Source organism: Podarcis filfolensis, assembly GCF_964270895.1.
Source record: "Podarcis filfolensis genome assembly, chromosome: 5".
Classification (NCBI taxonomy): domain Eukaryota; kingdom Metazoa; phylum Chordata; class Lepidosauria; order Squamata; family Lacertidae; genus Podarcis; species Podarcis filfolensis.
The window spans coordinates 92,162,909-92,234,184 of record NC_139608.1 but is presented as its reverse complement, the minus strand read 5'-3'; the positions used below and the strand labels follow the sequence as shown (position 1 = coordinate 92,234,184).

The 71,276-nt window shown below is 46.0% G+C and overlaps 2 protein-coding genes and 2 long non-coding RNA genes across 6 annotated transcripts in view; 2 read left to right on the top strand and 2 right to left on the bottom strand.

Annotated features, from left to right (window-relative positions):
- UVSSA (UV stimulated scaffold protein A) overlaps positions 1-25,219 on the top strand; it is a 55,383-nt gene extending 30,164 nt beyond the window's left edge. Inside the window, exons 8-14 of the mRNA XM_083615623.1 lie at positions 6,805-6,970; positions 9,960-10,085; positions 10,633-10,816; positions 12,972-13,083; positions 18,277-18,460; positions 23,541-24,340; positions 24,929-25,219. Coding sequence (XP_083471749.1) covers positions 6,805-6,970; positions 9,960-10,085; positions 10,633-10,816; positions 12,972-13,083; positions 18,277-18,460; positions 23,541-23,634 — 866 coding nt within the window. The 3' untranslated portion in view covers positions 23,635-24,340; positions 24,929-25,219. The remainder of the gene's footprint in view (positions 1-6,804; positions 6,971-9,959; positions 10,086-10,632; positions 10,817-12,971; positions 13,084-18,276; positions 18,461-23,540; positions 24,341-24,928) is intronic.
- Positions 1-26,026, top strand: part of LOC310763592 — a 190,215-nt gene extending 164,189 nt beyond the window's left edge. For all 3 annotated transcript variants that reach the window (XR_014548690.1, XR_014548691.1, XR_014548692.1), the window contains one exon: positions 25,221-26,026. This is a non-coding gene — a long non-coding RNA (uncharacterized lncRNA). The remainder of the gene's footprint in view (positions 1-25,220) is intronic.
- Positions 26,027-43,514: 17,488 nt separating this feature from the next.
- On the bottom strand, positions 43,515-50,183 carry NKX1-1 (NK1 homeobox 1; the record flags this gene model as incomplete). Its single annotated transcript, XM_083616396.1, has 2 exons — positions 43,515-44,457; positions 49,679-50,183. The coding sequence occupies 2 exons, from the start codon at positions 50,181-50,183 to the stop codon at positions 43,619-43,621; spliced, it is 1,344 nt and encodes a 447-aa protein (XP_083472522.1). The 3' UTR covers positions 43,515-43,618.
- A 6,157-nt stretch (positions 50,184-56,340) lies between these two features.
- On the bottom strand, positions 56,341-57,961 carry LOC310763278. Its single transcript, XR_014548556.1, has 3 exons — positions 57,886-57,961; positions 57,168-57,288; positions 56,341-56,461 (listed from the first exon to the last, which is right to left on the bottom strand). It is a non-coding gene; the product is annotated as an uncharacterized lncRNA (long non-coding RNA).
- Between the last annotated feature and the right edge of the window lie 13,315 nt (positions 57,962-71,276).

The window sequence follows — 71,276 nt, the reverse complement described above, 5'->3', positions numbered from 1 at the left end:
TGGTTCTCTTGGAATTGTAATTTCCAGCCTATTTGCTTTAATTACATTGGCAAAAGTTTTATTCTGGTGCTGTGGGTTAAACCACATAGCCTAGGACTTGCTGATCAGAAGGTCGGCGGTTCAAATCCCTGCGACGGGGTGAGCGCCCATTGCTCAGTCCCGGCTCCTGCCAACCTAGCAGTTCAAAAGCACGAAGTGCAAGTAGATAAATAGGTACCGCTCTGGCGGGAAGGTAAACGGCGTTTCCATGCGCTGCTCCGGTTCGCCAGAAGCGGCTTAGTCATGCTGGCCACATGACCCGGAAGCTGTATGCCGGCTCCCTCAGCCAATAAAGCGAGATGAGCGCCGCAACCCCAGAGTCGGTCACGACTGGACCTAATGGTCAGGGGTCCCTTTACCTTTTATAGCTACAAAATAATGTGATGTACATACATGGTTTTGTAGACATACAAAGGAGAACATATGATTAAGGACATTGTATAAATAATAAAACTTCTGTCAAAGTAATTAAATAGGCTGGAAATTACAAGAGAACCACGTATAAGGGGGGACGGGACTCATTCAGGTGCTACTTGATAAATAATTTCTGCATGGTGGACCAATTGCGTGCCCAGAGTGCACTATCCATTAAGCATGAATTGTTACCAAAAACTGTTTGTATGGAGTAGGACCCTGATGTCTCCACTTCAGTGTCAGTGCTGCACCTCTTTTACAGCTGCCACACACTGGATTGGCATTTTCATCAAAGCTATCCAATACAATCACCACATCTGTTTCCTGGTGAGTTACTTCTATTTCAGGCGCCATTAGTGTATATACGGTATGTGACAATCGGATTTTATGTCACAATGTACGTCATTTTACACTTGCTTGTATTCAGTGTTACTTCCCATTCACCCCGTTTGGAGGGATCTTTTTGGAGCCCCTCATAGCCCCTTTTTGTTTTAAACACCCTGAACAATGCATTATTAGCTGCAAATTTGAGTGCCTTGGCACCTTTAACTAGATCATTTATGTAAAAGCACAGGTCCCAATATGAATCCTTGAGGGCAGTGTTGGAGCTAAACAAGCTATAGCTTAGGGCCCCACTCTCTTGGGGCCCCCAAAAAAATTCAAAGGAAAACAAAAACTGGATGTACATTTCCAAAATATAAGATAAAAAAAATTACTTTGATAAAATACATATTTTGTTATGTGCAAATGGCTTTAGATCCTATTAGGTCCATAAATTACTATATAGCATATGTTCAACACACAAAAACAGCGACAATTTGTTGTTGACAAAGGACAGCTGGACATATAAAGGGCCCCATTACCATCAGCAGCTTAGGGCCTCATCAAACCTAAATCCGGCCCTGCTTGAGGAACTTAACTTTCTGCATCCCACCAATGGGAGACTCATCCATTTATTCTTACTCTCTGTTTCCTGGTTCTTCACTGATACACAAGAAACTCTCTCCTCTTATTCAATGACTACTAAGCTTATTGAGGAGTCGGATGACATATATGGTGATGTATTTTGTCAAATGCTTTTTAAAAGCCCAAGTATACTTTATCAGCCAGCTCACCTCTACCTAACTGCTTCTTGACAAATACCTCAAATAGGTTAGTGAGACAGGAGCCCTACTGGTTCTGCTTTAGTGAGACTTCTATATGCTTGGTAATTCTATCTTTAAGAAGGCTTACCACGAATTATCCCAGAAGAAATTTCCAGGACCTCGCCACTCACCAGATCCCTTTTTAAAATTGGTGTTACATTGGCCACTTTCCAGTCATTAATAGATTATGATTGTTGGCATCCGTCGGTCTTGAGAGACAACGGAGTGCACCTCTGGGGGTGAAGCCAGACCACTGTGTTAGCAGCAGTGAAGTGGCCTCCTCAAGCCATAAGCCTGGGCAGTGTATATGGGGTTCCTGAGCTGTCAAGACAACAAGATCCCCCCCTGCCTCATTGATATGGTCCAAAGTAAAGCAGAAGAAGACATTTGGCATCATCTTGGCTTCAGGAATTGCTGGAAGGAGGTAGGCAAGGCATCATCCAACCCTCTTAGGGACTCCACTCCGGATTTGTGTAGGGTTTACTCCTTAGCTCAAGGGTCAGCAACCTTTTTCAGCCGTGGGCCGGTCCACCGTCCCTCAGACCATGTGGTGGGCCGGACTATATTTTTTTGGGGGGGGGGGATGAATGAATTCCTATGCCCCACAGATAACCCAGAGATGCAATTTAAATAAAAGCACACATTCTACTCATGTAAAAACACCAGGCAGGCCCCCAAAATAACCCAGAGATGCATTTTAAATAAAAAGACACATTCTACTCATGTCAAAACACCAGGCAGGCCCCACAAATAACCCAAAAATGCATTTTAAATAAAAGGACACATTCTACTCATGTAAAAACACTCTGGTTCCTGGACTGTCCACGGGCCGGATTGAGAAGGCGATTGGGCCGCATCCAGCCCACGGGCCTTAGGTTGGCTACCCTTACCTTAGCCTTTCCTTCTGAAGATATCATGCAAGACAGCAGAGGTTGAAAAAGGTAAAGGTACCCCTGACCGTTAGGTCCAGTCGTGGACGACTCCGGGGTTGCGCGCTCATCTCGCTCTATAGGCCGAGGGAGCCAGCATTTGTCCGCAGACAGCTTCCGGGTCATGTGGCCAGCATGACTAAGCCGTTTCTGGCAAAACCAGAGCAGCGCATGGAAACGCCGTTTACCTTCCTGCCAGAGCGGTACCTATTTATCTACTTGCACCTGACGTGCTTTCGAACTGCTAGGTGGGCAGGAGCAGGGACCGAGCAACGGGAGCTCAACCTGTTGTGGGGATTTGAACCGCCGACCTTCTGATTGGCAAGCCCTAGGCTCAGTGGTTTAGACCACAGCGCCACCTGCCTCCCTCATAGCAGAGGTTTAGGATCACAGTTTTCCTTCTCCAAGATGGGCCACCTTCCCAGGTGGTCGAGCCCCATCTGCCCTTCACTAGGAATTATGATTTCAGTGAATATAATACCACATGGTGTGTTCATGCAAGCACATACAAACAAGATTTTCCCAACAGAACATTTTTAACCAAACTATCGCGGGAGCTGCAAGGAACGGTTACGGTGTGGAGTGCTTCTGTTGAGAGCATCAGCCGGCCACCCATGCCTTTTTGGAGAAAGTCCACTCTGTTCTGTTCCTCCTGTCCCTCACCAGATACTCAGCATTCTGTGGCCACAGAATACCCAATCACCATTATACAGGGATTTTTTTTTGGGGGGGGGGGTTTGCAGGTGGCTGGTTTCCTCCTTTAGTTTTATTCTTCCTATTTTCCCCCTATTTCGGCAAGCATTATTCTTATTAGTAGTAGTAGATCATGGCCACTGGTCCCATCACCTCCTGGCAAATAGAAGGGGAAGAAATGGAGGCAGTGAGAGATTTTACTTTCTTGGGCTCCATGATCACTGCAGATGGTGGCAGCAGCCATGAAATTAAAAGATGCCTGCTTCTTGGGAGAAAAGCAATGACAAACCTAGACAGCATCTTAAAAAGCAGAGACATCACCTTGCCAACAAAGGTCCGTATAGTTAAAGCTATGGTTTTCCCAGTAGTGATGTATGGAAGTGAGAGCTGGACCATAAAAAAGGCTGATCGCCGAAGAATTGATGCTTTTGAATTATGGTGCTGGAGGAGAGTCCCATGGACTGCAAGAAGATCAAACCTCTTCATTCTAAAGGAAATCAGCCCTGAGTGCTCACTGGAAGGACAGATCCCGAAGCTGAGGCTCCAATACTTTGGCCACCTCATGAGAAGAGAAGACTCCCTGGAAAAGACCCTGATGTTGGGAAAGATGGAGGGCACAAGGAGAAGGGGACGACAGAGGATGAGATGGTTGGACAGTGTTCTCGAAGCTACCAGCATTTGTTTGACCAAACTGCGGGAGGCAGTGGAAGACAGGAGTGCCTGGCGTGCTCTGGTCCATGGGGTCATGAAGAGTCGGACACGACTAAACGACTAAACAACAAAATAGTAGTAGTAGTAATGTATTGGGACTTTGCTGAGCATAGTGATATCCCTTTCTCGCCTCAGTAGCCCTGTTTTGGTTACACAGTCATCATAACTCAGCACCCAAATCGTTTAGGATAAATGGTAAAATGACAACAGTGCGCAAGAGCCAAAGAAAAATGTAACTAGCTTCATAGGAAGTATGAAAATCCATTTCTGGTAAGGAGTGTGTGTGCATGTATGTGCATACATGTTTATGTTAAAAGGAAAAAGGTAATGAAAATTCTCTTCAGCACACACTTGCCCTTCGGCATGCCTGAAGTAGTCATTTGTGTGCCGTGTTGTGTTGATAGACATGTATTTTGGATTAGCAAGGGCTATGCGCAGAACAGAATGGAGGAAAGGGAGCACAACCTGTTCTTCAAATCTTTTTGTTCATATTATTTACATTCTAGTTCGGTGGGACCCCCCCCCTTTTCAATTAAATATATACTGCTACCTATTTCTGATTCTCCTAAGTCCAAATGGCTGATGAAACCTGTTCTTTTACTTTCTCTGAATTTTCATTGAGGAGCTTTTATCTCCCCTTAATCCCACCATTTCTGTCAGGACACAATCTCTTTCTCAAATTTACATTTTAATTACAAGGCCAGCTGAACTAGCTAAAATCAATAATGTCAGCATTCAGCAGCCTAACTTTCAGCTGAAATCCCAGCCTCTCTATTTCCTACTATTGATTTATCTCTTTAACGCTGTCTACTTTATTGCTTCAGGCAAATAGGTGCCATTTGGTCAATTTAAACAACAACAAACACCACCAGGCGATTGGACTTTAAAAAAAAATCTTCCTAAAACCAAGTATTGCAATAAATTTGAACCAAGGTATTGTAGCAGTGATAATATAAAGGATATTTGAAAACGGAGGGGTTTGGATGGGGGATTAGCTTTAGCTATTGAGCTTTGTTCTGTTTCTGTTACAGACATGCTTTCTGCCCCAAAAGAGTATTTTTCTTTGGGTATTTGTTTTTACTCTATGTAATCAAAATTAATTTGATGCCTAATTATTAGAATGAATTTGGTTTAATTTACTGGAAACAGATTATCTTCAACTGACCGAGCCTCTACCCCTCCATTAGCTAAAAGTTCTCTAGTCTCCCCCCACCCAAAAAAAAATATGAGACTGCCAAAGCCCATGAAAGAGAAAATTATTGCACTTACATGTAACTTGCTGGTCTTTGAAAGTCTTTCTGCAGCCCATTTGACTTCCTCCCCATAGAGGCTTCTCTCATTTGAACTTGACCTTAGTGGTGTCTGGGGGGAGGTGAGGTGGTGACCTGGCCCTTCAGCTGAGGTCTCTGATACCAAAGCCATCATCAGTTAAAGGGAGGGGGGCTCCAAGCTATAGAAGATCCAGTGACTTGACCTACTCATGAGTAGATCCCATATGTGGGATTGTAGTGTGTCCTGAACAGTAGCAGGTGGTTGGGGGTGGGTGGGTCAGTATTACCTGTAGATTCATCCTTGGAGAGAAAAGAGTTGCATGTCAAGGTCTCCCACCCCATCTCATTGCATAAACAACACTTTCAAACTTAGCAGAAGTTGAAAAGTTGGGGGGCGGGGAAATGATAGTAGGTAGCAAAGAAGAGCCCATTGTTTTGAAGAGAGTTTGGTTTGTTGTTTAGTCTTTTAGTCGTGTCCGACTCTTCGTGACCCCATGGACCAGAGCACGTCAGGCACTCCTGTCTTCTACTGCCTCCTGCAGTTTGGTCAGACTCATGTTGGTAGCTTCAAGAACACTGTCCAACCATCTTGTCCTCTGTCGTCCCCTTTTACTTGTGGCCTCCATCTTTCCCAACATCAGGGTCTTTTCCAGGGAGTCTTCTCTTCTCCTGAGGTGGCCAAAGTATTGGAGCCTCAGCTTCATTATCTGTCCTTCCAGTGAGCACTCAGGGCTGATTTCCTTCAGAATGGAGAGGTTTGATCTTCTTGCAGTCCATGGGACTCTCCTACCAAAGCAACAAAAGGGATATTGTTGTGGGCAGTCTCACTATATGCAGTGAAACAAGGATAGGATAGAACAGGCATAGGCAAACTCAGCCCTCCAGATGTGTTGGGACTACAACTCCCATCATCCCTAGCTAACAGGACCAGTGGTCAGGGATGATGGGTGTGGTAGTCCCAGAACATCTGGAGGGCCGAGTTTGCCTATGCCTGGGATAGGAAATCACAAAATGCTTAACCTACTAACAATAGCCAACATAATAGGGTGGCCAGACCAGCTCCATAACTGGCAAAAGACAAAGTTCAGGCCTCCTTGGGACTGTCATTTGGCTTCCTTATTATTGGAGCTGCAATCACAGTGGCAAATACAGGTCTTGGAACACTAATTGTTGTCCCGTCACTGTAAAACAAGAGGGTTCTGTTAGGACTGTCCCCTGGGTTGGCTTTTTCCAATTCTCTTTCCATTCCTCTTACAGCGTCACAAGTTCTCAGATATGCTAGATCAGACGCTGTATTTCTGAAAGAGTACAAAACTTTTTCTGCTGCTGATTTAGAGGGGAAAGTATTTGGTTCAAGACATTTGTTAATGTGGAGTCTAAATTGGGCAGTGGTGCTTTTTCTTGGACTTTCTAAAGAAATGGGGGTACAAATGAAATTTTGTCCTATACAGCTGGAGTTAGTATTTTGGTGAAGACCAGAATTTTGCCTCAGATCAATATTCCATTTCTGAAACGTGCTGTACAAACTGACCGGCTGTTACTTTTCAGAGACATAGGTTTCCTTCATGCAAATGTGTGCTTACCGCAACTTTTCTTTTGTAGGGTTGGAACCAGTATCACCTTCAAAACCCTTTGCGACAGGAAGAGCATCTGCAGCAACCTCCCAACCTAAAAGAAACGATGAGGAACTTGACCCAACCTGTGCAGCTGCAACATGGAAAATGATGCAAGATCAACTGCCTAGATTACATCTTCCAGGTGGCAGCTTGTAAGGAGACCAATATTCCGTTGGCAATCTTACCCTTTGCATTTCACGCCCAAAACAAAGGCCTTAATACTTACAGAGCATTAACCTTGCTTCTCTCCTGCAGAGAAGAGGTTTTATTTAGTGTTTGGGATTTTTGCCCTGGTTGCCGTCACCAACTACTTTGCCTCCGGGAGCTAGTGATTGCCACCACCGAAAGGGCAAGGTCAAGTTTGAGCTGCTAAACCAAGCTCACCCTCATGGCAGAGGAGGAGACTTTGGGTAAAGCTGTGGAGAAGATGCTGTTGATGCAGGGAGGAGACAGTCCTGTCTGTCTCCCTTTTTTGAGGGGAAGGGGATCCTCTGAACTGTCTCTAGTCCCTCAGTCTTCTTGCCTGCCCTGTTTTCCCTCCTGTGGCTGTAGTCATCAATCAGCCTGCCTTGAACATATTCTTGGGTCAGGTCTGGTTTCACAGGAATAATAATAATAATAACGAAGATCAGGATCCACAGGTTCTCAAGTGCAAAGAGGGCACGGCTTTACACATAAAAGCATGCATCATCATCATCATCATCATCATCATCATCATCATCATCATAATTTATTATTTGTACCCCGCCCATCTGGCTGGGTTTCCCCACCCACTCTGGGCGGCTTCCAACAAAGATTAAAAATACATTAAAATGTCACACATTAAAAACTTCCCTGAACAGGGCTGCCTTCAGATGTCTTCTAAATGTCAGGTAGTTGTTTATCTCTTTGACATCTGATGGGAGGGCGTTCCACAGGGCAGGCGCCACCACCAAGAAGGCCCTCTGCCTGGTTCCCTGTAGCTTTGCTTCTTGCAATGAGGGAACTGCCAGAAGGCCCTCGGCGCTAGACCTCAGTGTCTGGGCTGAATGATGGGTGTGGAGACGCTCCTTCAGGTATACCGGGCCGAGGCCATTTAGGGCATTGCATGATTCATAGAGGCAGCACAGCAGTAGGGCTGCAACATGTTTGTCTTTGGGTTCCTCCCCAATTCCCCTCAGCTCTGCCGCAATGTCCAGCATGGAATTCATACGCTGTTGAATCTCCCGCCCCCTTCGAGGCCTCATGCCATACCATCTGAGTAGCACATACAACTTTCTGTTTAAGTTTGCAGCATCACACATACCCTTAGCTGTATTATAAAAACATAAGAGCCTTCTGGGTCAGGCCTGTGGCCTACCTAGTCCAGCATGGTGTTCTCAGAGGGTCCACCCATATGCTTGTGGGAAACCCTTGAGCAAAGGCTGAGCACGAAAGCACTCTGCCCCTCCTCTGGTTTCCAGTAATGTATTCTTTACTGCCTCCTTTTGGAGCAAGTTCAATAGTTTAACTATGTGTTAACTGTGTTACATTGGCTACTTTCCAGTCCTTTGGTATGGGGGCTGGTCTGAGGCACAAGTTACATGTTTTTGTTAGAAGATGAGCTGTTATACATTTGAGTTCTCCGAGAATGTCCAGGTGAATGCTTTTATTTTGCCTGTTAGTCCCAGAACTTAATTTCTCGGACTCTTCTACAAAAGTTAGTTCAAGCACTAGGATATACTCTGGCTCCAATAGTTAAGGCAGACACAAAGAATTCATCCAGTTCTGCATTCTCCCTAACCTCATCTAGCACACCTTTGACTCTCTTGTCATCCTAAGGTCCAACTGCTCCACACACACCCCATCTAATACAGTGGTACCTCAGGTTACATACGCTTCAGGTTACAGACTCCGCTAACCCAAAAATAGTGCTTCAGGTTAAGAACTTTGCTTCAGGATGAGAACAGAAATCGGGCTCTGGCGGCACAGCAGCAGCAGGAGGCTCCATTAGCTAAAGTGGTTCTTCAGGTTAAGAACAGTTTCAGGTTAAGTATGGACCTTCAGAATGAATTAAGTATTTAACCTGAGGTACCACTGTATATTTAAATAACTTATTGTTGATGGTCTCAATGTTTTTAGCAATTTGTTCCTCAAATTATTCTTTAGCATCCCTTACTGTCTAAGGGACACGGGTGGCGCCGTGGGTTAAACCACAGAGCTTAGGACTTGCCGATCAGAAGGTCGGCGGTTCGAATCCCCACAACGGGGTGAGCTCCCGTTGCTCGGTCCCTGCTCTTGCCAACCTAGCAGTTCGAAAGCACGTCAAAGTGCAAGTAGATAAATAGGTACCACTCTGGCGGGAAGGTAAACGGCGTTTCCGTGCGCTGCTCTGGTTTCCAGAAGCAGCTTAGTCATGCTGGCCACATGACCTGGAAGCTGTACGCCAGCTCCCTCGGCCAGTAAAGCGAGATGAGCGCCGCAACCCCAGAGTCGGCCACGACTGGACCTAATCGTCAGGGGTCCCTTTACCTTTACTGTCTGCTTCCACTCTTCTTTTTGCCAAAGGTTATGTTCCTTTTTGTTCTTTTCATTTGGACAATACTTGGACAAGACCTTGACATTTCATTGTTGCACCCATAACGCACGTTTAAGGTGCCATTCAGCTCCTAGCTTTCATATCTCAGTTTCTAACACTGTATTCCTCTCAAAGCACTACAATTCGCAGAGTGATTTAAAAGTCAATTCCTCTTTCCAGGGAACTCTGGGAATTGTAGCTCCATGAGGGGAGTAGGAGTCTCTGAACAACTCCCAGCCCAAACTACAGTTCCCATAACTCTTTGGAGGAACTCATGGCTGTTTAAAGTGGTATAATACTGTTTTAGACTTCTAAAGACAAAGGCAGTATTTAATCAGCATCGCGGTTTTTGCTTGGTTTGTATTGTATTGTTCTTAGCTTTTCTTGTTCAAGTACCTTGGAAAATCATCTAAGAGTTATGCACGTCTTCTCGTGAATCGTTAATTCCTTGTCATAGTAAAGTATTTGCTTTTCACAGCATTTTGACCTGCTAAAAGTTGAAGTAGGTCTAACGTGAAGTGGATGCCAATTGTTGAATTGTTTCCTGTCATTCTGGATAGTAACTGTTGTCTCTTCATCATTTATATTTTATCCTACAAATCTAGAAATTCTGAACCAGTGGCACGCAACAATAAGTCTGAAGAAGAGAAAGCCAAGGCCCCGGTCGTACCGTTTGGGTTAGATCTTTTCTACTGGGGCCAAGAGCAACCAGGTTCTGGGAAGATTATTAAGTAAATATACTGCACATTTTCTTTTAAAATATGTAAAAACAAATCCTCTCTTAAATTGTGACGCATCAAGCCTTTATCTGCTCGTTTTTACTGAAACCTTGAAATGTAAAAACTTTCTGCACACTTGCAAATTTTCTGAGCCGTCTGATGACAGACAGCGTTTCTGACATAACCTGATCCATTTCTAGAATTCATTTTATTTAATTTATACGCTATGTTTCATCCAAAGATCACAAGGCTATTTACAACGTAAAAACACAAAATTATAAATTGACCTTACAAAATATGTGATGAAGCTGCTTATGGAGAAGTGAATCACTTGCAATCCTCTTGAGATAGCAGTTTCATTATATTTTTTTTAGCTTGCAGCTGAATTAAATATAGTCAATATTTTAAAAAATCAAAGTTGTTTAGGAATTTGAGCCCAAGCAGTGTTTAGATATTTTAAAAGCGTATGTCATATATCAGGAGAAGGTGTTAAAATGTCTCTCTAGAATTTATGTTTATATTCATGGCAAAACACTGATGTAACTGTTCTGTTTTCTAGATGTTCTTCTCAGCATCGCTTCTGGGCACCCAGCGAAATGGAAGAGGAAGTGGAAAACAAAGAAGTTGCAGAGATGCTGAAGAGCAGGTGTATAACATTTGCTGGCAAGTTTGAGCCAGTGAAACACAAATGCCGGGCACCAATGCCTAATGGAGGACTTTGTGAAAGGCAGGATAGATTTAAGGTGGGTGCTTAATAACACCTCTAGAGCATTCCACTTGGTCCTATTTTGCCATTTCTTTAAAATATTAATACTGTAATGTGCTTGGCAGGGGACGCAGGTGGCGCCGTGGGTTAAACCACAGAGCCTAGGACTTGCCGATCAGAAGGTCGGTGGTTCAAATCCCCGCGATGGGGTGAGCTCCCGTTGCTCGGTCCCTGCTCCTGCCAACCTAGCAGTTCAAAAGCATGTCAAAGTTCAAGTAGATAAATAGGAACCGCTCCGACGGGAAGGTAAACGGCGTTTCCGTGCACTGCTCTGATTCACCAGAAGCGGCTTAGTCATGCTGGCCACATGACCCGGAAGCTGTACACCGGCTCCCTCAGCCAATAAAACGAGATGAGCGCCGCAACCCCAGAGTCAGTCACGACTGGACCTAATGGTCAGGGGTCCCTTTACCTTTACCGTTAATGTGCTTGGCCAGAGATATGAGGCAGCAGTTTGAGGGAAACTCCAGAAAGGAAGAATTGAATTTAATCCAAAATGAAGTCCCACATAGTACACCTGTTGCATTACTTGGAATTGAATTAGGTCTCCTTTCTCTAAAAGCCTGCCTTCATAATTCATGATTAAATGATGGAAAATAATCTTGTTGCTGCCAGACCAGCATGGAGCAAAATTAGACCTGCAGAATGGAAAGGACTGGGGCCTGGGCACAGTGTTTTAACAGTTTGATGCTGAATAATTCAGTACCACTATAATATCTACTCCGGATATTTCTGACCATAAGATTTGTGGTGTAAGATCACTGAGAATGCCAAACTGGACTTTGAATATGAAGAATTTCAAGTCCTCAGTTTGGTATATTAAACTTAAATCCAGCCATAAAAGACCTGTTTGAAGAAACACTTCCCTGTTTTCCTAAAAGAGGGAATGACCTCTGTTTTCCTAAAACAGAGGATGACCTCAAGTTCTACTGCTCTGAAAGAGTGAAGGAATTCCACTAGTTGTTTTTATCTTGGAGTTTGGGGTTGCATTTTGTTGGTGATTGTAGCTTTTGTGGGTTTGTTTGTTTGGTTGGTTTTAAATGTAGGTACTTTTAGCATTCTTGCAGAAGGAAAAGCAAGGTAGTTTTTTAAAATAAAATAAAATAAAATATTTCTGGGAGGATAGCTATGCCCTGCAGCAGCAAAACAATGAAGGGTCTGATCACTTCTTAAAGACTACAGCTGCAATCCTGTACTTGTTTGCCTGGGAGTAAATCCCATTGAACTTGGTTGAACTTTCTTCTGAGTAGGCATGCACATGATTGCACATTTACTGTGATAATAGTTTGTATTCAGATTTTCCACATTGATGTTCATTGCAGTATAATCTCATTTTAAACATCCTTTCCCCCACCCCAAAACTAAGAACACAAATAATTTAAGGCCTTTCTTTGTAGAGCAAATGCTTTAGCCTTGCCTTTCAAGTCGGGATGACCAGATTTTTTCCCCAGAAGGAACAGACACATTTATAGGTTGTAGGTTGGATATTTGGCCTGATCCACTAAGACCATTCTTACATTTTCAAGCAGAAAGTACTTTGTGTTAAGGCAGGCAACATACTCCAAAGAAAATGCACATATGAGTAAGATGAAAGGAAGGAAGGAAGGAAGGAAGGAAGGAAGGAAGGAAGGTGATTAAGTGAATCCACAAATTCATATCTCTCAAAGCTACCTCTCTATCTTCTAAAGATACTAAAAAAAAACCCTTTCATTTCACTATCACTTTCTCAGTGGTTTTTGTATATTGGGAATTTTCAGGTGGATGAAAAAGCTTGGAGTGCATTACATGTATGTTGAGTGCGGAGAATTTGTACCAAACCCTAGGCTCAAATAAACATTTCAGAGAACTACAAATAGGAGTTTTCAGAACTGAGGTGAACTGTGGTTCCAGTGATAGCAGAGCAAAGTTCCCTGGATTTCATCACCACCTGCTGTTGGGATATTCCCATATCCAGAATGATATGAATCAGTCAGCACAGCCATGTATCTCAAATAAACCCACTTGCAGCTTCTCTGTTCTATCCATAAGCTACAAAAAATGTTCCTAATCAGGCCTAACTTGTTATAAATATATATATATAGAGAGAGGGAATGTGTGTGTAACAGCACAAATATCGTTGTTTCTTTCTGAAGTGCCCATTTCATGGAAAAATAATCCCCCGGGATGATTCCGGGACTCCTATTGATCAAGAAGACAGAGAGAGAGAAGCAAAGCAACAGTTTGAGAAAAAAGAAAAGCAACCAGGTTTGCATGTTTAATGAAATCTGTGATTATTGCGTTTAAAATATGTGCAGTTAATTTAATTTATAAATTAAAACATGGATTTATCCTTGGTGGAAATTTGGAGAAAAAATAGATCATTCCTGGTGCTAGAAAGGACAAGTCATCTTTACTAATACTGTTTTTGACAGCATTTTGGTTGTACCCAAAATGCTTTTCATAAAATAAAGCTCTATATTTTGTGTAGCATAAGCCAGTTTCTAAATTCCAAAGGAAATGACTATTTTGCTGCTTTTAGATAATAGTGCACAAACGTCAACAAATTAATTTCGGGTGAAATGTTACCTTCCTACACTTCATAGCCTAAGTATAGCTACAGTCAAAGTCATAATTGGAACAAGAAAGAAACTAAATTATCAGATCCTCAGTAGCAGAACTGAAAAGGTCCCTGTGCCTCAGGCCTTGCAGCACAAATGCCAGTCAGAGCTGGATTAAATTAGGGGTGGGAAACCTCTGGCCCCCAGGCCAGTCTTGGCCTGCCAGAAGGTCTAGTTTGGCCCATGAGGCCGTTTTCCCCCAAACCACACCCAACTTCTCATCGCTAGTGACATTAGCTCAGGCATCCCCAAACTTGGCCCTCCAGATACTTTTTTGGGACTACAATTCCCATCATCCCTGCCCACTGTTCCTGTTAGCTAGGGATCATGGGAGTTGTAGTCCCAAAACATCTGGAGGGCTGAGTATGCCTATGCCTGTGTTAGCTGATGGGCGGGAGGAGAGGGTTTAATCCTGCATTGGCTTGTGCACCTTGTTCCCCAGCAGGATCTAACACATGCTCCTTAGCAAAAGCACAGCTTGAAGCAGCTCACGATTCTCCCTCAGCACCCCCCTGCCTCTGGCCACCCAGTCACTTAAAGGAGAAATACAAGCTGTTTCCAGAAACGCAAAATGCTTCAAGCACAAAGCAGGTTCTCTTCCCTCTTCCCACTGAGTGATATTGCAGGAGATCAATTCTGTTTGGTTCAGGTGCACAAGAGAGCTCTCTTCAGAGAGCTTGGTCACACCCCCAAACCTAGCAGGAAACAGGAAACCTTCGCTACCCAGCAGGGTGGATTTGATTTAAATCAAATTGATTTAAATCACTAGTCAGTAAGACTTGATTTAAATCACTAGTCAGTAAGACTTGACTTAAATCATATATTTTTTTACAGAAAGATTCATTCTTGCTCTCTAATCTTAATATTTACAACCAGATGATAGTTTCATTTTTGGAATAATAAATTTTCAGGGCAGTTTTTACAGTTATATCCAAAATTACTGATTTGCTTATACCATTAGAAAGACATAGACAGATAATTATGAAATTATTGTGAGGTTAAATAAGTTAACTGTTTATATTTGGACAACTTTTCTGCTGTACTTTATTGGAAGGAGAAAAAACAATCATTTCCTTAATAACAATTTAAACAATTTATTTAACTAAAGCAATAACATTATGGCATATGTATCCATGTTTATTAACTGATGTCGTTAACTTTAAAAAACACCAAAAACTTAGATTGAGTTTTAGCACACATGAAAAGCTTAAAACAAATCCTTATTTCCTGATGAATAGCCTTTGGACTATAATGTGTCCTAAATAGAAAACTATCTTTAGAAAGATTTTTCCTCCAAAAGCGTTTTATTTTAAAAATCCAATTTAAATGAAAAAAAATCCGATTTAAATAAAAAAAAATCCGATTTTTTTTAATCATTCATTTTTATCTATCCTGTTACCCAGTGTCAGCTGGTGCTAGGGGAGGGTACACAAGAGAGCTTTCTTGTGCACCCAGACTGATCTGTTTGGCTGCACACATTGCAGAAATAAAGCAAGACACTGCCAACGGGAAGGTTTTTTCCCCTTGAAAGGAAGGAAAGAACCTTCCCTTCAGCAGTGCTGTGGTGCCCACTACCAAATCCCCTGACATCATTTGCGATGTCAATTGATTGAGAGGTGCTTTGTGGCGACGCCACCTGTCAAATTTAGCCTATGAGGCAGTTCTTGATAGGGATGTCACCTACGGAGCCAAAAAGGTTTCCCACTCCTGGATTGTTTCTCTGTTTTTTTTAAAATTTGCCTACCACCTTTCAAGGGACGCGAGTGGCGCTGTGGGTTAAACCACAGAGCCTAGGACTTGCCGATCAGAAGGTCGGCGGTTCAAATCCCCACGACGGGGTGAGCTCCTGTTGCTTGGTCCCTGCTCCTGCCCACCTAGCAGTTCGAAAGCACGTCAAAGTGCAAGTAGATAAATAGGTACCACTCCGGCGGGAAGGTAAACGGCGTTTCTGTGCGCTGCTCTGTTTCGCCAGAAGCGGCTTAGTCCTGCTGGCCACATGACCCGGAAGCTGTACGCCGGCTCCCTCGGCCAGTAAAGCGAGATGAGCGCCTCAACCCCAGAGTTGTCCACGACTGGACCTAATGGTCAGGGGTCCCTTTACCTTTACCTTTACTGCCTTTCATCCTTGTATCTCAGGGCGGTTCTGAGCGTAAAGATAAAAACACAAAATGCATAATAAAAACAAGAACAAAACCAAACCCCTCCAACAAACACATTTAGAAGGATATAGGATGTTAGTCAGCCCAAGGGTTGGTTGAGGAGGAATGTTTTCGCCTGGTTCCTGAAGGTGTGTAAGAAAGGGGCCAGGCAAGCCTCCCTAGGGAGTGCGTTTCACAAATGCGGAGCCGCTGCAAAAAAAGCCCATCATCATATTGCCACCCTCCAGACCTCTTGTGGAGAGGGCACACAAAGAAGGGCCTCTGAAGATGATGATGATAATAATAATAATAATAATAATAATAATAATAATAATAATAATAATAATTTATTATTTATACCCCACCCATCTGGCTGGGCCTCCCCAGCCACTCTGGGCGGCTTCCATAAAAACCAAAAATACAATAAAATATCACACGTTAAAAACTTCCCTGAACAGGGCTGCCTTAAGATGTCTTCTGAATGTCAGGTAGTTGTTTATCACTTTGACATCTGCTGGAAGGGCGTTCCACAGGGCGGGCGCCACTACCGAGAAGGCCCTCTGCCTGGTTCCCTGTAGCTTTGCTTCTCGCAATGAGGGAACTGCCAGAAGGCCCTCGGCGCTGGACCTCAGCGTCCGGGCAGAATGATGGGGGTGGAGACGCTCCTTCAGGTATACTGGACCGAGGCCGTTTAGGGCTTTAAAGGTCAGCACCAACACTTTGAATTGTGCTCGGAAACGTACTGGGAGCCAATGTAGGTCTTTCAAGACCGGTGTTATATGGTCTCGGCGGCCGCCCCCAGTCACCAGTCTAGCTGCCGCATTCTGGATTAGTTGTAGTTTCCGAGTCACCTTCAAAGGTAGCCCCACGTAGAGTGCATTGCAGATGGATCTCAGGGGCCAGGTCAGTTCATACGTCGATTGATTGAGAGGCAGTCCTTGAAGTATTGCGGTCATGAGCCCTTTGAGGCTTTATCGGTCAAAACCAACGCTTGGAATTGGGCCCCTGAAACTAATTGGCAGCCAGTGCAATCGGGCCAATTAAAGGGATGGTTTGGCAAGAATAAGGCAGCAATTGTTCTCCGTGGTCCTTAGTGTCTTTGCAAGGGAGGAGAATGTCTAGCAAAATAGAACCAGCCGGCTCTGCTCCACCTGTTAAGACACCTGGCCCTCCCTCAAATGGACACTGGCCTCAAGGTTTCAGAAAGCGGGTCCCCTTTTTTCAGAATCTGGGTCCCCTGAAAATAATGGCATCTACCATGTTTGCAGTACTAGAAATAAAGAGTTGGGACGTGAGGCAAAGTACCGTATTTTTTGCTCTATAAGACTCACTTTTTCCCTCCTAAAAAGTAAGGGGAAATGTGTGTGCGTCTTATGGAGCGAATGCAGGCTGCGCAGCTATCCCAGAAGCCAGAACAGCAAGAGGGATTGCTGCTTTCACTGTGCAGCGATCCCTCTTGCTGTTCTGGCTTCTGAGATTCAGAATATTTTTTTTCTTGTTTTCCTCCTCCAAAAACTAGGTGCGTCTTGTGGTCTGGTGTGTCTTATAGAGCGAAAAATACGGTAAAAGACGAAGCATTTTGAGTCCCCTCTTGTGCCCTTTATATCTTCTCGTCCAGGTAACTGAAAGCAAAAGGTTGAGTGATCCTCACGCTACAGTGTAATAGTGATGAAGCCTTGATTTCTGTTTCTTGACTGTTTAAAAATATTACATCCTAGCCCAAGTGTCCATGGAGCTTCAGGCTCTCCTGAAACGACGAATCATGAGGGATTAGGCTGACCTGCTAATCTGCAGTGTTCATCCTTTTACAATAGTTCACACAGAGGAGCAAATTAAGTGCCTATTTTTTGTGTCAGCCCTGAAGAATATCTGGTTTTCCAACCCTTAGTGACTTGTTAACAAACAGGTATCAGGACAAGGTAGTGAAGGCAGCCCCTGGCCAGTCAGATGTGAAATAGTATCTCTTTACTAACTACAGTATTGATTCCGCCCTACCCCTTGCAAACTGTGTAATTTTCTTTTCCCTGCTGCTAAACCAGTAACAATGTATGAAGAGCTTTAGGGGCCCATCAGTGCTCAAAAAGGCTGCTCTTCCTGGCACGCTATCGATTTTTCTCAAAGGCTTTTAAATTGCTCCTTCATTTTACTCAAATGCTCATTTCATCTCTACTGAACGCCAGCGTTTTTTTGTTGTGTTTAAACAATCGCTCCATTCACAGGGTTCCTAAACTGTGTGTCTGTGCTGCCTTCTTATTTACTGGGAGATAAACTGTTTAGTTTTTGTTAATCTTGGATTAATAGTTCCTGTATCTGAATTGTTCTGCTTTGTATTCCTTTACTTCAAAAAAAGTAAACTGTGTCATCCGTCTGCTGCAAGTGAGTGCTTTTATTTTGCCCTTCTAGGCTTTTTGCCTTGGAATTTTTCTAGAGCTCCATTTGCACTTAATGCAAAGGTTCATCAGCACTCCCCAACCTGGTGCCCTCCAGATGTTTGGAATGCAGCTCACACCAGCTGCACTGATGGAAATCGTTCACCAAAAACACCTGGAGGGCAACAAATTGAGGGAAGCTGCTCTAGATGATATCTCTTCAGTGTGGAATGGTTTGGTTTTTTTCTGACTCGGCCTCCATTTTTAATTCGGTTCTGACATTCTGAAAATTCAGCAATAAAACACTTGTTGGTGTTTTTTGCCTTTGTCTAGAGTGGCAAGACCCAGAGTTCATGAGAGAAGTTGAAGCAGCCACTGGGGCTGATCTTGGATCCTCTCGGTACAGTGGAAAAGGAGGGAAAAAGAAAGGGAAGAAAAAGAAATATGCAAACCTCACAGACCTGAAGCAGCAGGCAAACACTTCTCGCTCCCGCCTGGAAAAGAAAGTTTTCGATAAGTAAGAGGCTACTTTGCTTATAATGCCTATCTTGTTTGTTGCTCTGCTAATTTAGTTTTGTTTTTATCATAGAATTGGAAGGGACACCAAGGGTCATCTAGTCCAACCCTCTGCAATGCAGGAACATTGCCTTACTTCTTTAGAGTGTGCCTTTTATATACAATATCAAGGAAAATACAGGTTTTGGTACCAGAAACGCTGTTGCTGGAAATCTGAAATTATGTCACTTGAGTCAAAAATAGGAAGTTACACACAGTATTAAAACTGTTAACGATAATATTTATTTTTAAATTATTTATGTTGATTCATAGAATATTGCTACACAAGAACAACTAGTTTTTGTGCTGTCCATATTAGGTATGTTACTGGTAACATCATTGTCATCATTTGAATAGTGGTGATTGGACTTCATTGCACATTGTATGTATTCCATATCTCTGTGCATTGTGTTTGCCTTAAAGTAATGGATATCTGTTTTTAATACACATTTTTATCAAGCATTATTTCTGCTACAAAAGACTGTGGAAGTGCTGGGTTTCCTTGACAATATTACAGAAGAAAGTAGCAGCTTATGCATACATCTGATATTCAATTGCATAAGATACATAACAAATACAGTAGCATTCATTGATTACATAAAACATGCTGCCTTTTTAAGGAAAATGGGATGGAGCATAAGAGATAATAAGAATAATATGGCACATGCTCATATTTCTATTTTCATTTATACCCAACAGAGCTATTAAGTGTTAGGGTTGGAGTCTACCCTCTCTTCCTTATTCCTAAACTGGTCAGCTAACAGCTTTGCTGGTTGTATAGATTGCTTCTTTGTGTGAGGAGACTGTTCTTTAGATCACAGGAATCTATGCTTACGAAATAGCTAAGCGCTCCCAATTCAAAACTGTAATCCTGTGCAAGCCAGTATGTTGAACCCCTCTGCAAATCTGACTATACACAAGGGCAACTACCTGCTCAGTGCCTGGGTGCTGATCATTTAGAAATCTGGTCCCAAGAAATGCCTTATGAGGAACGGCTAAGGGAGCTGGGCATGTTTAGCCTGGAGAAGAGGAGGTTAAGGGGTGATATGATAGCCATGTTCAAATATATAAAAGGATGTCACATAGAGGAGGGAGAAAGGTTGTTTTCTGCTGCTCCAGAGAAGCGGACACGGAGCAATGGATCCAAACTACAAGAAAGAAGATTCCACCTAAACATTAGGAAGAACTTCCTGACAGTAAGAGCTGTTCGACAGTGGAATTTGCTGCCAAGGAGTGTGGTGGAGTCTCCTTCTTTGGAGGTCTTTAAGCAGAGGCTTGACAACCATATGTCAGGAGTGCTCTGATGGTGTTTCCTGCTTGGCAGGGGGTTGGACTCGATGGCCCTTGTGGTCTCTTCCAACTCTATGATTCTATGATTCTATGATTCTATGATTCTATGAAATAGGCAGCAACAAGTCTGAAACTGTAGCATGTTTGTGCAGAAACTATATGCTTCGTGTCTGTCACTAAATAATAATTCTTTCTCCTTTTTTTGTTTTGTTTTCTATAATTTTTACTAAATTTTCTGTTTTATATTTTAGAATATTCATTTAAACAACCTTAAAATATCAGTGACCCCTTCTTCTCTTTCCATGGTTCATTTTGCATAACATAAATCCCTGCATATGTTATATAAACTAAACCATTCAGTATTCCATTATTACATCCATCAAAACTTATTTACACTGTTGAATTTCATCTTAATGCTGCCCACGTTTTCAAATATTTTCCTCCATATATTCAGTAAACATTTTCCAATCTTCTTTAAACATCTGTTCTTCTTGTTCTCTTATTCTATATTATAGGTCCGCAAGCTGCGCATATTCCATCAGCTTGAATTGCCATTCTTATTTAGTTGGGACTTCGTTCATTTTCCATTGTTTCCCATTCTTGCTTCTTCCCTATATTTTGGGAACAGGCATATACAGGCCAAAGACAAGAACGTTCTAGAGTGCTCTGCACATGAGATGGAGTAAGGAAAGGCCTTCTATCCATCTTTCTTCAGAGTAAAAACGTTAGGAAACTTTGAGACTTTTCATACCCTTTGAATTGGGTCAGTTATGTGTGAAATATGTAGTTGCATGAGCAGTGCACACCAGACATTTTCTCAGATGGGATTTCCCTCTTCTCCAGCTCATTCTTGTTCAAGGAAGCATCCTCAGCCCTGATGCACAACGTATCATTTGTCTGATCTGATGTTTTAACACAATTTATTCATACATTCAAAATGTATCGCTAATGTTTCAGCATCTTCCTATTACTGTTTATCCCGCTCTTATTCCTAAAAGGAGTCCAGCGCAACAAACATTAAAGTAGCACCAATATGTAAACAGCGGCTGTTTTCAAATAATACACACATCCGCAGTGTCTCTTGACTTGAAATGACATCCTTGTGGCTGTGGGTCTGTGCCTGAATACCCACAGCTCATTCCACAGCTGTGCCAGCCACTACCACAAATGTGTGCTGGTGACATGAAAGCTTCATTCCCAGACGTACAGATCTGCCTTCGTTGCATGTTGCAACTAGTGCATGTTCCAGCCGTGCCACAGTGACTGTTTGAAGCCAGCCTCTGTATGGCAGAACGACAGCAAGTGTGATCAATCCAAGTGGAGCAAAACAAATGCCATTAAATCGAGAAGCAAAACACTTTTTGTTTGCAACAAAAATACTAGTGTTTACAATATTATATAACCTCAAAAGCCCGAATGAGCCAGTTTTGAGGGATGTTCATTATTTTAAAATGGTGTTGCTTTCCTTGTCTTGATGTAATGGTTGTTATGAGTAATGAAAACTCGCCTTGCTTTTCTTCTCCTCGCAGAACAACACATTGTCCATGACAATCTTGTATTATCTGGTCTTATTTTGAGGAGTCAATAAGCCATAAAGTTCTAATAAGCAGAATTTCACATCAGCTTTAGAAAATAAATTTTAAAAGTTGTTTTTAGTTTACTGTGCTTCGTGCTAATGATTTTGAATGTGTGTTAGTGCCAGGCGTGGGAATTCAATCTGTCATGTTTTAATAGGTTTCATAGTTTGCAGCACTAAACAAGATGATAACCTTGGCTTTATATAACAGTCCCAAATTACTTGAAATGTACAGGTGATAAACCCAGGCTCTAGTCTGCCAATAAAGTTAAGTGAAATTGCACACAGATCATCAGAGTGGGATCTCATTTCATTTACAGTATCTCACAAGCTAGTGCTGCTAATGTAAAACCTACATGACATGAAAGTGCCAAGGCCATTGTGCCGTGCTAAAGACTCACTTTTCTCCTGCCAATTAAATATCATTCCCGCTCCGAAACCATGACCACATAGTTGTCGTTCTTTTATAGCAGTGCCTCCTGTAAACTCCTCAAGCCAGAGGAGTTTCGCTTAAAGGGGCACCTCTTTTAATCTGTTGTATTTGCTCCATGTATCCTCTGCCCTTAGACAACTTTAAAAGGTTTAAAGCAAAAGCAAAAACGTGCCCAAAGCTATCTCCATTGTTGTCCTAGTTTCCAGGAAATATGATGGCAAGCTCAGTAGCTGGTGGTATCTAACAGGGAGCTTTTTAAACAGAGGCTGGATGGCCATCTGTCAGGGATGATTTAGTTGGGATTCCTGCATTGCAGGGGATTGGACTAGATCACCCTCGGGATCACTTCAAGCTCTACAGTTCTGTGATTCTATGAATAACGAAGTGTGCAAGGTTTGGGGCATCTGCAGATTGACTGCCATCAGTGGCTGATGTTAGTACCATCAGTTAGTTGGGTGTGAGAATTCAGCCAAGATGCACGTGAACAGCACACATGGGCATATGGTGTCTACTCCCATACAGCTGCCAGTCATCTTGCAACTGGAGGGGATGGTTGTACTGGAAGATTACAATACAGGTTCATAGAAAATTTGTCTCAGTTACCTTATTTGCAGATTGGAGAAGCTAAACTTTAGGGCCATCCTGTTGCAGGCAAGTAGGAAAACTAGGCACCTGTCTCAAAAACTAGAGATTTCCAGAAATTCTAAAGCTGACTTGGTGAAGGGTTGAAATATATACAGTAATTTTTATCCTCGAGCCTATACTTGGAAAAAACACATGAAATGTAGGAGACAGGAGTTTTGTGATTTGACTGAGAGAGTGTGATTTGCCCAAGTTCATCAAGTGAGCTTTAGGACTGAGTGGGGTTTTTTGTCCCTCTAACCGCTAGACCACACCCGGTCTGTAATTTGTGTAGTTTAACACATATAGAATAAGTATGGAAATAAGATTCAGTGGCTTCAGTTTATTGAAATGGATTGAGATCCTTCCCTTTGTGTGGTCTGTAGAATAATAATAATAATAAAAAATAATATATTTTTATTTGTACCTCGCCCTCCCCGGCTGGAGTTGGGCTCAGGGCTGCTAAAGCCCTTTGCTCTGATCTGAGCAACTCTTCTCAATTTATGCTTGGGGGAGGCGAAACAAAATTTGTTTCCAGAAATGATTTTATGCAGATGCTTTGAGTTCTATTTGCAGGTTTGTGGGATGAATTGAATGGACGCATGCATGCACAGGGCCTGTTAAGACTTCGTGGTTTAGGGGCCCCATTAAACTAATTTGATAGTTTCAAAATAGTTGCTGTTTGTTTATATTGCTCTGGTTAATTCCGTTTTAATGTGCAAAACGCTTTCTGCTCACTGCAGAAGATCATAAACGTTGCCCCCTAGAGGTACATGTTCTGTATATTCCCACTTCGGTGTTTAAAATTTCACTAAAGCGATTGTGTAAAATGAATGCAGCCATAAAAGGTGTGGTGTGTGATCATTACAGTGAAGGACTTTGCTTTGTTTATTTCTCTTAATGAGCCCATTGCTAAATTAAAACTTATTTCTGTAGCTAATTTAATTAAGATTATAAATTTGCTCTGCTTCGTCATCAGCGCAGCGTTGTGGAGGCTTGATTAGCAATTAATCACATCCCACTACATTATATTTGCTCACATGTTCATAAATGCTGCTCACATTTGTGCGTAACCTCACTTTCGTTCTCTCCTTTTCATCTTGTCTTGTTTTCTTCTTACAGAACAGCCATGAAGCGGGTGGTGAAAGCGATGAATCGAATGGATCAAAGAAAACACGAAAAGTTTGCAAACCAGTTTAACTATGCACTAAACTGAGTTGCTGTAAATGGCAAAACTGCAAGGACCTTTGCCAGTACTGCCACTCTGTAGAGGAAAACATTTTATTGGACTAGTTCACTTAGTATCAACTTGCGTAATCTAATACATTTTACAATGAAGATGAATTGTACACATAATTTTGTGTGTGCTTATATTGATAACTGTTCTGTTCTCATTTTAAACAGAAGACTTGTGGTTTGTATATATTCTAACACCACTCTAGATTTTTTACTTTTTGGTGGACTGCAGATTTTCAGCCTTTAATACCTTGACTCAGTGGTCACAGATGATGGGAGTTGTAGTCTATGATGGGAGATGATGATGGGAGTTGTAGTTCCCCACCCTCTATTCTTCAGGAGCCACACTCCCCCCCCTTTTTTTTCTTTTGGTACATTCCATTTCCAACACCTGCATTTACTTTTCCTGAAAGAATAACATCTGGCAACAAACGACAAACTCCCCTTGAGCAGCTTTTGTGTCAATCTGGATGTGTGAGTTTATTCCTGCGATTCGGCAATTGTCCAGTTGTCTTTAGGTGAGAAGGTGTTCTTCCGTAGTCAGCACACTTGTGACTAACTGAGAATACAAGCGCTTTGCCGGAAACATTCTCTGTGGCTGTAACTATGGGCATAAGGTTTTGCTGGAACGGCTTCCTTTTAAAAGCATGCCTTGGCCCTTGGGTGCACAGGATCACACAGTCTAGGTTTCGTGGTTACAGATAGGTAGCCGTGTTGGTCTGCCATAGTCAAAACAAAAAAATTTTTTTTCCTTCCAGTAGCACCTTAAAGACCAACTAAGTTAGTTCTTGGTATGAGCTTTCGTGTGCATGCACACTTCTTCAGATACACTGAAACAGAAGTTGCCAGATCCTTCTATATAGTGAGAAGGTGGGGAGGGGTATTACTCAGAAGGGTGGTGGGAATGGGTGATTGGCAGATAGCTGTGATGAGCCTGTTGACGACTCTTAACGACTGGTCTGAACAAAGACATTGGATTCTTATCTCATTATACAAGACAAAGCCATTTTTCACCTTCTCACCCCTTGCTTTTTCCTGTAAGACCTATTGCAGTCGTTAAGAGTCGTCAACAGGCTCATCACAGCTATCTGCCAATCACCCATTCCCACCACCCTTCTGAGTAATACCCCTCCCCACCTTCTCACTATATAGAAGGATCTGGCAACTTCTGTTTCAGTGTATCTGAAGAAGTGTGCATGCACACGAAAGCTCATACCAAGAACTAACTTAGTTGGTCTTTAAGGTGCTACTGGAAGGGGAAAAAATTTTTTTAGGTTTCGTGGGTGAGATCAGCCTTGCTCACAGTTTTCATTTCACGGGAAAGTCATGCCTTATGGACTACCATCACATGAACAAAGCAAGGAAAAATTTATAACTTGTGTACCATTTTAAACGCCCAAGACTCTTGTTCATGATGGTTGTCAGATCTCTTCATTTTTCTTGTAGGAATTTGCATGTAAATTTGTTAATAACTTCTAAAGAGGAACAACTATGTTCTGTGAACCGCCCTGAGACTTCCAGTTATAGGGCCGTATATAAATTCTAATAATAATAATAATAATAAAGTTAATTCCTGCCTGGGGATCTGCAGACTTGCAAAATGGGCCCAGTGGAGAGAGCATGAGTGGACACTGAAATAAACAATAAGTCTTGTTTTTTTGAAGTTAAACCCTCCCCCATTCCAAAAAAAAGGAGAGAAAAATATCTATGGGCACATGGAAAGGACAGCAGCCGCTGAGGGCAGAGCACTAGTGCAAGACTATTGAAAGAAAGCTCAAGACTACTGAGGTGCTGGGTGCAAGAATTGTGCATCGAGCTGGGCGCATGAAAAGCAGCAGAGTGAAAGGCTTGTGTTGAGCAGAAAGCTCACTGTTCGCTCCGCACTTACACTGCCAGTTAGGAAAATGCATTGGCCAAGTTTGCTCATTCACCACAAGCACACCTGACGCACAGCCGGGCGAGTGCACCTTAGCAGAAGGGAGAGTGGTAGGGTCAATGCAGCGGGCAGGACCGTACTGTGTAAATTCTCTTTTAAATGACATTAATAAAAGGCCTTGTAATGACAAAAGACTTGAAGAGGTTATATAAAGGAAATAATATGTAAAATGAAAATGAATATTTAAAATCAGAATATGTATTTTATTATAGGAGAAGGAGGGCCTGGTAACAAAAAAAAATTGTGAAAATGTTTATGGATATTGCACTTATAGATAGTGTGTTTTGCTTTGGATACTTTTTTCTTAGTTTTTTTTTAAAAAAATATGATTGGGTTTTATAAACAAGAATAAGGTTATACAAACAAGTATACCAAGTTTTCTCATGTCATTTGTGTATCACAAAAAAGCATAATAAATGTGGGGAAATGTCTACAACACGTGTTTCATTGTTAGTGGTCAATGTACAGGTTCTTGGTTCATGAATTGGTTTAGAAAGAAAGAAAGAAAGAAAGAAAGAAAGAAAGAAAGAAAGAAAGGGGAATGGTGAGTGGGGTGGGGTCGGGTGGTTATGCTTCTATTCTTAGTATGGGTGGATACTTTTTTCTTATTCTTTTCTGGTAGCAGTTTTTGCTTTTTTATTTTCCAAAGTGAGTCCCCTTTCTCTCCCCCCCCCCCAACACTGGGTACGGCTGATTTATTCAGGATGCTGATCAAGAGGGGGAATGGCTAAAACATAGCTAGCTAACCAGCCTTAGCGCAGCTGAGTGCGGAGTAGGGCTGCCTGTCTGTGCTGCATAAGTTGAGAAGTGGCACATAATTCTATACTGAGTGTTCAGTTCATGAATGTCAGTCTTCAGAAGCAAGGTGCTGGCTGATGACACTGAGAAGACAGCTGAAAATTTGGATTACCTTGGTAAATGACTTTAAAAATGCAAAGCACATCTGGAATAGAACAGTTTTTTCTCAGAAAGAGCTGCATTTCCTTGGAGTGGGGATGGGGGGAACTTGTCTCACGAATTAGTCTTGGCCCAACAGGGAGTCCAAGTTGCCCCACAAAACCCATTTTCTCCAAACTACGCCCACTCGCCCACCAGCTGACATCACTTGTATTCTGATGTACAAGGGGCTGGGGTTAAATCTTGTGTTTCCAGCAGGAAATGGGCATTCAGCCATAAGAGCAGAATCCGCCTTCTGCTTGTTAGCTGGGGGTTGGGGGTTAAGCCCTGCACAGTTTGGCAGGATTCCATGCAACTCTTTCATGATTCAGGACCCCCCTGCTCCACTTACCGTATTTTTCGCTCCACAAGACACACTTTTTTCTTCCTAAAAAGTAAGGGCAAATGTCTGCGCGTCTTATGGAGCAAATATGTGGTCCCTGGAGCCGAATTGCCCAGGGACAAAAAGCAGATCATGCTTTTTTAAAAAAAAAAAAAAGAGGGAAGTGGGTGTTGAAACAAAGCTGCTGATCGTTTGCTGATTGGGGAGAGAGATAAGGGACGCTAGAGATAAAGGAGTCTACCTGGGAGGGGGGAGGTAAAAGCCCATGAATCGTCAGGATTTTTGCAGTGGGTCACCCCAAATTCAGTATCAGATCACATAGCATGTCCATGGCTACAGCCTGCACCAAAAATATCACACATCCACTGTTTCGTGGGGGTGCAATGGTGCAAAAGCATGGTTACAAAGCACGGATCCACATGGATTCTCAGAATTTTTGCACTGGGCTACTCCAAACTCATTGTCAAATCACATGTCTGTGGCCACAGCATGAACCACAAAAATCATACATCCACTGTTTCGTTCAGAATTTTTTTTTTCTTGTTTTCCTCCTATAAAAACTAGGTGCGTCTTATGGTCAGGTGCGTCTTATGGAGCGAAAAATACGGTAAGCAGGAGGAGAAGACATTCAGATGAGCAACTCTTCCTACGGAGACTGGAGCTTGATGCAGGACCAGCTTTTCAACACAGCAGGTCCTCTTTCCTCTGGAAGTATCTCTTTTGCAACTGCTTTATTAAAAGGCTGCAAGTCAGTTCCCAGGACTAGTACACTCCTAGTGTGAGCTTGAAAAATCGGAGCACTCCAGGGTTGTTAAGATTGTTTAAATTTTGAGTTAACAACGCCTCGAGACAGCAAATGATGCTAGGTGCCCACTTCATCTGCTGCTTTAACAACCATTCCTGCCCCAGTCCCAATATTCATGGGGATGTGATGATGCTAATGCAACCTCCATCCATTTCCTTTATTTCTAATTCTGCTGTAGAGCTCACATCCTTGCAAACTGTTAAATGTTATATAGAAAGCATCAGTCTCACACTATGGGGTTTTTTTTAGGAGCTTTCATCTGCTGGAAGCTTCAGAAGTAAATAGACATGTTTGTTGTTTAGTCGTTGAGTCATGTCCGACTCTTCGTGACCCCCTGGACCAGAGCACGCCAGGCACTCCTGTCTTCCACTGCCTCCTGCAGTTTGGCCAAACACATGCTGGTAGCTTCGAGAACACTATCCAACCATCTTGTCCTCCGTCGTCCCCTTCTCCTTGTGCCCTCCATCTTTCCCAACATCAGGGTCTTTTCCAGGGAGTCTTCTCTTCTTATGAGGTGGCCAAAGTATTGGAGTCTCAGCTTCAGGATCTGTCCTTCCAGTGAGCACTCGGGGCTGATTTCCTTCAGAATGGATAGGTTTGATCTTCTTGCAGTCCATGGGACTCTCAAGAGTCTCCTCCAGCACCATAATTCAAAAGCATCAATTCTTTGGCGATCAGCCTTCTTTATGGTCCAGCACTCACTTCCATACATCACTACTGGGAAAACCATAGCTTTAACTATACGGACCTTGTTGGCAAGGTGATGTCTCTGCTTTTTAAGATGCTGTCTAGGTTTGTCATTGCTTTTCTCCCAAGAAGCAGGCGTCTTTTAATTTTGTGGCTGCTGACACCATCTGCAGTGATCATGGAGCCCAAGAAAGTAAAATCTCTCATTGCCTCCATTTCTTCTCCTTTGCCAGGAGGTGATGGGACCAGTAGCCATGATCTCCATTTTTTTGATGTTGAACTTCAAACCATATTTTGCGCTCTCCTCTTTCACCCTCATTAAAAGGTTCTTTAATTCCTCCTCACTTTCTGCCATCAATGTTGTGTCATCTGCATATCTGAGGTTGTTGATATTTATTCCGGTGATCTTAATTCCGGCTTGGGATTCATCCAGCCCAGCCTTTCGCATGTTGAATTCTGCATATAAGTTAAAAAAGCAGGGAGACAATATACAGCCTTGTCATACTCCTTTCCCAATTTTGAACCAATCAGTTGTTCCATATCCAGTTCTAACTGTAGCTTCTTGTCCCACATAGAGATTTCTCAGGAGACAGGTGAGGTGATCAGGTACTCCCATTTCTTTAAGAACTTGCCATAGTTTGCTGTGGTCAACACAGTAAAAGGCTTTGGGGAAATAGACATAGCACAGTAAGTTACAAATCCTGGAATATGGCAGCAGAGAGCTATGGGCAAAAACTGCTTTTTGCCTTGAGCGCATTGCTCCCCTGGTTGGAGAAGACAGTAACATGTACATTCAATTCTCAGTAATTTCAGTATTTATCAGGTGAGTGACCTTGGCCCGGTTGCATTCTCTCAGATAGACATGGCTCACATAGACTATTAAGAGGATTAAAGGGGGGAAGAGAGATCTTGTTTATTACCCTGAGATCCGCGAAGGAAGTGCAAGATTAAAAGGCGCTTATTTATATCTTTATTTTATATGCCACTCTTGATCTGAAGATCCAAGGGTGGTTTGTAGCACAAAAATATAAAATGAAACTGCGGAATACATAACATAATAAAAACAAAGAAAAACCTATAGCCCGCCCCCCCAAAAAAAAACACATTTAAGAGGCCTGACCTCTCATGGAGGCACTTGAATAAAGGCTTCAGATTATGATCACAGGCCAGGGTCTGTGTCGGTTCATATGGGGAGAAGCAGCGTTTAAGGTATTGCGGTCCTGAGCCGTTTTAAGGCTTTTATAGATCAAAAGCAGCACTTTGAATTGGGCCCGGAAATTAATTGGCAGCCAGTGCAGTCGGGCCAGAATAAGTGTCAGATGCCTAGACTCGTTGGGGCAACCCAATCAGATGGATGGGGTACAAATGCTGTTATTTTATGCTCAAACTGTCTTATGAATACATTTCATTTTTTTATTAAGGAATTTCAATATAACAAATTATCAAATCATATAATCACATACATTATTCCCCCCCCCTTTTTCCCCACCCCCCTTTCCTTCCCTCCCTCCCCCTCCCACCAGGGGCTTCCCTCAGCTCCTCTCTCTGATTTCTCTGCACATATTATTCTCTGCCTGTTATAAAGTTATACATATCCTTACATTGTCTGTCGATCATGTTATCAACCAATAAAATTGTGTATGTTTATTGAAAACCTGCCAAGGAGTCCAGTTCATTTTGTTGTCTTTTGAGATAATTTCTAAAATGTTCCCATTCTTCCTTAAAGTCACACCTGCCCTTGTCCCGCAGTTTGTATGTATGTTCAAACTGTCTTGCCCTGGTGAACAGCCTGGCCACTGAATTCTGCACCAGCCAACGTTGCTGCCTTCAGATGCACCAACACCCATGCATTGGAGTAATCTAATTTAAGAGTTTATCACAGCATGAATGACAGAAGTTAGGCTATCCTGTCCAGATAGGCTGGGCCACCAATCAAAGCTGATGGAAGGAACTCTGCACCACTGAGACCACCTGAGCCTCAAATAAGCTACAAAGCCGTTCCTTCAGAGGGTGTGTAACCGCATAAAGAGCAGGCAACATCCCATCCATCTGGTCTAGGGCTCACAGTCTTATCTGGATTGAGCTTCAGTTCATTGGCTCTCATCCAGTCCACTGAGGCAAGACAACGTTCCAGTACACCTGCAGATGTAAAGGAGAAACAGAGCTGAGTGTCATCAGCATATTGCTGACTACGTACTCCAAACCTTTGGATAACTCCACTCGGTCGTTTCATGTAGATGCTAACAGCATAGGGGCTAAAATTGAATCCTGAGGAACCCCACGTTGAAGGCTCCATGAGGCTGAAGAACATTCCCCAAATATCGCCCTCTGGAAACGTCTGTCCAAGTAGGACTGCAACCACCTCCCAGCTGTGCCACCCACCCCCAACTCAAACTTAAACTTAGCGTCCCCCCATGTCTTAAACTTAGACATGGGGTGATGCTACCAGCTATGTAAATTAATGAAGTGAAAATAGTTCTAAGATGGCAGGCAATAAATGGCTTTCTGAGCAGGTTTTTTTCCTGTTCATCTGATGCTTAGCTGCAACAACAGCAGTCTAAGGGCTTATACACACTTAACTTTTTTTTTAAAAAAAATGTTGTTATGGAAACATTTTCATGTATAACAAAGCTGCTTTGAATTCGTAAGAATCCTTTCTACAGGTCCGTTACATTCAGTGTGAGACACTTTTGTAGAAGGCATTGTGAGGTTGGAGGGGAGATTACGATATTTTTCGCTCTATAGGACGCACCCGACCATAGGACCATAGGACGTACCTTGTTTTAGAGGGGGAGAACAAGAAAAAAATAATTCTGCCCCTCTCTGCTCAGCGCCCCTTCAGCGAAGCAGCAGCAGAAACAGAGCCCCTTCCAATTCTCCTCCCGCTTGGCTGAAGGGGCGCTGCGCAGCTCTCCCTCTCTGCTGAAGCCAGGAGAGTCTTGCTCTCCCAGCTTCAGCAAAAGGAACCTGAAGTCTGCAGAGCACAGTGGGAACTCGTGCTGCGCTCCGAAGGCTTCAGGCGGCTATTCCTGAAGCCTGGAGAGTGAGAGGGGTCAGTGCTTCAGCAAAAGCAATGTGAGGCTTCCAGAGCGTGGAGGGAACACTCCCTCTGCGCTTCGGAGGCTTCGTGTTGCTATTGCTGAAGCCAAGGAGGCTGTATTCGCTCCATAGGATGCACAAACATTTCCCCTTAATTTTTGGAGGGGAAAAAGTGTGTCCTATAGAGCGAAAAATATGGTATTATTATTATACATACATACATACATACATACATACATACATACATACCCCAGCAACTCTGGGTGGCTCCCAACAGAATATTAAAAACACAATAAAACATCAAACATTAAAAACTTCCCTAAACAAGCCTTCAGATGTCTTCTAAAAGTCAGATAGCTATTTATTTCCTTGACATCTGATAGGAGGGTGTTCCACAGGGCGGGTGCCACCACCGAGAAGGCCCTCTGCCTGGTTCTCTGTAACCGCACTTCTCGCAGGGAGGGAACCGCCAGAAGGACCTTGGAGAGAGAAGTGGGGAGAGAGGAGCCAGGGATAATGATCTTTCGTTCTTTTGCATAGTGTATGTGCAGAGTCTTTGTGTCAGCATCACGTGTATAGGTTCTTTCTTTATTTGACCTCCTCTTTCCAGGCATGGCTCTGCACGCAGTGTTTGCCCTGAGTTTTCCCCATGAAAACTGCTCCTTTTTGCAGGGAAAGCTCTGGAATAAAAATTTAAAAAATGGAGGCACTTGGAAACAGAGCTTTAAAGTGCTTTGAAAGAGTGTGGATGAGGCCCTACAGTGTTCACAGCAGTTGACTTAAAGCCCCAGACATCTGGGTTTAAACTGCTAACATCACTTTTATCAGGTTGAGGGTTTTTTCCTCACTTGTGCAGATGTTTCTTTGCTGGGCTGTGTGAACCATCCTGTCCCAATGGACTTAATATATCGCCCTGCACTAATATTTCAGTCCACCTGGCTTCCATAATTAGTTCAATATTTAACTGTTTGGTCTTCCCCTTGCATTTTGACGGTGTCATTTAATAAAGGGATTAAAGTATTACCAGTGTCTCTCTGAGACTTCACTAAACAGCTATCAACTGGTAATGACCTCAAGTCGCTGCTGGAACAAGTGATGTTCACACCAGTGAAAACTAAGCTGAAAGTCTCTGGGTCTCATTACTAATCCCCTTGAGCTCATCAATTCATCAGCCGTCATCAGCCCTTCTTCACCTGCTGTCGCTGGGAAAAAGCTCATTTAGGGTGAATCCTACCTTATAATCACTAGCCACTAGGGAAATTGGTCCCTGTTCACCAAGAGGCTTTAAGAACGCTCATCCTATCTCCACCAGCCATGAAGGTGCTACTTGCAAGCCCTTGGTGCAAATATACCACAGCTGTTTAATGGAGTGAAAGTTGTCAGTCAGTGTAGCCTGTGTAGCCTTCCTAATGTTGCAGGTTGCGACATTAGAACAGCTGAACTGGCACATCTAGGAAGCAATATGGTCTGAGAGGGAGAGGAGCGCAGACACAACCAACCAAGGCCCCCAGATAACTACATCCCTTCCCTCCGACTTTTCCATATATTTCTTTTTTTATAATAATTTTTATTAGTTTTTTTTACACACAGTTTAACATTGTTCAATTCACCTTCAATATAATAATTTCTTACATTTTGACTTCCATCCTTATGTCTGTGACGCTCCTGTTGTAATCCTTTATCTGCTGCCATCACTACCATTTATTTTCTATTATATTGTGACTTACATAACAATCATTTATTTATTCTCCTTCCATTGCCTATAGTTCGAATCCTGGTCGCAATTTCATTGGACTGTAATTTTTTCTTAAACAGTCTGAAAAGAATCATCACTCTTCGAAAAAATGTTCATCTTTTGGATCTCTTATTTTTGCTGTCAGCTTCTCCATCTCTGCATAGTTCGATAACTTTAAAATCCATTCTTCTTTAGTTTGAACTTCTTCTTCTTTCCACTTCTGCGTATACGGGATTCTGGCTGCATAAGCTGGCATGATTCTCGCATGCATAAACAATTCAACCATTTTTTTTAGGACCTCTGCCCTTATAATCCCCCAAAGAAAAGCTTCAGGCATCTGGGGAATCCTTTTAAATTCATTATGTATCATTTCCCAGAAGCCTGTCGCTTTCTTTACAAGTCCTCTTTTCCATTATCTTTCTTGAAATGGCTAAAACTTCCTCAACTACATTGACTTACTCAAACGAAAACAAAAAAACCAACAGTAACCATTTTCTGTAACTATCCAATCACTGAACGTCACTTTCAATCCCTTATTTGCATATGTGGACCTGAACTATCTCCGGTATCCCCCTGCTGGCCCAGGGTGAGAACTTCAGTACATAACAGTAAAGAATACAGTCAAGCATACAGCAAGTTGGTAAATTGTTTAGAATTAATTTCATCAGCTAGGTGTCTCCTACTGTCCATCTCAAGATTGTCCCAAGGTGAACCATGGCAAATAAAGTGCCTCTGGCTTGCAAGGAAACCCTCCCTGGAGCTCAGTGAGGATGTCCTCTCTGGGCTCTTGATAGAGTCTCCCCATGAGCCCGGGGGGTGCTCCCCGCTTCTGGGTTCCCAGCGCCGCACATATGTGCAGTCACGCACGGGTAGATGGTGTGCTAGTGGGGAGTTGTCTGTGTGTGAGGTAACATAAGCAGTCAAATACAACATTTCCTGTTTGCCTAGAGTGAACATGCAGGAGAATGTTGGTCCAGCCAGTTGAACTTCCTGTTACACCTGGTCTGGAGCATCCTTCCTTTGCATGTGACCAGGTAGGTGGGTGTGACCCTTTCAGACCCCACAGAAGGTCCAGTCATGCAGCCATCTCCCTCTCTTGATGCCTTTTCTTCTCTTGGACAGCTCCGCTCCTCCACATGCAGCTGCTGGGTGACCTTGGGCTAGTCACACTTCTCTGAAGTCTCTCAGCCTCACTCACCTCACAGAGTGTTTGTTGTGGGGGAGGAAGGGAAAGGAGAATGTTAGCCGCTTTGAGACTCCTTCGGGTAGTGATAAAGTGGGATATCAAATCCAAACTCTTCTTCTAACGAATCTGCAACTAGCTGCCTGCTGTGTAAAAGGGGGAATGTACTCTGCTGTATGAATAAACTCACTAGCATGAGTTAGAAAGGATAGTATTTAATCAATATATCCTCTCCTGCTTCCCACAACATTCCTGCAGTCTATAGATACATCTTTTTTATTGGAAGTGTTTTGTAGCCTAGTTTTATGCCATTTGCCCAATGGATGCTGGGGGCCACTAGGGATATTATATAACAGAAATATTAAAACTTTCCAAGCACATTCCAAGGTTCCAGTTTGAACTAATCTCCACACACACACACACACACACACACACACACCCTTCAAATTCTTGCAGGACCACATTTGGTAAATGGTTGCTCCTGTATTGCAACTCCCTTTCTGAACACATCAACAGCTAGTATAACTGTAGATGCCATAACTGTCATAAAAAGAAAAGCAAAAGACAGAAATTATTTGTTGTGAGTTTGGTTGAGGAGTTCGTCTGCACTATACCAGAGGCCCTTCTCATTCCTGGACTCCTGGATTCAGCAAGTGTTAAAATCTAATGGCGGATCCCATTATTAAACTAGTCAGCCCAATTTCTTTGTGAGACAATGTCCTAAGTACTGCTCTTAGTATAACTATAGAAGTTGATCTGTGCCAAAGTGCAACTGGGTGAGCTGCCTCCCTTACCTGGGTGGTACTTATAAACGCCATCTCCAACTCCTCAAAAGATTCCGGCAACGGTGTCTCTGAAAAAATTTACACATCATTTGGGAAGACAGGTGAACTAATGTCAGTGTACTGGAAGAAGCAAAGATCACCAGTGTCAAAGCAATGATTCTTCAACATCAACTTCGTTGGACTGGTCATGTTGTGCAGATGCCTGATGATCGTCTTCCAAAGTAACTACTCTACAGTGGTACCTCAGGTTACATACGCTTCAGGTTACATATGCTTCAGGTTACATATGCTTCAGGTTACAGACTCCACTAACCCATAAATAGTACCTCGGGTTAAGAACTTTGCTTCAGGATGAGAACAGAAATTGTGCACAGCGGCGCGGCAACAGCAGGAGGCCCCATTAGCTAAAGTGGAGCTTCAGGTTAGGAATAGTTTCAGGTTAAGAACGGACCTCCAGAACGAATTAAGTACGTAACCAGAGGTAACACTGTATTCCGAACTTAAAAATGGAAAGCGTAATGCTGGTGGTCAACAAAAGAGGTTTAAAGACTGTCTCAAGGCAAATCTTTAAAAATGTAGTATAAACACTGACAACTGGGAAACACTGGCCTGCGAGCGCTCCAGTTGGAGAACAGCCTTTTCCAAAGGTGTCATGGGCTTTGAAGACACTCGAACTCAGGACGCAAGGGAGAAACGTGCTAAGAGGAAGGCACGCTTGGCAAATCCACACTGTAATCAACTCCTGTCTGGAAACCTATGTCCCCACTATGGAAGGACGTGCGGATCCAGAATTGGCCTCCACAGCCACCTACGAACTCACTGTTAAATCCACGTTAATGGAAAACAATCTTACTCAGCTACGAGTGACCGCCAAAGAAGAAAGAAGACTTTGAAGACAAAAGGCGGAGTGTGTGTGAGCTGAGCCAAAAGCAGGCAGAAGCTGGAAGTTATGTTGGAATTCAAAGCCATGGCAATGGGAGAAGCAAGACCTTTTCAGGAGTTAATGCTGTCAGCCGCTCCATCCTAGGCTCAGGTTGTAATGTACACAGTGTAAATAAACCATGTATCCTAAAGACACCACAATCTCCATGCTGTCCCACATTCCAAGGAAACCAAATCTTGGGTAAGTGCCTGGAACCCCTGCAATCTCACACCGCTTGGAGACTGGGGTGGTGTGTGACAATATAGTTCCCTGTAGCAAAATCAAGGGTTTCAAATGCCTGTCTATTCTCAATTCATTTTTTCAAAAGTTGCTATGGTCGTTTTCTGGGGGATTCTGTAAGGATGTGAAGTTGCCAAAAGATAAAACTAACTTATTTCTATATGCGACAACAGCGGCAAGAATTTTGATTGCTAGCTATTGGAAAGAAGACAGCATCCCAACAAAAAGAGAATGGTTGGGGAAACTTTGCGAGTACCTGGAACTAGCAAAACTGACGGATATAATAAGGAGAAAGTCCAAAACTATGGTTATGAAGCAATGGAAGTGTTTAAATGATTATTTACAAAACCAGGGCTCGACTATAAAAATCTGGTTGTGTTTAGAATAATCTTGTGCGTAATATAAAAAATACAAAGTGAGACATTAAGGAAATCCAAAGGGAAAATATGAAGAACAGAGGATTTGATGAACGGATTATTAAAAACGCGTGAGGCAAAAGGTGGAAGTCTTTTAAAAAACAACACTTTTTAAGGTGGATAAGGATGGGAAATGGCTATGTATAGTGAATACCTATCTACTTTTAAAAATTTTCACCTATGATCCTTTTCTTTTACTTCTTTATTTTTTCTTTGTTCTTTTTTTCTGATATCTTATCTTTCATTTCACTCCTTTATTGTGAATAACATTTTATAGAGGTATAAATAACTGTAAATTTGAAAAGAGGCAAAGTATCCTCTAATTTTTTCCCTTGGTTGTATGTATTTTCTTTTTCCTTTGTATTTTCTATTGTTGTAAGTATGTATGTTTTCTAATTTGTACTTAATAAAATATAAATTAATTTTAAAAAAAGAAAAAGAAAGGATATGAAGTTGCCATATATTGAGTTGAGCTATTCTGACTGGCAACAGCTCTCCAGGTTTTTAGCACCTGCTGTTAATGTAAGATGCTTGGGATTTAAAAACCTAAGGTGCATGCAAACCACGGGTTCTAGCTGATGTGGGCTGTTGTTATAGCTATTTTTTATTTCATTTGAACTTCCCAGCAGCCTAACTTATCACGCACAGGAAACTCCATGTATTAGCCTTCTCTCCCTGCACATTATGAATTTTGCTAGTCTCTTAGTAGTTCAGATTATAGGCTATGAATCAATAGCAGGGAGCACCAGGCTCTTGTCACTCAAACTATCCATTAGTGGACATCTTCATGGGAGGGGATTTGGCGGGAAGCAGAAGTCAATACTGAGCAAGCCAACAGAATTCTCCATAAACGGGATCAATTGACTATATATCTAAATCTAATATAGTATCCAGAAGAGGGGGAGGGGGAGGCCTCATGTTGATAATGAAGGGGCTGTGGGCAAGTACCGTATTTTTTGCTCTATAAGACTCATTTTTTCCCTCCTAAAAAGTAAGGGGAAATGTGTGTGTGTCTTATGGAGCGAATGCAGGCTGCGCAGCTATCCCAGAAGCCAGAACAGCAAGAGGGATTGCTGCTTTCACTGCGCAGCGATCCCTCTTGCTGTTCTGGCTTCTGCGATTCAGAATTTTTTTTTCTTGTTTTCCTCCTCCCAAAACTAGGTGCGTCTTGTGGTCTGGTGCGTCTTGTAGAGCGAAAAATACGGTACACGTTTTCATGCCAGAGTAAGAAAAGTTGTACCTGCTAAAATGCCCTCTTTGCACAACTAACAAAAAGATCGGCATCTGTTGCCCTTTGGTTACCTGGAAATCAGGGGGGGAAATGAGTAACCGCTTTTGCTAAATGTTGTTCCTTACCCTTTTATCACTACTGCACATTTTCAAGGTCAGCTGACTAAAGGAACACCATGACTAGAGCTTTAGGCACACTTATTCAAGAGCAAGTCCCCCTTGTTGGTGCAATGTGAACAATGGGTTGAATTACACAGTGCTTGGTCTCGTGTCTTGAGTAGCACATCCCCCAAGTCTGGATGTTCTGAGATAAGGGTACCAGGTGCACTGGGTTACCATAGCAACAGAGCAAGGCATGACTCGCTGAGTCCTTCACATCCCCAGTGGCTCAGGAATGTAGAGACAGGTATAATAATCTTTTATTATGTCCTGTTGCATATCTATGTCCTGCCACTGCACTGTTGGCTTCTCAGGGTCTGACTCTGAATCTGTGAAAGTCAGAGGACCAGGCTGTGGGTTTTACACAGCAGCATGAACTAGCAGGGTGGCAGTGTTATCAGATCTCTCTGTACATATGTATCTTTACTTCAAAGTCCTGAGGAACTGTATATCGTGTTTAGTTTTTGCCTTGTGTCTGGAAGCAATAAACACTTTGTTACTTCGTCACTTTGAACTGTGTGGGAGAGCAGTTTTCCCCTTAACTGGGGACTCTGGAAGAAGCAGTCTGCCGGGAGCAGGAAATCTCTGAAGTCTCTGCTGGGGCTCCGCATCCTTTGCTGACGCATCACACTGGTTGAGGTGTGGTGAAGTATCAGCTGATTCTCACAAGTCATCAACACCCTGAACACACTAAGATTACCAAGTTAAGATGTACAGCTGAAAGGGTGTGTTATGTGGGATGTGAAACACAGAGCAGTCAAATACAACATTCCTAGAGTGGACATACAGTAAAAGGGGGGGTCTGGACCACCCAGTCGGAACTTTCTGTTTCCTCCTCTGCCCAGGTGGGCATGACCTCACCTATGCAGGTAACAAAAGAACACAGGGGATGCAGCCAACTCTCTCTCTGACTCCATTCCTCGAAGAAGCAACATCTTCTTAGTCTGAGAGGCTTCCAGCCAAGAGAGGAAAAAGGAACTATCTCCTTATGGGATAGATTCCAGGTGTATATATTTTGTAACCCAAGTCTGCCTTCTGGGATTCATCTGTGAACAGAATGTGTGTGAGTAAACTCTTTCATACTTTTATACAAGGTGTCATGTCTAATCTTTTTAAGACGGAATAAAGGGGAATTACCAGGAAACTTATTTTAGAGGCTTAAACAAGCCTGGCAAGACGTTATCCACTGTACAAGTTTAAAAAGGGGAATGTTACTCTGCTAAATTGTAGAACTTGTTAACACAAGTTGGGAAGGATATAATTAAACAATATATTCTCTCTTGCCTCCCTGAACATTCCCACACTTTACAGTTGCACTTTGATGGGCACTCACCAGCTACATTTTCTGTGGCACTGGCAATGTTTTCTATTAGGGGTGTGTGGCTGCAGATAACTGTTGCACAGCATTGCAAAGGTCCATTGAGAAAACACACACACACACACACACACACTTCTGCAAAAGGTGCAGGGAAATGTGGGATAACCACAAACTTTTATCTCCCCTGCAGTGAAAAGTGAAGGTTTTGGGGAAAGGGTGTATTGAGAACGAGCATTAAAATAAATAATATAAAATAAATACGGTTCTGTCAGTTTTGGAGAGTAAAAAAGAAGGTAGCTCTTCCTTCCTAAGGATTCCATTCCACCTATCCGAGGTCGAAGGTTTAATACAGGTGAGAGGAAAGTGGCAAACCGGTTCTGCGGTGGAAAGGCACCAGCCCCAACAATAGTGAATAGTAGTTGGTTCACATGGAAATCTGTCGCAAGAGTAACCAAAAGAGTGGAGGGGAGTAATAAAATGAGGAAAATCCTAAAATAAAATCCTAAAATAAAAGGGCAGAAGCAGGAACAACCAATAAGTAGCATTACTGCAAAAAAACAAACAACAACAACAAAACCCTCTAATCTTGATGAGATCTGAGCCTTAGTAGGAAAGGAGCCACTGCAGATCCAGGATTGGATGTGGTAGCCTGGCAGGGATCCCCTTGGTGTTGCAGATCCTCTGGGGCTTGCACGTGTTGCAGGCGCTTGCCCACAGCTAAGGTAACACCAGAAAGGAGGTTTAAATTCCCGGTAGAATCCTTTTCCCAGACCAAGCAGCAGATGGGGACACTGTGCAGCAAGTCAAATCATAAGAACCCAGCCCAAATCTATCCCTCTAAAGCTCTTTCTTCTGGGATCTGGGATCCTCAGATAAAGGGTGGTATAGAAACATAATAAATAAACACAGTTGGGTGCTGCTATGATGAGAAGATGAAGAACATTTACCAGCCCCTCTTCTCTGCCTTGGTTCTCAGAGCGGCTACAGGGGAAAGTACTGGCTCTGTTGAAATGTGTTTTTGCGCTCATGGGTGGGCAGAGAGAGAAGGGGGGCAGTCAGTTTGGGCCTAGGAGTTGCTGAGGATACAAATGCATGTGCACACACGAACTCAGGGGGGCTTACTTCTGAGTAGCCACACAAAGGGTGGGATTCAGCTAAGGAGTCCTGTCAGCTGCTCAACGGGTCCTGCTGGGGCAACAGTGCCCCCCTCTCCTTCCCCAGGCCCCCCCCCCGAAATTGGCTGCAGGGGGGCGGGAGAACCCCAGAACAGTGCAAGGGGGAGGGGTATTATTATTATTATTGCCTTGGGCAAGATAAGATAATATAAAGCGGCTAAGAAATTTAATAAATAATAAAATTTCAAGGCATGCCGCGCTTGGTTTCGATGCATTGATGCATTCGTTTGTTTGTAGGTCGCTTTGGGTTGCTTTATGGGACGCGGGTGGCGCTGTGGGTTAAACCACAGAGCCTAAGACTTGCCGATCAGAAGGTTGGCGGTTCGAATCCCCGCGACGGGGTGAGCTCCCGTTGCTCGGTCCCTGCTCCTGCCAACCTAGCAATTCGAAAGCATGTCAAAGTGCAAGTAGATAAATAGGTACCTCTCTGGCGGGAAGGTAAACGACGTTTCCGTGCGCTGCTCTGGTTCGCCAGAAGCGGCTTAGTCATGCTGGCCACATGACCCGGAAGCTGTACGCCGGCTCCCTCGGCCAATAAAGCGAGGTGAGCACCGCAACCCCAGAGTCGGCCACGACTGGACCTGATGGTCAGGGGTCCCTTTACCTTTACCTTTAAAGTCACAAACAAACAGTTCCCACCCAGCGCTGACGACATAGCACTTGGTGGAATTCCTCCTCCCATTATCCAGTCCTGTTGCCACCCTCCCTAACCAATGGCCACGCTGACCGGCCTGGGGCCGGTGCAACTTTGTATATATATTTTTTATAGCCGTGTCTGGATATGTCAGTAGCAGAATTCTGCGTTTTATTAGCGGAATTCTTTGCCTTCCTTCGGCCTTAGCCCTCTTGGTCCCCTAGCCCCGTCACGCGCTCCTCCTGCTCCCTCTGGCGGCCGAGCGAGCCCAGCGCAGACCCAGCCAGCTGCGCGCCCCTCCTTCTTCTCTCTCTCGCTCCGTTTCCATTCCCAGCCGTCGAGGCCGTCTGCGCCAAGCTGTAATTTCTCTGTCAGAAATTATAAGTTCCTCGCTCCTCAAGTGTCAGCGGTGGCAGCAAGAGGCTGTCAAAAATGCTCAGCAGAGGAAGCAAACGAGAGGAAGGAGCTAATGGGATTAGAAAGAAGTCGTTTAATTCTGTCACCGCGCGCCAAGGAAGGACCGTCCGTGCCCAAAGGAAGGCCCTGTCACCTGAACGCCAGGAGCCATCGGGGACCCCTCGCCCGCACCCTCCGGCCCCGGGGCTAGCAGGACTAACGCTGCCCAGCCGGCCCCCTGCAAAACGAGGCGGGGTTTTGCGCCTCGCCAGCCGGAATCTTGCGCGCCGTCGAAAACGCGCCGGCAGCTGGAGGGCGCAGGAATGCAGCCCGCGAGAGACGTTTTCCCCCATTGCACGCTAAAAACAACCGCACCTCGCAAGTCCAAAGGCTAACATTGCCAGACTGTGGGGATCGGGAAGGGAATGCAAAGTGCCCCCCTCGGCCGGGCTGCAAAACCTACTGACCTGGGTTGAACTCCGTCCTGCGCGTCTCCCGACGCGCCACAGAGCTGCGGAAGATAAGCCAAATATTTCTGGCTTTTAATAAATAGCTTAAATGACAAATCATTATTATTGATAATATGCATCATCTCGTTTGACTTCTAAATTACATCGGCTACTGAGAGGGAAAGCGGAGTTTTTTTGTTTTTGGCGTGGTGCGGGTAGGAACGGGAAATGAAAAAGCTCCCGAAACGCAGCTTGTTTTAAGGAGGGGGGAACCAAATATTGGCTAAGAAACTGATTACATATTTTATGTACACAAATAATGGCAGTATTGGTACATTTAAAAAAACAGCCAAAATACAACCACGACCGGTTTATTACACTTATTTAATCCCAACACATTATATTCGCTGTTTTTGGAAACTACCAAGAAAAGAACCCTTACACGCACACACGAATTATTGGAGAGGGGCCGGGGAATAAACGATGGGAAATAACGTCCACACAGAAAAAAGTCTACATGCGGAATATGTTTCTCTCCAAACCAGAAACGCTGGAGGTGTTGGGGGAGACGCGGCAGCCTTCCCGGTGGCTTTGGGCTTATTTGAAAACTAGAAACATTAAAGGCAGCCGGATCCATGTACGGTTAAGCGACCTGCACGGTTGCAATGGGAAAGCGGAGCGCGCGCCTTGAAATCTTCCGGAAATCACGAGGGGCGGGGGACTAAGAACTGCTTAACTTTGGCTGGATCGTAAGTGACCTAGATTATTTGCTTCTTCTGTCAGCGCCAACTAACTCTGGCGATGACCGCAGTGTTTTTTCTCTTTTTCTTTCTTTTTTTTTTAAAAAGGTTAAAAACAGTCGCTCAGGCAGAACAAAGTCGACTAAATCAATTCTTTATTGATTTAGATTTCCAGCAAAGTGCTTTCTATACCTTTTGGATCAATGTTTCCTCCGCACTTTATACACAAATTATAAAGTTAAAATTTGTATAACATCCAGAAATATACATAGTTGACTGATGTTACAAAAAAGCTTGTCTTTTTCTCCCTCGTTTTTTTTTAAACGCATTTTCGGTAAGATAGCCCCCTCGGTTTTCCATTTTTAAACTCCCTCCTCCCGGTTCCTCGTCCTTTTTTAAAAACAGCAACGCTGAAGTGCGTAAAAGCGCGGCGTCCCGAGGGCGGAGAGCGCCTCATTTCTTCGACGGCGCCTGGAAGGGACGCCGCGCCCCGATTCACCCTGAGAGTCTGCGGGGCAGAGGCATCTTGGACAAGGGGCGGTGGAGGAGGAGAAAGGGGACCCGGGCAAAGACGGGACAGCGAGCATTATTTACATGGAGAGACCGAGGCGGCCTCCTTCGGCCTCTGCTCAGTTTTTCCCGCAGCACAGAGCAACGTGACGGCTGCCCGCAGGCGAGAATTGTCCGTGGATCAGGCGCCAGGACACCTATCCTTTTCGCTCCGTCGGGTGGACGCGGGGACCGTAGGCCGGGGAGCGAGGCTGCCTCGGCCCGGCCCCGCGCAAGTCTCCTGCTCCGCAAGGGCTGGTGGCAGCGGCGGGGGCCCCGTCGGTCCCTCAGAGGTGCGGCGTGTAGAAGGCGGGCGCGCCGTAGGTTTGCGAGCCCAGCACGAAGGGCGAGAGGACGGCGGGGCTGGGCAGGAAGGGCAGCTGGGCTGCGCACACCAGCCCGCCGGCCGGGTGGCTGCCGTAGGCGCCCGGCGGGCCGTGCATGGCCAGGCCGTGGCCCCCCATGGGGGGCGAATGGCTGAGGGGGCTGAGCGCGCCGGGCAGGCCTCCACCGCCGCCCCCCACGCCACCGCCGCCGCCCGTCGGGGCGCTGGTGTCTGCGCCGGGGTTCTGCTTCTTCCACTTGGTGCGCCGGTTCTGGAACCAGATCTTGACCTGCGTCTCGGTGAGGCTGAGGGACAGCGCCAAGTTGAGACGCTCGCACACCGACAGGTACCGTGTAGCCTTGAACTTGTTCTCCAGAGCCACCAACTGCTCGTACGTGAACGCTGTCCGCGCCCTGCGGGGCTTGCCCGACTTGGAATCCGAGCCCGGGCGCTTGCGCTTGGCTTTGCCCGACGGCGCGGACGCCGCCGCCGCTGCTTGCTGGCCCTGCGCCTGGGCCTGAGGCTGCGGCGGCTGCCCTCCGGAGGCGCCTCCGGGCTGCTGAGACGGCGGGGGCGGCGGGTGAGCCCCGAGGTCGTCCGCTGCGAGGCTGCCGCCGCCTCCCGCCTCGAGGGCGCCCCCCTCGCTGTGGCTGCTGCTCTCCTCGCTGCACAGCTCCTCTTCCTCCTCGTCCTCTTCCTCCTCGTCCTCCTCCTCGTCGGGGGCTTCGCTGCCCGCGCAGGGGCTCCTCCGCTTGCTCGGATCCAGCTCGGCCTCCTCGCTCCGGTACAGCTCGCCGGTCTCTGCACATACAAGCGAAAGAGAGTGAGCCGGGCGGGCTCCTGCGGCCGTCCTCGCCCCCACCCCTCCACGCGCAAAGCACACATACAGCCTGGGGGTTCTCGCCCCCAGGACAGCAGCGCCAGGCGCAGCCCGTCGAAGGCAGAAAAGGAGGAGACATTCCTTTGCCAGCCATTCCGCCTTGGGCACATTTCGCCACCCGCACAACCGAAGTCTCTCGGCTCTAGTTTGCTCACCCTATCCCTCCTCACATAAGTTCCTCAGACTACAATTCTGCAAACATACGTGGATCTGCGGTTCTGCCCTAGTAGAGGTCAGAAATGTGTCGTTCAAAAGCGAGGCGCGTCTACTTAGCCACTTTTTCATTATTCGTGATCCTGATGGTGGGCATTGGTGTCCGCACCGGGGAGGGGGCCGTCTCTCCTTCCCCCACCTTAATACTCCAGATTCCCGCTTTTCATTTAAAAGAGAAAGTTTCTAGTAGCTATTCTCATTTGTTTCCTGAGAAACTTGCCTCCCTGCTCTCGGTGCTTTAAGAATTAAGTTCTATCAGGGACCGAGATTTAGAAAAGCAGAGCTAGCCAATGAAACAAACAGAAGGCGAGACTCTTGGTCTTTTATAAAACCTTTTCTGCTGGTCTTCGCTGGTAGGGGAAAAAAAAAGAAGATTGCTGGCCCACAGGAAAACAATTCGGGGGTCTGGAGTTTTGGTTTAGCTTTGATTGGGGTAGTATTGTTTACCGATAAATTTATTCATAATAAAAGCGTGTCAGCCAAGGTAACAGCCAAGACGGGAGCTCATAATGTTTCTAACTTGGGTCTTTTTTCATACCAAAAAAATTGTGATTTTCTTCATTCTGTTAATACCAATGCGCATAAAATCCTCCATGTTTCTGCCATATTGCAGGGGACAGGAGGGTGCCTGCGAAATTGAGGGGTCTCGCCAGCGCTGCAAAGTAACCTAGTGTCGTCATACCCATTTTGCTGAAGTACTTTAGGACAGCCCTAAAGTATAGCTCAGTGTTGTCAACCTGGCATTTGGGTCCTGTGCTTTTGTTGTGTTTTGTTTTGTTTTAAAGATAAACGCAGCGGGCTGTGAAGTTGATTGCCAGAGCAATGCAATTAATAAAGGCTGGAAGGAAGTAAATGGAGTCAGGGAAATAATTCAGGTGGTCAGTGGTGAAAACGGACAGAGATTGGTCTGGACGCCATGTCCACCTGTAGGTGGGCAGCAGACCTGGAGAACCAGCTTCTCAGAGACCAGGTCTGTCCAGGCGTCACCGCTGAAGACCTGCTCTCTGGTGCAAGTTAGCTTTGTCTATTTGTTTTTAGTTTTTACTTCCTTCGCCCCCTTCAGAAAAATAACTGTGAATGCCCCCTTTACGCAAAGCAAGGAATGGTTAGTTGGTTGGTTGTAAGTCACTTTGGGTTACCTTGGGCAAGATAAAACTACTTCAAAATTATTATTATTATTATTATTAGTCCCACCCTCTACACGCCTTACTCCCACTCCTTGTCCGCAACTTGCGGCCTTGGAAGTTCGTTGAGTGGCAGATGAAGAAGAAGCAGAAGCGGGGCCCGGCTGTGAGGTCAGCTCGTCCAAGCTATCGGAGGGGCAACCGGGGAGGCCCGCTGGCCGGAGGCTCTGTTTGGAAAGGCGAAACTTGAGCGCGGCAGAGGCCTTGGGACGCGGCCTGAAGGCGGGTGGCGTCGCCTTTGAGCCCCGGGACCTGTTTGTTGAATGCTCTGCCGCTGCAATTTAGGATAATGCTGGCGGGGAGAGGGAGGGGCTGGCGGGGGGGTGGGCGACACCAGGAGCTTCCTCCTTCGCGGCAGGCCGCCAGGCGATGGTCGCCTCTGTTGTTTTGCGGGTCTGCTCGCGCGCGTCCCGAGCCATCCAGGGGGCCCGGGAGCGGGGGCGTGCGAGTCGCGCTGGGAAGCGCCCAGAGGACCCCCAGGCCCAGGGGGAGGTTTCACTCCCCTGCTTTGAACCGCCAAACCACAAAACTCAGGGTCCCCCTTAAGCACCCAAAGCGCGCGTTCCCTGGCATGGCTTGGAGATGGGACGCCTGGGGTGACTTCCTAGGCTGCTGGCATCCTGCACTATAGACTTCAGATTATCAGTCGACGGAAAGAAGACGTTGTTTTGGCTTCCTAAAAGTACTAAAAGTAAAAGGACGAAACTCCAACTAAATAATAATATTTTTTTTTATTTTTTAAAAAAGCTTAATGATTATAAAAATAATAAGCACGATCTCATTGGTCAAAGGATCGGTGCCCTTCGCTTGCTGCCTTGCAGCCTGCGCAAATCGAAGCCGGAGAAGCCGGGAGCGGACCGCGGGGGAAGCCCGGAGAAAGGCTTCTCTCCAGCCAGCTGAGCTGGGCGAATGTCGGGCACTCTGTCCCGCAACACCCAGATTTCGTGGAAATAACGGCCCCCTCATTCCCTGCTGCAAAGGACTTGTTGAAGGAAGGCAGAACACATGCAGTTTATGGCCGGATTTTTAAAAAGCTGGTTGTTGTCCTTTTTTTATTAATAAAGATCAGAAAGTGCCCTTCATCCGAATGGAGCCGGAGAAGCAAGCAGTACGTCGCTCACTTCCCATCAAAGCTTCGTCTGCCCGTTATTTGCTTATTCGTTTTTTTTTTTGTTTTGTTTTTTTGGTTATCCCCTGGAAGAAGGATTTAATTGGACCAAATACTTGTATCGATTGCTAGAGCAGATCCAAACTTAATTAAACCAATTCTGTGTAATGTACAAAGCAGTTAGCGGTCACTTAATTTGTTTGGGGTTATATATTAATCGCCAATTAATGGGACTCGGGCGAGAGTCGGGCTCTTGCCGGTGCCCCCAGACCTCCCCAGTGTTTTGCTTTCGCCGACGAGGCAAATGAGCGAAGAAGAAAATCTCACTTTTCGAAAGCCAGCAGCTCCCGGGTGGCAAAACGCGGCCTGGGGATGGTTTGTTTGTTTGGTTTTAAAAGCCTTAAATCGCCAAGACCCCCCAAACTTCTCAGGGAAGTTCGCGCACTTAAATGATTGGAGGAAACATGAAATCCAGGATACAAGGCTTGGGCGTAAAATATACAGATTTCCCTCCTGTGCAATATCGACCTCCTTTAAACCAGAACTAATTGTACAGCGGATCTCAAATTTGGCTCGGTGTAAACGAATTTATAGAGAAATTGTTTTAACGCGGGCTGTTGCTGGATCCTCGCCGGACAAAAGAAACCGCAACCTCATTTCTGAAGTGGGGAGTTGTCGGACAATCGAGCTCTCCAAAGCTTGGCTTGTCGCCTCCTCGGGGAAAGGTGCAGAAACTCCGGCGCGCGTTCGGGAAATTTGAAGCTCAATGAAAGTTTAGGCAAACTGGTTTGGTTTTGCAAAGCCTTTGGACGTGCGCGGCATTTCTTGCGCGGGGGCAATTTCTTGCCGCAAAACTGTATCCTTTCGGGGCGCTTCGGTAGGAGGCTTTCCGACTGCGCCCCAAAGTTTTGCCTAGTGCGAGCGCAGCAGTCTTGCCGATCGAGGTCCCCAAACTCCTCGAAGTCCCTCTCCTGCCCCACCACGCCCTTAGGATCTGGCCCCAGGAGTGGGGTCCAGGCGGGCCCTGGCACTGGGAGTAGGAGAGCTGGGCCTCCGCGCCTCCTGGCCAGGACTGTTTGGGACATCCGCGGCCCCGAGCGACCCGAGGACCCCTTTGGGCTCCCTGGCCAAACGGCTGGAAGCCGGAGTATCCCGGAGCGCGGGGCCCAAGAGTAGACGCAGGCCTTGGCGGCTGGGTGCGAACCGCGGGGCATGGAGTTGCGCGCCTGCTGACTTTGCGCAGGCCTCCGGCGGCTCGCGCTTCCCGGGGATGTGGCCGGCTCTGCTGGCGGCAGAGACCAGCCCGGCTTCGGAGCGGAGCTTCTTCCAGCACCCCGGGGCCCCCCGGTCCCACGCAGGGGTGTCCCAGCCTAGGAACCGGAGGGGAGCAAGGGCGAGGGAGGGGGCGTCGGGAGCCTAGGAGGGACCCGGGGAGGCAAAAGCAATCTGGCGCCCGGGTCGAACGCCCTTCCCGGTCGATAGGCAGCCCTAATAAGTGTAATAGGTTTTAATCGAGTAATTATCCGAATTTTGACCCTATAATTTAGATGTTAGGCGAGAGTTTGCAAGGTGCTTGAAAGAGATATGCACAATTCGATAATAGGATATCGACCCGCTCAGTCCTACACGCCACTCTGGGGCGATTTCCCCCATTATGCAGCCTCTTTACGCTGCTAAGCACATTTTACTTTAAATGTAATCGAAGGAATTTAATTGTTTTTCCAGAGATAACCAGCATTTTGTCACAATTAGTCTGATTTGTCCTTAAAAAAAGCTAAAGAGGGTGGGAGAGAGAGAAAATTGAATCTGTCGCCGGGAGCAAAAAGCCAGCTCTGTGCTTGTGTGTGTGTTTTTTTAAAAAGAACATCCCTGGACCTTAAAGGCACATTTTACCCCGAAAAAGGTTAACCTGGGGAACCAGACCCCGCGCAGGATAGGCGGCGGTTGCGGTTCTGAAGCAATTGGAGGGCTCTGGCAGGCTTCCCGCTAACGCCAGCCGCTCTCCAGTGGCCCAGGCCGTTGTCGCGGCTGCCTCCCCCTCAAAAGGGGACTTGGCTGCGTGGTGCCATCTCTTGGGAACCTAGCCGGCCACCTGGAGTTGCAGGATGCTGCCTGGCTTGTCCGTTCCCTTCAGCCTGAGTCCAAGAAAGCAGCTCGCCGAGTCTGCCCTGGCCTTAAAGTTGAGGAGCGCACAAAGCAGGCATCTTCCAGCGCGGGAGCGCCGGCTCGGGCCCCTTCCTCCCCGGCAAGAGAGATTCTCCAGGCCGACAAAGGAGGCTTCTCCCTCCTTTCCCAGGCTCCCTCTCCCTCTGGCTAGCATGGGAACCTGGAGGGCGAGTTCCCCACTTGGTGGCATTGCCTGGCACAAAACTTTGGGCGCGACTGACCGGGAAGAGTTCCGCCAAGCCCCCCCTTCCCCTCTCTGCAGAGGGCCTCGGGGGCTTGCCCGCTCTCCCGAGCGCCTCTGCTCCCCTTGGCTGGCCCGCAACAACAGAGGAACGCCTCCTGCGCGGAGACAGAAGTGGCGGACAAGCCAATGCAGGCGATTAGACGGGACCCACCGGGGTCCCCCCTGGCTGCTGCTGCTGCGGGGTGGGGGTTGCCAGGAAGGCGGCGAGGGCGGCCCGTGGTACTTACTGCGCAGGTCGGCCGCGGACTTTCTCCTGGCTGCCTGGAAGTCGTCAGCCAGAGCCTTGGCATCCGCGCCCGCCTCGTCCAGCTTCTCCTCGCTCACCAGCGTGTATTCTCCGCCGGCCGCGGCTTTGTAGAGCACGGCGCAGTGCCTGCGGCTCTTGCTGTTGAATTTGTTGGGGTCCAGGATGTCCAGCACCGAGAAGGAGGTGGTTCTGTGCACCACGGGCAAGGCGCCGCCCGCCCCTTCGGGCCCGGCCGTGTTGTTGGCGTTCTCGCTGCCCTGCCTGTCCCTGCTGACGGGGCACGAGTAGACCGGCGGCAGGTCGCTGCTGGGCGTCAGGCGCTGCTCCGCCGGCCCGTCCATGCTGTCCCCCCTCGGCCAGCTGCACGACCCGGGCTCCCCCAAGAGGCACTCCGGAGGGCTCGCTGCCGCCGCCGCCACCGCCGCCGCCGCTGCAGCCGGAATAGAGACGTCACCCACCTGAGCCTTGTCTCGCCTCACGTTCATGACTCCTCACAGAGCAGCCCTCCCCCCTCCACCGCCCTCCCCCTCTGGATGACTTCCTTCTGCAAACTTCGCCTGGAAACACCCCCTCCGGAGGAGGAGGAGGAGGAGGAGGAGGAACTTGGCAGAGAAAGCGAGGCGCGGAGGGTGTGTGTGCGCGTCTGTGCGCTCCGCTCCAGAAGGTCCCTGCGCTGCTGCGGCTTCTGACCCCCGCCCCTCCTCTCTGGGGGGCAGCCTAGACATTTATCCCACCCTCCTTTCCCGCAGGAGGGGGGGCGGCTTCGTTATGCATTCATATTTAGCACCCGGTGGTAATTGGCTGCAAATTAATCCCTTTCCCAGAACGGCCAGCAACCTTCGTCCCAGAGGAGCGCGCAGGGGGGTGGAGAGGGGGGCGGCCGGGAGGGTGAAGGATGCGGGGCTGCCGGAGATATACTTCGCTGTCAGCTCGGTTTCAGCGCCCTCCACTCATCTGGAAAGCATCTAAATAGCCTTATTTGGCGAGGTGGGAGGAGAAGGAGGCGCTCGCTTTGAAATAATTGCGGGATCCGCCGAAACGCCGCGCTTGGGCTCAGCGACTGGAGAGGCTGCTTTCCACCCCGAGGCGCAAATTGCGCGCAAAAGTCACTCGCTCCCAGTCCCACGGTGGGTCTTTACCATCGCCGCCCTCCAGATCCGCCCATAAGTAGCAGCACTTACTCACGAACAAGGACACACTGACGTTCAGAAGAACCACAGATACGTGGGAAGCTCGGGACCTTTTCACAGGAGGGTGGAGGGACGCCAAACGGATTATCCGGCCCTCTTAGCGCAAGGAAGCCCCTCGAATTCCACATTCAGGTTCCCCTCCTGACCCTGTTCTGGAATTAGTGAGAGAGGAAATTGCCCAGGAGCAGAGAGCCCGAGCCAGAAAGACCTGGGATGCCAAGACCTCCTGCAGAGCAGTGTGGGGAGGGCGGCGGCATTAGAACTCCCCACCCAATAATTTGCACTGGAACATACAATAAAAAGAACAGGACTTTTCAGCCCATGGGGGGGGGTAGGGGGAAAATGCAATTTCCTTTGATATCTGGAAATTTCTGCAATTTGCTTCTTTGAGGGCGTTAATTCTGTTCTTGTTTTGGATGTCTAGATCACGGCGACTTGAATTACCTGCCAAAAGAAAGGCCGGGACTAGAGACAGAATAAACGAAAAATTAGGGGGGTGGGTTTTTTTCCCTTTTCCTTTTTTTCTTTTTTGCCTTTGAGTCTAGTGACACATACAAGGGCAGGTCTTTTGCAATTACCGCGAGCAATGATCCTTTGGAAAGCAGAAATTAAAACTTGGAAGGAATAATGGGTAAAGCAATCAGCTGTAATTTTGGTCGGGCTCGGACATGATTAGCCCATCAGTGGGCCGGGCCCAGGGGAGTCCCTGCAGGCAGGAGAGCCGGCGCGGCGCGGCTCTTTCTGGACACCTCGCTCGCCGGGTATCCGAGGGAGGCCTTTCTTCTTTTTTACCAGGAGCCCCCCACCCCCACCCCCGGCTCAAGAAGGGTCCTTTAGGACTTAGTAATATTTAGGACGCGTGGGGAAAACTCGTCCCGCATGATCTCCATCCACCCCTCTTACACATCTTGGCCACTTTGGGCGAGCAATTAATTGCGCATTAATCCGACGCAAAGCACCCCAGGGGAAGAACCAACGCAGGATTTCTGTCTTTGCTGACAGGCCCCAAAGGGACCTTCTGGAAGCGGGGAGCCGCCTCCTGGGCCTCCTGCCTCCACCCCCCCCAAGCCTGGCAGGAGGAAGGAGCCGGGCGCGCGCAAGGAAGGCCTTCCATTGCTCCTAATCACAATTGATTGTCAATTAGAGACTCATTTGCGCAATCTCCATCCATCTGCCATCTCCGGTTATCTGTTCTCGGGAAAGTTGGCGCTGATTCTGGGGGCCTCGACGAGCTGTGGCAGGCAATAATATCTCCGTTCTTGCTCGGGCCGGGTCTCAGCCTCATCCCCGGCCACAGGCGGGGCAGGAGCCAGGCGGCCACAACCTTTTCCTTTCCGTTTCTCGGAGGCAGGAGGGGAAGGGGGCCAAGGCAGCCCGAAGCAGGGACAAGACTCTCCTGCTCTCCTCCCGCTTGCGCGGTATGGGCGGTCGCAGGTGGCACCGGATCAGAGGGTCCCTGGCTTGGGGGCGCTCCTCTCGGACATCCCTTTCCCGCAGGCACGTCTGGGCCCTGCTGGCCCCGGAAGGCAACCCCAACTGCGCCCCCCACGGCCTCTTGGGCGAGGCAGCAGCTTGCCTTGTCTTGGAGCTGCCTTAGGAGCGATGCCCTCGGGGGGCGCCGCGTTGTAAGGCAGGTGGGTGGGCAGGAGAGAGCCGGGGAAAAGAAACTGCGGCAACCGAGGGGGCTCTTGGCCGAGCTCGTGGGACTCGCGGGTGCCCCGGGGCTTTTCAAGCGAGGCCCAGCCGTGCGTCGAGCCGGCCACCGGGCCCTCGACGCCCGCTTGGTTCTCTGCCCCGAGGGCTGCCCAAGCGACGGGAGACCGAAAGTCTTTTCGTGCCCCTTCCGCCGACCCGCTCCCCCTCCCCGCAGCCGGTTCCGCGTCCCGCTCCGGAGTTTCAGCGCCAAACTTCCTTTTTAATTAGATCTTCCCAAGTCCAGTCAACAAATGAACCTTTTCTTTTCCTCCATTCATCATCGCCCTGCAGCGGCGCAGGCAGATCTCAGGGTAATTAAGGACATTTATCGTGGTGGTAAAACAGTTTAGCAGCCCTTGTTATATTGGGAAGGTCACTTTGATGGATTTACACGGGGTGGGGGGAAACTGGGCAGGAGGGGGGGGTGCTCATCCCCCCTCCTCCGCGCCTCCGAGCCGCGAGCATTGATCAGAAACGTGTGCCGAGAGCACGGAAAGGTCATCGCGGGGGAAGGAGAAACGCGCCCAGGCCCCGGGCTGGGGGTACCGAGAAGCCAGGCTCCGGCCGGGGGGGGGACTGTCCTGCGAGCCCTGCACCCCAAGGTGCTCAGAGCGTGGGAGACGCGGGCGGGGAGGGAAGGCGTCTCTTCCCAAACCGGCCAATTAATTAATTAATGAATTTAAACCCGTGCCTTCAACGCCATTTCCGACGGGAAAAGACGAGAGCACCCGTCGCGCGTTGGCCCTTTGTCCTGTCTCGGCTGCACTTATTTGGAGCGCCGCGTAAAGAAACGATTCTCTTTCTTCCTCCAGGCCGCCATCATTTCCCGAGAGCGCAGCGACGGCCAATATGATGAGGACTGTGTACTGGCAAGAAGAGCACAGCCAGGCGGGTCATTTTGCCCCAGAAAAACCACCAGACGCTTTCAGTTCTGCTTGAACTCTCCCCCCCCCCCCCCGCAACACACACTTTGCAAAACGCAGAGACATTTCCACTGGTGAAAGCAGAAAGACAAGCAGCTTTTACACCAACAGCACGACGGCCAGGTTTTGGTTAAAGAGCATCGCTTGCACCCTATGGCACGCGGGGGCTGCCCCGTTTTTATTCTGGCCACTCACTCGGGGTAGCTTCAACCGGAGGAGCGCGCGGTTGCAACGCGGAGCTGAGCTTGTCAGTTCTTTGGTACAACTCACGTGCTGCAATTAAGTCTTAGAATCATAGAATTGGAGAGTTGGGTGGGAGCCTGAGGGTCATCTAGCCCAACCCCCTTCAGCGCAGGAATCTCAGCTAAAGCACCCACGGCAGAGGGCCATCCAATCTCTGCGTAAAAACCTCCAAGGAAGGAGAATCCACAGGCCCCCGAGGGAGTCCGCTCCTCTGTCGAACAGCTCGAAGTATCTGCAGCTGAGAGAAGGGCATAGCCTTGCTTTCTTTATCCCTGACTTTCAGTCCCTTTCAGGCGTCATTGTGCTGAGTTATAATAGACTGGTAGCTCCTAGGGGGCAGGGACCATTTTTGGGGCACTTTGAAAATCTCCAGGCACAGTGATGTAACCATGATTGCTTGGGCCAGATCCAACATTTACGGTTAAACAACGTTTCAGTCCTGAGAGTCTTTCCTCAGGGAAAACGAATCTGGAACGAAGCGAATGAAAGAACAGCAGGCTGCTGCTGTCTAGCACCGGTCCTAATCGCAAACCTGAATATTATTGTTCTTCCATTGGCTTTGCTGCTGATTCACTTCCCCCGAGGAAGGAATTTCGTGTTGGAAACGCGTCGGGAATTGGCAGCAAAAAAATTAGCAGCGTCCGTTTGGTTTCTGCTTGCCTCGTGGTTCTACACTCCCCCCCTTCCTAAATACGCAAGCTAGCCCGGCCCCCTAGGCAGTCTCTAAATAGGCTGGGTTGGAAAGGACTTCTTGCCCTTGTCCGTTTGGGGAGGATCGAGTCCCTTTGAAAAGCAGCACCGTCCCGGGACACCACAGGCAAACCTCTGCGCGCGCAAGGAGTTAAACTTTTCGTGGGTACTTTTCCATTCTGGAGAGAGGAGGATTGCCCATCTCGCTGAGTCCCAGACATATTTTGCCTCAAGATAGAGGTCCGGCTACTGGAGTGTTTTTTTAATTGCTCGCAGGTTCTTATAAAACTCTCAGCAGTGGCAAAACCAGCTGATTATCCTCGTCCCCACTTTTTTTGTTTGGGTTTCTCCCACTTCCTGAAATGACGCGAGCAGAGATTGTTTTCACGATAAAGGTTAAAAATTATTTAAATTGCTAATCAAGCCCCAGTCAAAGAGACATTAATTCTCCCCAACAAATGGAATGGGGATAGGTGGGAGGGAAAGAGGCTATGGAGCTGATCTTGCCCTCTATCAATACATTGTCAGCTCTTCATCCTGGAAGATTTAAAAGCTCAGGGGATTTTCAGGTTAGGCTAGTAATGAGCTTAATTGAGGTTAATGCTTCCTGCACATCTCCTTGATTATTAAATTAATATTATCACACGCATGAATCATAATTAGAAGTTTAAATAATGCTCCGGGAAATCCTCCGAGGACCTATTAAAACGGGGGTATCCCCCCCCTTCTCGCTGGTTTCCCGGGGAAAGAGGCGCGCACTGGCAGCTGGGCTTGCGGGATCCAGGGGTGCTGCGCTCGGGGATGGGGGCCTGGGAACCTCGCGCGCGCGCAGAAGAATCTCTTCCCCGCCAGCCCACCCTCGCGGACCCTGCTAGTGCCTGCTTCTCCCATGACGTCTCGGCTCAGCTCCTCTTACGTGGTTGATCACCCCTGTACCAGAATCCTGCTTAACGTCCCCCCTCCTCTGTTGATCGGACCTCACACCTGATCTCTCCAGTCCCCGGAGTTGAAACAGAATATTAATATAAATGTTGTTGCCATGCACTGATGCCGTCGGAATGATTTCGTCTCCTGCCCTCTGACTTCTGTAGGGTCCCCTTCCCTCGACACTCATCTCGACCCGGGTAGATCCCTCAGAGAGGCCAGGCTGCCTCTCCGAAATCTGTCCCTGCTGGGGCGCAGGGATCCTTGAAAGACGCCTCTGCGTCAGCGCCTTCCGCCAAGGAGCAGCGGCTCGCCTCGGCCCGGTGGAGTCCTCGGGGGCCCAGCTTGGAGTCTGCTCTGACTCTGCATAACGCCTGCCCCCCGAATCTGAACAAACCCAAAGCCCCCCCAAGGGCCTTGGTAGCGGAACTGCGCGTTTTGCCTTTCCAAACGAAACGAAAACAGGAATTGTGCAGTTAGAGGTGCTCCAGCCCCGCTTGGTTGCTGGAGTTTCTTCCTCTCCAAGGCCCAGATCCTAAACTCAAAGGGAGCCCGCAAACAGAAGCCCCGCCAGCCCGGCGAAGTGACCGGCTGAGCCCGAGGGGAGGCGCCGCGCAGCCGGGAGCCGCAAGCGGACTCCGGTGCGCGCTTGCCCGGCAGCCGGCAGCCGCGCAGGGGACGGCGAGAGCCGCTGCCTGGCTGCCGCCTCCCATCGGGGAGCGAGAGGGAGGTTCCCCCACTTCTTGCTTTAAATAAAACCGGGCCGATCTCGAAATAAAACAAAAGAGGCCAAAATTAGCCGCCGGGACCATTCATAACGCTCGCCTTTTTGTCAGAGCGCGAGCGCGAGGGGAGAATCAGATGGCTTTTTCCTGCCACAACTATCTCTTTCCTCCTCCTCTATTTATTTTCCTCTCGGTTGCTGCAACATATTGAAGGGGGAGAAAAAGGAAACATTAAGATCAACCGGGAGCTCTGCCGACGGTTTAACGATTTCAAATGAGCGTTGACTCGGGTGAAAATCTGACAATTACCCATCAGGATGGCAGATGATGGTTAAAATTACCAGGAATCAATATTCTCACCGGGTGTCCCAGCCTGATAAGAGAGACCAAGACAATGTTGACTATTAAAGTCGACAGCTTGAGATATTACACTATTAGTTATGCTATTTTTAATAATCTATAATATTTGGGCTATAATTAATTAATTATACGGGTCAGATAATATCTGGGGCTGGAATTAGGTCTGAAAGGTCTATTAAGGTTGGTAATGAGAAAGGAGAAATCTAATCTAAGGACGAGGAGCCGTGAAGGAACAAATAGACAACCGACTTCAGCTAGACAGAGCGGGAGAGATGGGCTGGCGCAGACCCGGAGCGCGCGGCTGCCTGCGCCCAGAAGCCTCCTGCGCCCGCCGGGGACGCCGCAGCTCCGGCTGCTTTTGCCTAAAAAGTGCTCAGGGTCCTCCTGTGCAACGGGAGAACATTCTGCTTAAAGAAACATTAAAACATTTTTTTTAAAAAAAATGCAAAACAACCCCCCATGCCTTGCTAGGTGTCTCACTAAAACGAGGAGGGGCAGAGACTGGGGCAGAAGAAGCATTTTGGACGCTCAGGGCACCCACTGGCTACCCAATTGCCTGCTGGGGTCCCTTTTCCTTTCTGAACATCAAAGATGCCTAATATTCTTGCACTGCAAAGAAGATGGACATTTCACAAGCCCATTCAAGAACAAACAGACTAGAAGGGCGCATTCCCACAGGGGTTCTTTTTTTGGACACGTGTCTGTGCGCGCGCGCTCACCCTGAAAGGCACCGTCACGTGACAGCCTCTGAACGGCACCCGGCTCGCCGGATGCTTATCCACTCTTCACCAGATTCTAATAAATTTTCTATATTCTTGTCTTGGATACTGCAGTTCCAACCTTTATAAAGTGAATTTATTAAAATACATATTAATAAAGACTGGATTAAACACGACTGGCTTCCTTCAAGGTTGTTAGGTGCGGGGTTTTAAAATCACCTCATAAATATGCCAGCCAAATTATTTGTGTTTTGCTTATACACCCATGACTTTTCTATAGATGCAACCCCCCAAAATTATTTTATCTGCAGTTTTGGAAAATCTCACGTTAAACTGTATCAGTATAATTTAAGTCTTCTGCTTCCTGAGTATCTCTAGTTTTGCTAACCGTTGCTATTATTTTGCATAGATTCTGAAAGCAGAGAGGACAGTCCTATCCAAAAGGAGCTTACTTATCATATATATTCTGCCATTATGTACTCCATCACTTTGAAACAAGGCAATAAATATCTCAAAATTTCCAGCCAGGTGAACTAGAGTTTTGCTACTTAAAAAAAAAATCCATAGATAAATAGATATATATTTAGGAAACAGTCAAAATATATGCTATCTAATACATTTGATTTATTTTTTCATAAGTTTTCATGGTTTTCTTACTTTGTTTTTTTTTATCTAAAGCCTGGATACACATTTTCTTAATTTCCATTGTTATACGTACCATGAATGGCTAGCAAAGGAGTTTGTGAAATCTTGGAAACCTTTGTCCTAACTAACATGAGAGCTTATGTTGTTCTTATGTTGGCGCTCCAGTTGTTGCTGAACTACAACTCCCATCATCCTTTGCCATTGGCCACACTTGTTACAGCTGATCCAGTTCAGCAACCTCTGAAGGGCCAAAGGTCTTGTTTTGGAAGAACGTTTGGGCAATTGGCAGAAGTTCATTTTTATTATGCACTGGACAACTTGAATTTTATACAAGCGGCTTCTTGTCCGTAACCACCTATTCCCACCCAATACAAGCAAACAAAACCTACTGTGTGTAAAGACTTAAACTCTGAACCTCTCATTTTTCAATTTAGGGGAATTAGTCACCACTGCTGTTTAACACATAAAATCATGCTATCTTTTCCAATTAAACCACGAGAAAAATAGTACAATAAAACATGTTGTTCAACTCTCACATAAATAATATTTTCATTTGATGAAACAAAAGGGAAGGGAATAATGAAACAAGGCACCGGAAACAGGCATTTTGCTGTTAACAGAAATGAAACAAGGCCAAGGGAGAAATGGCCACTTTTTATTGAAGCATTGGTTTCATTTATTTAAAGGTGCCATTTTAGAAACATAGCGGCATGTTCAACCTTTTCACATTGCAGGGATGATCTAACTTTTCATTTTAAATTAGTGCTGTGCCAAAAAGCCTTTCGTTTTATTTTCTCCAGCAATTAATGCCAAAATAAATTGCATATGAAATTACCATGCTGAGATTCTCATGGGTGGGATGGAGGGTTTTCAAAAATTGCACTTAGCTTACTTTGTGAGTGCCCTTTCTTTCGTTCTGCAAATCGTCTTTTTCAGCACCCTGCAGTCCACATGGGTGCAAGCGCTTTCTGAAAACACTATAACATCCTAAGCTGCCTTCTCCTGCAAGCCTCATGTGTGCCTGACAGCTGTTCATTATTATTTTAAGTCAAACCTTTGAATGAAGAAATTCTAAAATGCTCTGAGAATGAGACAGAAACATTGAAGCCTCTTTGCAGGGGGAATAAAAATTGTGACAAATTGGAGGATGGGTTTCAGCACAGCCCTGTTTCAAACAGTTTTTCTTCTTTGGGCACTGTGTGTGCTTTGGGTCATGTCTTCTGGCACCCAGAAGAACGAAGATCAGGATCCACAGGTTCTCAAGTGCAAAGAGGGCACGGCTTTACACATAAAAGCATGCATCATCATCATCATCATCATCATCATCATCATCATCATCATAATTTATTATTTGTACCCCGCCCATCTGGCTGGGTTTCCCCACCCACTCTGGGCGGCTTCCAACAAAGATGAAAAAGACACTAAAATGTCACATATTAAAAACTTCCCTGAACAGGGCTGCCTTCAGATGTCTTCTGAATGTCAGGGAGTTGTTTATCGCTTTGACATCTGATGGGAGGGCGTTCCACAGGGCGGGCGCCACTACTGAGAAGGCCCTCTGCCTGGTTCCCTGTAACTTGGCCTCTCGCAGTGAGGGAACCGCCAGAAGGCCCTCGGAGCTGGACCTCAGTGTCCGGGCAGAATGATGGGGGAGGAGACGCTCCTTCAGATATACTGCATGCTCTCCCGTGAACTCTCAAACAGATAATTGACACTGTCAGTTTTGAGAAGACTGACCATTTGTTGAACAAGATGGACTGGGTTCAGTCACCCCAGAACATGTGATGGATGTTGTCAAAACTGGCAATACCTGGATGGAGGAATCCAGTAAGGAAACTGGCTTATCTGGCGCAGTTTTCAAATATCATTCATAGAGCTTATTATTGACCATAGCATCCTCTTGGACCAGCTCTAAGGAATGGGAATTGGGCGCATTGTGTTACAGTAGTTCCAATTGTACCTCTGGGATGGAGTCCATAAAGTAGCATTGGGAGGGTGTCTTTCAGCCCCAACTTTATGGGGTGCACAGAACACTCTCTTAGTGTTATATACCACAAATGACTGTGTCCTAGAACAGATGGGAGTGGTGCCCAGGACCTGGTGTAATTGTAGCTGAACCAATATGGAACCGTGACCACAGCGCCATCAAATTCAATGTATCTCTAAATGAACAATTACAATGAAAACCAAAATCCACCACAGACACATCTAAGTGTGCTGGGTTCTGCCCAACATTGTAACTAGTCACAATTGCAGGCCTGGGCAGTCCCCCTTCTCCAAGGGTTATCAATCTTAGATGGTTGTTTCGTAGGGCTCAACCCTGACTGAAAACAGAAGGAAGCCATCATCACACGAAGCAGATTCCAAGAAATCAGAGCCAGATTCTGGCAGGTTCATTAGGCCCAGGACATGTGTGAGAGAGGTAGCAGGTGGGAACAGTGGCGTAGCGTGGGGGGTGCAGGGGGGGCGGACCGCACCGGGCGCAACATCTGGGGTTAGGGCAAATCAATGGGTTAGGGGGCGCAAATCCACGGGTTAGGGGGCGCAAATCCACGGGTTAGGGGGCGTAAATTACTTGCCTTGCCCCGGGTGCTGACAACCGACGCTACGCCACTGGGTGGGAATGCATACACTGTCAGTTTGCATTTCTTAGTATAGAAAGTATTGATCTGATGTTTAGAGATCTTTCCTATTCTACTTAATTCAAGAGGGTTCTGGAAGGTTTCTTTCCATGTGGAAGAAGCGGGCAGAAGGTTTCTGATGTTTGGGTTATTCCTTCTGGGAAGCTGAGTACAGCCGGTTTAAACTGATTCTGTTATCCTTTCTATCAAGGTTATGTTGACTATAATAGTCAGGCCAGGAGGAGTCTGGGTCACTTTCTCTTTCTATCTCTTTGTTCTGGTGTGGTGTTCTGTTGTACCTCACAAAATCACTGTTTACATTCCTCTGAGGGAAGAGACTACAGAAAAGTACAGTGGTACCTCGGGTTACATATGCTTCAGGTTACATACGCTTCAGGTTACAGACTCCTCTAACCCAGAAATAGTGCTTCAGGTTAAGAACTTTGCTTCAGGATGAGAACAGAAATCGGGCTCTGGCGGCGCAGCAGCAGCAGCAGCAGCAGCAGCAGGAGACCCCCTTAGCTAAAGTGGTGCTTCAGGTTAAGAACAGTTTCAGGTTAAGAACGGACCTCCAGAACGAATTAAGTACTTAACCCAAGGTACCACTGTACTAAACTAGCGCAGCTGAGAAACCTGAGGATTATTCCTGTATGAACCACAGTTTCGCATTGCGTTCCGACAAGGCCAATGCGATCAGCATGTTTTTACATGAGTAGAATGTGTGCTTTTATTTAAAATGCATCTCTGGATTATTTGTGGGGCATAGGAATTCATTCACACACCCCCAAATATAGTCCGGCCTCCCTACAAGGTCTGAGGGATGGTGGACCGGCCCATGGCTGAAAAAGATTGCTGACCCCTTGTCTAGATCTATCACATCCTCTTTGCCTCTGAGAAACTGGTTTCATTCCAAAAACAATAATGTTCATTGCAGGTTGAGTCTGCATTAAACAGAGCTGGCAAGGTCAGGGTGAATCCACATTTTCCCATTGACGTTGGGTGGGAGGGCAACACTGGCTTCTTCATTCACCTGGGGCATGTGCAAGGAGGAAAAGGCATGGATAACATAAGCATGGGGAAGGTTTTAAAATGGGTATCAAGTACCCATGCTCACCCTTGCAGATGGCAGGATCTAGAACAGTGGGAGATTTTTGGTCTAGAGGACTCTGTGTACAGTCCTTTGGGGAGGCTGTATTCACCCACCTAGATCATGTGACTATGTCAGAAAACACAACAGAGCTAAAGGCATAAGCATGAGTTCGTTAATAGCATAAAAAACAGAACCTTTTGTTTCTAATTAATAATATACCTGTATATAGAGAGGTAAAAAGAAAGCACTTCTCTTAACCCCAAAATGAACTTTATTTAAAGGGAAAGAATGAATTAACATTCATAGTTTTTAATAGGATATTCATAGTAAATACAATTTATATGCATTTTGTTCTACATTTCCATTGCACTTCCCATAATTTCATCTTACAAAGCAGAACTTTTGATTGCTTAAGCTGTCGAACTTGTTAAATGCTCTTGTTAGGAGAGTGAAAACTTACACGTGGATTCAAGAGCACTGAACAATCTTTCACCAGTTGAATTTGATATGGGTAATGTTAAAAGCTTTTAATGAAGTGTCTCTGTATTTGGAAATGGGACACTCAAACCACCAATAATGCGCTCGTACAGTGCAACGGGAGACTTTGGTGATATAAAGGCCTCGTTGCTGACAAAATGCACAAAGTGTTGCAATTCATCTTCAAAAACATCAGAATCCAGCATCCAAATACCCAGTAATTCTTCAATGCTCGTCATCTTTCTCTGCCTGGATTATATGCTATACAAAAACCACCAGAATAAGTCCAAAACTGATTTCTTAGAATCTCCCTGCTGTCCGTGTTGTATAACTATCCCCCCCACCTTCTAAAATAGGTTTCTTATCATCAGCTTCATAAAAAAAGTTTCCCTCTGCCTTAAATGATTCTCATTCAAGTCCACATTGGGATTGGCATCCCCTGTTGAACAAAATCCATTGTTTGCCCCAGCATGCCTTGGAAGGAAGGAAGCTAAATCCCTACCTCAGAGTAAGCCAACTTGGTGGGGTGTACTTCTGAGTAGACGTGCATGAGATAGTTTGTGTATTATTCAGTATTTTTAAGAAAACCCTTCTGCTTAGAGGCATTAAACTACTTGCATTCAGTTTTCTGCTGTTTCAGATTATTTTATGATGTCAACCCAACGTACCTTCACACTCCCTTGAGCACAAAGACCCTAGAAAGACTTCTGAACAGGGGCATCCCTAGGAGCTGGTTAGGTTGGCCCCTGCCGAGGGCACAGGCTCAGTGGAGCACCAAAATCACACCTCTTCACTCTGGAATGCAGGGAGACAGATGGACCAACAGAGGAGGAGGAGAGCAGACCTGACCCTGGTGGCCATGGAGGAAGTCACTGGCAGAGCACAAAAGTGCAAACTTTTTCAGTTTCTGGTCCATGGTCTCTCCTGGATTTGGAGGTGCCAACATATCTCCTTGCCAAGGATGCAAAGGTACGCCTCTGCTTTTGAAGTTTAGATAGAAAAATAAGCTTCTGCTTGAGAAGTCCATGGTCCTCATCACTCAGCGTAAAGGGTCCCGCAAAGTGGGCCAAATGGGCCAAATTGGTCTTAATTAGGTAAACCTACTGAATGTGCTATTGCTCCACATTTACATCATTAAGAAAACATACGTCTCAGGGAACAATTTGTCGTCTGTTGGCCGCCCCTCTCCAAAGTGTTCGGTTATTGTTTTATTAAGGCACCACAATCTCTGATTGATGCTTTCATTCACAAGTTGACCTTGTCATTGTTTCCACAAGTACTGGTAATTGTTACAAAGGAGAACGCTGGGCTTTAATTATCTGTGCTAAAACTCATATGCTCCGGTTACACTCTGCTGATTGTATTGGATACACTGCAATATTTATTTGCCAAAGAAGAAGAAATGGCAACCGCAAGTCAGTCTGAGGGCTCTCACATGGGAAAGTAATGGTGGGTATTATAGGTTCCTAAAATACTGTAATAGCATACAGTAATTCAGGCAACCCCAGTAATCTGTTGGTGCTTGGGTTCAGTACAGATTTCTTGCTATTATATCAGGCAGTCTTTTCAGCGGAGAATATATTTGTTAAGGTATAAACATTTAAGTGTAAGAAGAATAGAGTATCAATATTGCGCTGGGCAAGCTGCAACACACAATGGTTTCCTGAATGCAGTTTGTTCATTTGTTCATGCAGTAGCTATATTGCATGGCTTCAGTTGTCACAGATAGTCGTAGCGGGTACAATCCATCAGGATATTATTTGAGGGGGGAAAATGCTCCATTGAAATGAATGGGAGCTGCATCAGAATACTACTTTGTTTTTGTGCATCTCTATTTATTTCAGGATCTTGCCCAGGGGAACTTGCTGCTTAATTTGATTTTCCTATGCAAAGTTAAGCCCCAGTGGAATGTTTTTACAAGTAAATGGTAAATGGACCCCTGACCATTAGGTCCAGTCGTGGCCGACTCTGGGGTTGTGGCGCTCACCTTGCTTTATTGGCCGAGGGAGCCGGCGTACAGCTTCCGGGTCATGTGGCCAGCGTGACTAAGCCACTTCTGGTGAACCAGAGCAGCGCATGGAAACACCATTTACCTTCCCGCCTATTTATCTACTTGCACTTTGACATGCTTTCAAACTGCTAGGTTGGCAGGAGCATATAGTACACAGAAGATGCTGAATCCATTAGCTACCCTGTCCCAGTTTGGTGTCAGCCACAAATTTGATGGGCAATCCCTCAATACCTTCAACCAAATCATTTATGAAGATGTTGAACAACAACGGGCCCAGGACAGAGCCCTGCAGCACCCTACTTGTCATTTTTTCCAGAATGATGAAGAACCATTAATGAGCACTCTTTGGGTTTGGTCAGTCAACTAGCTACAAATTCACCTGACAGTTACCCTGTCCAGCCCACACTTTACCAACTTCTCTGAAAGAATATCATGGGGATTTTTTTCAAAAGCCTTATTGAAATCAAGATACACTATGCCCACAGCATCCCCCTGATCCACCGAGCTTGTAACTCCATCAAAGAAAGAAATGAGATTCAACTGGCATGGCTTGTTTTTGAGAAACCCATGCTGGGCCTTAGTAATCGCAGCATCCTTTTTCTAAAGTGCTCACAGACTGACTATTTATCTGTTCTAAGACCTTTCCTGGTACTGATGTCAAGCTCACCAGTCAGTAATTACCTAGGTCTTCTTTTTCCCGTTTTTGAAGATGGGGACAACATTTGCCCGCATCAAGTCTGCAGGAATCCTGCAGGAATCCTGTATTGTAGGTGCAACCTCAGAATAATTTCCTGTTGTCCACAGATTGCTAGGGCTAGGAGAAAAAACAAACTAAAAAAAGGAGGGAACTTCAGCCCAGGTGGGAGTTTCAGAACCTTCATTGCATCTTAGCCCACCTGCTGAAAGGGGTTGTCCTTTGAGCAGAATGAACAAGCTGGTTGCCTAAAGCTAACAGCAGCCTTCAGCATAATGAGGCATCTTGTTTTCACAAGCTAGGAGTCAAACATCTTTCCACCAAAAATGGAGTGAGCCTTAAAGAACTGAAGAGGGAGAGCAGCTGGTGGCAGTTTTATATGTGCCACACTTGTAAGGCATGAGAAGAAATTTTCCAAATCACCTTAGGGTGGATGTGTGTTGTAACCATGTGCCGGAGGCATTAAGCTATTGGGAGAAAATAGTTATTTCTTGGAATTTTAGCTTAGTTCTTATTTTAAAGCTATTGGCAACGATGGGGGAAAGCAGCACCTCTATCGATGAACAGAAATAACAACTGCGGAAGAAAAGGCGGCAGGGCTGACAGCTGAAGCAAATAGTCTTCCAGCTGGATTTTATTTACCCAGAAGACACTTTCATTGTGTTCAGTGTGGCTTATTTCCCATTAAACGTTCACAGGATCGCAACCCGAGCCATAAAACACAAGGCAACCTCTCTCTCTCTGATCTTATCAAGTTCTTATCAGAAAACACATACATGTCTAAACTGTGGAGGGAATGAAAGAGAAGGGAAAAAGGAAAGACCAACAACTGATGAGAATCATATACTAGTTCTCTACATGGTCTTTATATATATATATATATATATATATACTGGGGGGAGGGCTTTTCCCCCTTGCTTGCTTTGCTTGACAACTCCCCTTCCCACCTCATTCAAGTACTATGCCCCCTTTTCACCATAGCTGTCAACTTACAGATTTGAAAATAAGGGACCAGCAGCCTCAAAAATAAGGGATCAGCAGCCAAAATAAGGGATTTTCAGAGCACAGCTATGTTCAGCTTCTGAGCCCCTCTGAGCCAAAGGCAGAAAGCCCAGCCAGCAGCCAAACGAAGCCTCAAGCAGTGGTTCCCACAGCGCAGCAACCCGGCAAAGGGGATGCAGCAAGGAAAACCACCGTCACCTCTCCGCTGGGAAGCGCTGAGCAAAGGTGAGTCCCCAGGCAACGCGGCCAATTTGATCGGCACAAGGCATGCAAGCTCCACCCCCCAGTCGTTCTTAGAATCCTTATTGGGTGAGCAATGCAGCCAAGCAACACTGTTGGAGCCTCCCTCCTCCCTGGCCGGAAGGGAGGGAGGGAGAGGAGCTGCTTCCTCTGAAACCTGGGAAATTTAAGGGACATCATCAGTAAGGGACAGCAGCGGGACACGGTGCTGGGATAAGGGAGTTTCCCGCCAAATAAGGGACTGTTGACAGCTATGCTTTTCACCGTCCCAAACCCATTTCTGAAGCTGCTTCTCTCTTTTATTCTGCAGCCCCCCTTGCACCCCCATTTCCTTCCCATCCTCCTCCTTTTCTGCACCAACTCCCCCTGCCCATGCAATAACTTTCTGGATCTTTCACCTCCCACATATTACATCTACCAAGCTTTAATTCTTAAGCCTCTCTCCTGGTGTGCAGTCCCCTTTGTATTCCCATTTTCTTCTTTACTCCATTTTCACATTCGAGCCATTCTTCATATGTCCACCAGCTGGACCAGTTTGGCTACCAAACTGGTTCTCCAGCCAGGCAGAGCTTAATAGGGGGGCTAAACTTTGTTTGTCTGAATGATCTGACAATCACAAGGAAATGGTTAAATAATATTCCCACACCATTCCAGTGCAAATACCAAAAAACTGCTCCATGTGTTGTGGTCAAGCTACAAACCTGTATTATTTACGCTGTATACTTATGGAATGTTCGAAGAATTGATGCTTTTGAATTATGGTGCTGGAGGAGACTCTTGAGAGTCCCATGGACTGCAGGAAGATCAAACCTATTCATTCTGAAGGAAATCAGCCCTGAGTACTCCCTGGAAGGACAGATCCTGAAGCTGAGGCTCCAATACTTTGACCACCTCATGAGAAGAGAAGACTCCCTGAAAAAGACCCTGATGTTGGGAAAGATGGAGGGCACAAGGAGAAGGGGACGGCAGAGGACGAGATGGTTGGACAGTGTTCTCGAAGCTACCAGCATGTGTTTGACCAAACTGCGGGAGGCAGTGGAAGACAGGAATGCCTGGTGTGCTCTGGTCCATGGGGTCACAAAGAGTCGGACACGACTAAACGACTAAACAACAACATATGGGGATTGTTTGTTATATTTATTTTCAGAAACTGAAAAATAAAGTTAAGGGGAAATGAGAACATCGAACACCCCATGGCTATCATGCTGGCTGTTCCTGTTTGTGGGACCTCACCTCAAATGCTGAAGTCCTTCAGGTCAAAAACTGGATTGAGGAACAACATTAGCTTGCAGACACAGATATCTGCAAGTGAGGGTTGTCTGCTTGTGTAATCGGGTCCTCCCTTAAAGAGGGCACATGTTGCGGTGGGACCTGGCAACCTAACCCTGTGTTGTGGGTGGGTACGTTTGGATAGCCACAACACCTGATTGGTAAGTCCCTTGATGCAGGGTTCAATTAGGCCAATGGGGTGCAGTCTAAACGGATCGAGGGACTTATATATACCCATGCACGTGACCCAGAGCTTCCTCTTTCGGCGCGTGCATTCGGAACACCCACCCACCTCTCCCTATATTTAGGGCTGTGTGCTTGACCTTGCCATGCCGTCATGTGTCGTCTGTCGTTGGGACAGGGGCACGGCAGGAATTTTCCCCACTAGGCTGATTAGCTGTTGCCATTTGGGTTTCGCCTGCCGCGTAGCAAATCGTCACAACTTGTAAGGTTGCAGATAGGCACTGGCTCAGGTGATAGGGATGGGAGAACGCTCTTGCCATTCCTATGTGAAGGGTATTCTGTTAAAGGAATCCAGGGACTCGATGGTTTGGTCAACCCCTGAGAGGGAGTTGTGCCCGTGCCTGAGTCCAGGGGGGCATTTGGGTGGTAGAGATAGCCTGTTCCTGGCTTTCCGCTTATCCAGGTGTTCACCCTTGGCTGACCTGTGCTGGAACCCTGGGTCAGTGCTACCTGCAACGGTGCAGGGAGCTAGTCAAACCAGAGCCTAGGCAACCAGTCACTTGCTGTAGTAAATAAAGTTGTGGCCTAAATATTGCCAAAAACCAAACCAAAATTTGAGTCTTGTCTGAATTTATTTAAGGGGGATGTTGAAAGGTCTCAACATGCAACTGCAAGCAAAACAAATAAATTTCCATTTTCTGTCATATATACTAAACATATTCTCTTATCTGGAGTATTAGCAATCTTTGATGCAGTAATGTTGACAGGATCCTACACACACACACAAATATGCTTTGCAAATCAAACATAATAACCAAACATAATAATAAAAAGGAGCCTTATAATTCTGACAAAGAATGGGTAACATAAAAATCCCCCCCAAAGTACGTAGAGAACTTTCATGTTGATGCCTAAAATGAAACACTTAAGATTACAAGGAATTAAATTACTTTCAACATTTTTTGTAGCAGCAGCCCCCCTCCTCCCCTCCCACTTCGCACACATTCTTTTCCTGCATATATACACATGGAACTATTGTTAATTAAGACTGTCTCCATTATAGAACTAATTAACAATTAGCATAAACATAATTAGCTAATGCTGACATTTAGCTCATTACATTGTTTAAATAATTTTCAGAAATTGCCCTTAGTGGCATTCTGTCATACTGAAATAATGGCAGCACTTTGTCATGTAAATTAAATGACATTTGTGTTGTTTCCTCTCCAACTCATGCACAGATTGTGTGTGTCTTTTCAAAGCTACACGGGATTCAGAATTTATGGTCATTTTAAAAACTTGCAGCATAACACACCTTTTAAGGTCCTGTTAGATGAACAGCCAGATATGGTCAAAGGTCAAACTCATGACAGCAATGTCTGTCATATATATTTGCTCAGGGATTTTCCAGTTTTTTCAGGTGTTGTCCCTGACCCTATTTCATCATTTTGAAATGGTATCTGATCAGTTAATATGATGATTTTAGGATTCTGGAAGTCCCCCTCAATGCCTAAGAGTGTGTGTGCTTTGTCTTGCCAAACATCCTGTAATCTGTTCTGGGTTTAGATCCAAATAATGATGATGATGATGATGATGATGATGATGATGATGATGATAATAATAATAATAATAATACAGTGGTACCTCAGGTTACATACACTTCAGGTTACATACGCTTCAGGTTACAGACTCTGCTAACCCAGAAATAGTACCTCGGGTTAAGAACTTTGCTTCAGGATGAGAACAGAAATCGTGCAGCGGCCGCGCGGCTGCAGCAGGAGGCCCCATTAGCTAAAGTGGTGCTTCAGGTTAAGAACAGTTTCAGGTTAAGTACAGACCTCTGGAACGAATTAAGTTCTTAACCTGAGGTACCACTGTAATAATTTTCTTTATCTAGGTATTGTTGAGATTAAAATTATTAATGATTATGTTGCTTGATGAGCAATTTAAAGTAAGATTACCAGGGGAAAGTCAATTGCAGGGCAATTCTAACAAGATTCACATGTGACTTACAAGATAGTTCAGGATTCGTTCCCACCTGCGTTGCAGGTGAAGGGGTGGGGCTGGGGACTAGGAAGACTACCCTTGATTTAAGTTCTTCAGAGACAAGACCCTCACACATTTCCAAAACCTTTGTGCCGTCTCTCCTCTCCTATTAGAGCTTATTTCACCCCTCCCCTTTCTTTCACTTATTAATAGGGGGAACTCTTGTTGGATTGAATTTTTTGGGTTAAGTTTTGGGTTAAGTTTCCTTTTATAATCTATACAACACAGCGAGAACAATTATAACAACCTACAAAAATTAGGGACGCCGGTGGCGCTGTGGGTTAAACCACAGAGCCTAGGGCTTGTTGATCAGAAGGTCGGCGGTTCAAATCCCCGTGACGGGGTGAGCTCCCGTTACTCAGTCCCTGCTCCTGCCAACCTAGCAGTTCAAAAACACATCCAAGTGCACGTCAAAGTGCAAGTAGATAAATAGGTACCGCTCCGGCAGGAAGGTAAACAGCGTTTCCGTGCGCTGCTCTGGTTCGCCAGAAGCGGCTTTGTCATGCTGGCCACATGACCCGGAAGCTGTACGCCGGCTCCCTTGGCCAATAAAGCGAGATGAGCGCCGCAACCCCAGAGTCGGTCACGACTGGACCTAATGGGCAGGGGTCCCTTTACCTAAAAGCATAACATGCAGTCAGCAGGACGGTTTCATGCAAACTCAAAGGGATGCAATATTCCCCCCAAGGCTTTTCCTGGACTCAACAGTAAGCCACAGAAACCGTGGTAGGGTCTACATCTTGCAATGGCGACTATGTGATCTTCTGGACACTGGCAGAGACCTACTTCACTCGCAAAGCCTTCATACCTGCTGCTTAGTTAGTAGGCATGTGAGTTTTCTTATTTCCTCTTCCTGTTGTGTATAAGACTGGTAATAGGGAACTAGACCTGCTAGGGCTGTTGTCGCCGCCTCTCCCTCATTTGATGCTCATGATTCCCATACAACTTGAGGGCCCCACATGGATAAACAGCGACAGAGACAGGTGTGGGAATGTTCAGGGATGCAGGAGAGGATATATTGTCTGATTATATCCTTATCCAACTTGTGTTAACAAGTTCCCCAATTTCAGCAGAGTAATACATTCCCCTTTATTTTAAGTTTGCAACAGCAGCGTTTGCTCAGGCTCGCTAAAGCCTCTATAATAACTGTTCTGGTATTTTCCCCTTATTTCTTCATAAAATAGAAGAGACGACACAGTCTTTTATAAAAGTATAAAAATAGTTTACTCACATTCTGTTCACAATCAGATCCCAGAAGGCAGACTTAGCTTAATGAAGTAACATACACTTGGAATCTATCTTATAAGAAGACAGTCCCTTTGTCCTCTCTTGGCTGGAAGCCAAGAGGGCATCTTTAGCTCAGTAGATGTTGCTTCTTCGATGCATGTGGTGAAAGAGAGAGAGATGGCTGCCCTGCCCTGTGCTTTTGTTGTTACCTGCACAGGTGAGGCCACACCCACCTCTAGTCACATGTAGAGGAAGTATGTCCCAGCCCAGAAGGAAACAGGAAGTTTACCTGCTGGCTGGACAAACATTCCTCCCCATGTGTAAACATGTTCACTCTAGGAATGTTGTTCTTGACTGCTCTTGTGTTTCACATCCCAGAACAGGAAATGGTTTCTGTGCCATGGAAATAGACTGCAGTACTAGAAAGTGTGCTTTCTTTCTGCTCTGTGCTGGACAACAAGTACCTGACGTCTTCATCACCCTTCCAGATGCAGGAGGGGACGATGATGATATGAAAGCAAAGGAGGCACTGACAAAGTACTTTTCTCCAAAGAAAAACATTGATTTTGAGGTGCATAAGTTCCACTAGGCAAGGCAGAAGCAG